Consider the following 72,089-nt stretch of genomic DNA (forward strand, 5'->3'; position numbering starts at 1 on the left):
TGGGACTCTAATGGAAGAGTTAGGGGAAAGAAATTGAAGGAAATGAAAGGAATATGAGGAGCACAGGAGCACTAAGAGAATCAACTAACTTGGTCTCCTGGGAGCTATGAGTTGCGGAGCCACCAACCCAAAAAACATTTAAGGATTGGAATTCAGCCCCTGACCCATATGTAGCATATATGCATTTCAGTCTTCATCTGGTTCCCCCAACAACTGGAGAATAGGCTCCCCCTAAAGCTGTTGAATGACTGTGGTATCCATGTATCCATTACTCAAAAGGGCTGCCTTGGGGAGGGTATACCTAATCTAACAGAGACTTAATATATCAATGTGGAGGGATGCCCTGGTAGGACCCCGCCCTCTCAGAGAAGAAGGAAAGGGGGATGAGAAAAGGGAATCTATGCGGGGCAACCAGGAGGGGCTCAAAATTTGGGATGTTAATTAATTAATTAATTAATTAATTAAAATACAAATAAATAAAATTCTTTTGAAGGGAAGGATTTTTTTTTTTATTAACTTGAATATTTCTTATATACATTTCGAGTGTTATTCCCTTTCCCAGTTTCCGGGCAAACATCCCCCTCCCCCCTCCCCTTCCTTATGGGTGTTCCCCTCCCCACCCTCCCCCTATTGCCGCCCTCCCCCCAACTGTCTAGTTCACTGGGGGTTCAGTCTTAGCAGGACCCAGGGCTTCCCCTTCCACTGGTGCTCTTACTAGGATATTCATTGCTACCTATGAGGTCAGAGTCCAGGGTCAGTCCATGTATAGTCTTTAGGTAGTGGCTTAGTCCCTGGAAGCTCTGGTTGCTTGGCATTGTTGTACATATGGGGTCTCGAGCCCCTTCAAGTTCTTCCAGTTCTTTCTCTGATTCCTTCAACGGGTGTCCTATTCTCAGTTCAGTGGTTTGCTGCTGACATTCGCCTCTGTATTTGCTGTATTCTGGCTGTGTCTCTCAGGAGCGATCTACACTTCTGCACTTCTTTGCTTCATCCATCTTATCTAATTGGGTGGCTGTATATATATGGGCCACATGTGGGGCAGGCTCTGAATGGGTGTCCCTTCAGTCTCTGTTTTAATCTTTGCCTCTCTCTTCCCTGCCAAGGGTATTCTTGTTCCCCTTTTAAAGAAGGAGTGAAGCATTCACATTTTGATCATCCGTCTTGAGTTTCATTTGTTCTAGGCATCTAGGGTAATTCAGGCATTTGGGCTAATAGCCATTTATCAATGAGTGCATACCATGTTTGTCTTTCTGTGATTGGGTTGGCTCACTCAGGATGATATTTTCCAGTTCCAACCATTTGCCTACGAATTTCATAAAGTCGTTGTTTTTTATAGCTGAGTAATATTCCTTGTGTAAATGTACCACATTTTCTGTATCCATTCCTCTGTTGAAGGGCATCTGGGTTCTTTCCAGCTTCTGGCTATTATAAATAAGGCTGCGATGAACATAGTGGAGCACGTGTCTTTTTATATGTTGGGGCATCTTTTGGGTATATGCCCAAGAGAGGTATAGCTGGATCCTCAGGCAGTTCAATGTCCAATTTTCTGAGGAACCTCCAGACTGATTTTCAGAATGGTTGTACCAGTCTGCAATCCCACCAACAATGGAGGAGTGTTCCTCTTTCTCCACATCCTCGCCAGCATTTGCTGTCACCCGAGTTTTTGATCTTAGCCATTCTCACTGGTGTGAGGTGAAATCTCAGGGTTGTTTTGATTTGCATTTCCCTGATAACTAAAGATGTTGAACATTTCTTTAGGTGTTTCTCAGCCATTCCGGCATTCCTCAGCTGTGAATTCTTTGTTTAGCTCTGAACCCCATTTTTTAATAGGGTTATTTGTCTCCCCTCTCTAACTTTTGAGTTCTTTGTATATTTTGGATATAAGGCCTCTATCTGTTGTAGGATTGGTAAAGATCTTTTCCCAATCTGTTGGTTGCCGTTTGTCCTGACCACAGTGTCCTTTGCCTTTCAGAAGCTTTGCAGTTTTATGAGATCCCATTTGTCGATTCTTGATCTTAGAGCATAAGCCATTGGTGTTTTGTTCAGGAAATTTTTTCCAGTGCCCATTTGTTCAGATGCTTCCCTAGTTTTTCTTCTATTAGTTTGAGTGTGTCTGGTTTGATGTGGAGGTCCTTGATCCACTTGAACTTAAGCTTTGTACAGGGTGATAAGCATGGATCGATCTGCATTCTTCCACATGTTGACCTCCAGTTGAACCAGCACCATTTGCTGAAAATGCTATCTTTTTTCCATTGGATGGATTTGGCTCCTTTGTCAAAAATCAAGTGACCATAGGTGTGTGGGTTCATTTCTGGGTCTTCAATTCTGTTCCATTGGTCTATCTGTCTGTCTCTGTACCAATACCATGCAGTTTTTATCACTATTGCTCTGTAATACTGCTTGAGTTCAGGGATAGTGATTCCCCCTGAAGTCCTTTTTTATTGTTGAGGATAGTTTTAGCTATCCTGGGTTTTTGTTATTCAGATGAATTTGCAAATTGTTCTGTCTAACTCTTTGAAGAATTGGATTGGTATTTTGATGAGGATTGCATTGAATCTGTAGATAGCTTTTGGTAAAATGGCCATTTTTACTATATTAATCCTGCCAATCCATGAGCATGGGAGATCTTTCCACCTTCTGAGGTCTTCTTCAATTTCTTTCTTAAGTGTCTTGAAGTTCTTATTGTACAGATCTTTTACTTGCTTGGTTAAAGTCACACCGAGTTACTTTATATTATTTGGGTCTATTATGAAGGGTGTCGTTTCCCTAATTTCTTTCTCGGCTTGTTTCTCTTTTGTGTAGAGGAAGGCTACTGATTTATTTGAGTTAATTTTATACCCAGCCACTTTGCTGAAGTTGTTTATCAGCTTTAGTAGTTCTCTGGTGGAACTTTTGGGATCACTTAAATATACTATCATATCATCTGCAAATAGTGATATTTTGACTTCTTCTTTTCCGATCTGTATCCCCTTGACCTCCTTTTGTTGTCTGATTGCTCTGGCTAGAACTTCAAGAACTATATTGAATAAGTAGGGAGAGAGTGGGCAGCCTTGTCTAGTCCCTGATTTTAGTGGGATTGCTTCAAGTTTCTCTCCATTTAGTTTAATGTTAGCCACTGGTTTGCTGTATATGGCTTTTACTATGTTTAGGTATGGGTCTTGAATTCCTATTCTTTCCAGGACTTTTATCATGAAGGGGTGTTGAATTTTGTCAAATGCTTTCTCAGCATCTAATGAAATGATCATGTGGTTTTGTTCTTTCAGTTTGTTTATATAATGGATCACGTTGATGGTTTTCCATATATTAAACCATCCCTGCATGCCTGGGATGAAGCCTACTTGATCATGGTGGATGATTGTTTTGATGTGCTCTTGGATTCGGTTTGCCAGAATTTTGTTGAGTTTTTTTGCGTCGATGTTCATAAGGGAATTTGGTCTGAAGTTCTCTTTCTTTGTTGGGTCTTTGTGTGGTTTAGGTATAAGAGTAATTGTGGCTTCATAGAAGGAATTCGGTAGTGCTCCATCTGTTTCAATTTTGTGGAATAGTTTGGATAATATTGGTATGAGGTCTTCTATGAAGGTCTGATAGAATTCTGCACTAAACCCGTCTGGACCTGGGCTCTTTTTGGTTGGGAGACCTTTAATGACTGCTTCTATTTCCTCAGGAGTTATGGGGTTGTTTGACTGGTTTATCTGTTCCTGATTTAACTTCGGTACCTGGTATCTGTCTAGGAAATTATCCATTTCCTGCAGATTTTCAAGTTTTGTTGAATATAGGCTTTTATAGTAAGATCTGATGATTTTTTGAATTTCCTCTGAATCTGTAGTTATGTCTCCCTTTTCATTTCTGATTTTGTTAATTTGGACACACTCTGTGTGTCCTCTCGTTAGTCTGGCTAGGGGTTTATCTATCTTGTTGATTTTCTCAAAGATCCAACTTTTGGTTCTGTTGATTCTTTCTATGGTCCTTTTTGTTTCTACTTGGTTGATTTCAGCTCTGAGTTTGATTATTTCCTGCCTTCTACTCCTCCTGGGTGTATTTGCTTCTTTTTGTTCTAGAGCTTTTAGGTGTGCTGTCAAGCTGCTGACATATGCTCTTTCCTGTTTCTTTCTGCAGGCACTCAGCGCTATGAGTTTTCCTCTTAGCACAGCTTTCATCGTGTCCCATAAGTTTGGGTATGTTGTACCTTCATTTTCATTAAATTCTAAAAAGTTTTTAATTTCTTTCTTTATTTCTTCCTTGACCAGGTTATCATTGAGTAGAGAATTGTTCAATTTCCACGTATATGTGGGCATTCTTCCCTTATTGTTATTGAAGACCAGCTTTAGGCCGTGGTGGTCCGATAGCACGCATGGGATTATTTCTATCTTTCTGTACCTGTTGAGGCCCGTTTTTTGACCAATTATATGGTCAATTTTGGAGAAAGTACCATGAGGAGCTGAGAAGAAGGTATATCCTTTTGCATTAGGGTAGAACGTTCTATAAATATCCGTTAAGTCCATTTGGCTCATGACTTCTCTTAGTCTGTCTACGTCTCTGTTTAATTTCTGTTTCCATGATCTGTCCATTGATGAGAGTGGGGTGTTGAAGTCTCCTACTATTATTGTGTGAGGTGCAATGTGTGTTTTGAGCTTTAGTAAGGTTTCATTACGTATGTAGGTACCCTTGTATTTGGGGCATAGATATTTAGGATTGAGAGTTCATCTTGGTGGATTTTTCCTTTGATGAATATAAAGTGTCCTTCCTTATCCTTTTTGATGACTTTTAGTTGAAAATTGATTTTATTTGATATTAGAATGGCTACTCCAGCTTGCTTCTTCCGACCATTTGCTTGGAAAGTTGTTTCCCAGCCTTTCACTCTGAGGTAGTGTCTGTCTTTGTCTCTGAGGTGTGTTTCCTGTAGGCAGCAGAATGCAGGGTCCTCGTTGCGTATCCAGTTTGTTAATCTATGTCTTTTTATTGGGGAGTTGAGGCCATTGATGTTGAGAGATATTAAGGAATAGTGATTATTGCTTCCTGTTATATTCATATTTGGATGTGAGGTTGTGTTTGTGTGCTTTTCTTCTCTTTGTTTTGTTGCCAAGACGATTAGTTTCTTGCCTCTTCTAGGGTATAGCTTGCCTCCTTATCTTGGGCTTTACCATTTATTATCCTTTGTAGTGCTGGATTTGTAGAAAGATATTGTGTAAATTTGGGTTTGTCATGGGATATCTTGGTTTCTCCATCTATGTTAATTGAGAGTTTTGCAGGATACAGTAGCCTGGGCTGGCATTTGTGTTCTCTTAGGGTCTGTATGACATCAGTCCAGGATCTTCTGGCCTTCATAGTTTCTGGCGAGAAGTCTGGTGTGATTCTGATAGGTCTGCCTTTATATGTTACTTGACCTTTTTCCCTTACTGCTTTTAATATTCTTTCTTTATTTTGTGCGTTTAGTGTTTTGACTATTATGTGACGGGAGGTGTTTCTTTTCTGGTCCAATCTATTTGGAGTTCTGTAGGCTTCTTGTATGCCTATGGGTATCTCTTTTTTAGGTTAGGGAAGTTTTCTTCTATGATTTTGTTGAAGATATTTACTGGTCCTTTGAGCTGGGAGTCTTCACTCTCTTCTATACCTATTATCCTTAGGTTTGATCTTCTCATTGAGTCCTGGATTTCCTGTATGTTTTGGACCAGTAGCTTTTTCCGCTTTACATTATCTTTGACAGTTGAGTCAATGATTTCTATGGAATCTTCTGCTCCTGAGATTCTCTCTTCCATCTCTTGTATTCTGTTGGTGAAGCTTGTATCTACAGCTCCTTGTCTCTTCTTTTGGTTTTCTATATCCAGGGTTATTTCCATGTGTTCTTTCTTGATTGCTTCTATTTCCATTTTTAATTCCTTCAACTGTTTGATTGTGTTTTCCTGGAATTCTTTCAGGGATTTTTGCGATTCCTCTCTGTAGGCTTCTACTTGTTCTCTAAGAGAGTTCTTCACGTCTTTCTTGAAGTCCTCCAGCATCATGATCAAATATGATTTTGAAACTAGATCTTGCTTTTCTGGTGTGTTTGGATATTCCATGCTTGTTTTGGTGGGAGAATTGGGCTCCGATGATGCCATGTAGTCTTGGTTTCTGTTGCTTGTGTTCCTGCGCTTGCCTCTCGCCATCAGATTATCTCTAGTGTTACTTTGTTCTGCTAATTCTGACAGTGGCTAGACTGTCCTATAAGCCTGTGTGTCAGGAGTGCTGTAGACCTGTTTTACTGTTTTCTTTCAGCCAGTTATGGGGACAGAGTGTTCTGCTTTCGTGTGTGTAGTTTTGCCCCTCTACAGGTCTTCAGCTGTTCCTGTGGGCCTGTGTCTTGAGTTCACCAGGCAGGTCACTTGCAGCAGAAAAGTTGGTCTTACCTGTGGTCCCGAGGCTCAAGTTCGCTCGTGGGGTGCTGCCCACGGGCTCTCTGCGGTGGCAGCAACCGGGAAGATCTGCGCCGCCTCTTCCGGGAGCCTCCGTGCACCAGGGTTCCAGATGGCCTCCGGTGTTTTCCTCTGGAATCATTAATGTGTGCAGAGTGCAGTCTCTTCTGGTTTCGCAGGCGTGTCTGCCTCTCTGAAGGCTTAGCTCTCCCTCCCACGGGATTTGGGTGCAGAGAACTGTTTATCCGGTCTGTTTCCTTCAGGTTCCGGCGGTGTCTCAGGCAGAGCTGCTGCCTCTCCTGGGATCTCTCCCACGGGAGCCCAGAGGCCTTATACAGTTTCCTCTTGGGCCAGGGATGTGGGCAGGGGTGGGCAGTGTTGGTGGTCTCTTCCGCTCTGCAGCCTCAGGAGTGCCCACCTGACCAGGCGGTGAGGTCTCTCTCCCACGGGTTTTGGGAGCAGAGAGCTGCTGCGGGCCGGGATCCGCGGGTGTGGGACTTCCGGTAAACACAGGACGTGCCCAGTCCTAGAGGAATTCTGCCTCCGTGTGTCCCGAGATCACCAGGCTGCTTTCTTGCAGCAGGAAAGTTGGTCTTACCTGTGGTCCCGAGGCTCAAGTTCGCTCGCGGGGTGCTGCCCACGGGCTCTCTGAGGTGGCAGCAACCGGGAAGATCTGCGCCGCCTCTTCCGGGAGCCTCCGTGCACCAGGGTTCCAGATGGCCTCCGGTGTTTTCCTCTGGAATCAGTAATGTGTGCAGAGAGCAGTCTCTTCTGGTTTCGCAGCCGTGTCTGCCTCTCTGAAGGTTTAGCTCTCCCTCCCACGGGATTTGGGTGCAGAGAACTGTTTATCCGGTCTGTTTCCTTCAGGTTCCGGCGGTGTCTCAGGCAGGGCTCCTGCTGCTCCTGGGCCCTCTCCCACGGGAGCCCAGAGGCATTATACAGTTTCCTCTTGGGCCAGCGATGTGGGCAGGGGTGGGCAGTGTTGGTGGTCTCTTCCGCTCTGCAGCCTCAGGAGTGCCCACCTGACCAGGCGGTGAGGTCTCTCTCCCACGGGTTTTGGGAGCAGAGAGCTGCTGCGGGCCGGGATCCGAGGGGCGAAGGGAAGGATTTTATAACTGAAAAGTTCTATTTACTCTGCATTAGATTATTCTATTAAGCATTATTTAAAGTGTAGTGTTTGCATTGCTACACATGAAAATAAAATATGGCTTTAATTTTTTAAGATGATTCAACTAAATAATTTGTGATATTGACTAATCAGTTATCAGTTTATGGCTCTTAAGCCCTTAATAGGTTATCCACCAGACATTAAATATTCTCTTCTAATAAAACATATCTTTTACATTTTATATATGTCCCTGTACATGTGTACATATATCCTTGTACATATTTATATACATATACATATAAATACACATATACATATACATATATATGTAAAATCATATGTAAGTGATAAAGAAGAAAAGTGAAAATGAAATTCAGAAAATATGAAAACGTGTGGCAGGGAGAGGAAGAGATATTTACATGTATACATGTGTGCATGCACACACACACACACACACAAAACAAAGAGAAAAAACTGTAAGTTCCTCTTTAACCTTTCACTTTACACTCCTGATTTATGAAACATCTTGTTTTTCAGATGGAGCCCCATTCACCTGGTGGATTGGAAGATCCAATGAAAGGCACGACTACTGGGAAGGTTCTGTTCCTAGAGTTCAACAGTGCAGATGTGTCCACAAGGAGAACTGCCTGGACATTCGACCTTTTTGCAATTGTGATGCTGACATAGGTGAATGGTAAGGAGAACTTCAGTTTCCCTATTGGGGTAAGAAATATTAACTGATGTTCAGAATTGGTGCAAGACAGATAAACACACACACACACACACACACACACACACACACACACACACACCAAATTCAATGAGGATTAGGATGTCATTTAAAAAGGCAGGAGGGTACTTGGGAGCCTGAGAAAGAGCTCAGCAATAAGAGTAATGGCTGTTCATCCACAAGACCTATAGTTCTTTCTCCGCACCCATATGTTATTGGAGAATGGTCCTTAATTCTAAAAGATCTAATGCTGAATTAAGGCCTCTATTAGCACTGCATACACAAGGTTCACAAATATAAGAGCAAAACACTCATATAGAAAAATGCAACAAGTCTTCTTTTGTATGTTGATGAGTAATACTGACATTTGTGCCAACACCTCCTTGTATTCTGAACCGTTCATTTAAGCAAGGAATGCAGTGTTACATGAGCTTGGCCATTTAGTCAGTTTTTATTTTTCTTTCCACGGCCCTCCTGTGTGTGCTCCAACATTTGCATTTGTGTGTGTGTGTGTGTGTGTGTGTGTGTGTGTATCTGTGTGTGTGTGTGTGTGTGTGTTTAGATGTTGCAGTGTTTGTGAGTGTCCACATGCTTATCCTTGTTTATACAAGCTAGAATACAATTTTCAAATTCCACCTTCCCAGATTGATTTATTAGATATTTTATCTATTTACATTTCAAATGTTATCCCCATTCCCAATTTCCCCTCTGCAAACCCCCTCTCCCATCACCTCTTATCCTGCTTCTATGAGGGTGCTCACCCACCCATCCACCCACCCATCCTAACTCCCTCTCCCATCTCACCGCCCTACAATTCCTCTACACTGGGGCATCAAGCCTTCACAAGACCGTGGGACTCCCCTCAAATTGATGCCAGATGAGGCCCCTTCAACTCTTTCAGTCCTTCCCCTTACTCCTCCATTGGGATCCCTATGATCAGATTGATGGTTAGCTTTGAGCATCCAATTCTGAATTGATCAGGATCTGGCAGAGCCACTTGGGAGAGAGCTATGTCAGGTTTCTATCCTAAAGCACTTCTAGGCCTCAGCAACATTGTCTGGGTTTGGTGTCTGTAGGATCCGCAGGTGGGGCAGTCTGGATGGCCTTTCCTCCAGTCTCTGCTCCCCTCTTCGTCCCTGTAATTTTTTAGATTGGAGCAATTCTGGGTTAAAATTTAGGATACAGATGGATGACCCATCCCTTAGCTGGGGGGCTGTAACTAACCTCTGGATATGGTTTCAATAGGTTCTCCCTCCCCTTTCTGGAGTATTTCAGCTAATGTCATCACCATAATATCCCAGAAGTCTCTTGTTTTCCTGGCATCTGGGACTTTATGGTTGCTACACAGTTTCCCATCTCCCATTGCTACACATCTCTGTCTAATTTGTGACACACTGTGCATCTTCTCCATCTCTTCCCATATATGACTCTGACTCTCTTTCCCCCTCCTCTCTTTTTCCCAAGACCCTCCCATCCTCTACTTCCCTTGATTATTGTGTTCCTACTTCTAAGTGGGACTGAAGCATCCACTCTTTAGTCCTAGTTCCTTATGTAGCTTAACACTACATGTGGTACATGAGTTGTGTCATGGGCGTTACAAGCTCTGTGTTGCATGTTCACTTATCACTGAGTACTATTCTATGTGCTCTTTTGTGACTAAGTTACCTCCCTCGGGGTATTTTCTAGTTCCATTTATTTGCCTGTGAATTTTATGAAGTCTCTGTTTGTAATAGTCACATTTTGTAAAAGTACCACATTTTCTGTATCTATTTCTCTCATGAAGGACATCAGAGCTCTTTCCAGCTTCTGGCTATTATTAATAAGGCTGCTATGAACATAGCGGAGCAGGTGTCCTTGTTATATACTGTAGCATCTTTTGGGTATTTGCCCAGTTGTTGTTATAGCTGGGTCTTCAGGTAGAACTATTTCCAATTTTCGGAGGAAGTGACATATTGATTTAACAGATTACAATTCCATCAGCAATGTAGGAGTGTTCCTCTTTCTCCACAACCTCAGCAGCTCTTGCTGTCAATTGAGGTTTAATGCGAGGTTGAATCTTACAGTCATTTTGATTTCTACTTTCCTCATTATTAAGGATGATAAACATTTTTTTAAGATCTTCTCAGTCATTCATTTTTCCTCAATTGAAAATTCTTTGCTTAACACAGTAGCCCATTTTTTAAATAGGGTAATTGGTTTTCTGAAGCCTAACTTCTTGAATTCTTTATATATTCTGGATATCAGCCCTATATTAAATGTAAAGTTGGCAATGATCATTTCTCAATCTGAGTATTGCCTTTTTGTCCCATTGACAGTGTCCTTTGCCTTGTAGAAGTTTTTCAATTTGATGAGGCTCCATTTGTGAATTGTCAGTCTTAGAGTCTGGGCCACTGGTGTTTAGTACAGGAAATTTTTACCTGTGACAATGTGTTTGAAGCTCTTTCCAACTTTCTCTTCTATTAGATTTAGTATATCTGGTTTAATGTGGAGCTCCTTTATTCACTTGGACTTGAGCTTTGTACATGGAGATAAGAATGGATCAATTTGCACTCTTCTACATGCCTTTGGCTCATCACTTGAGCCAAAACCATTTTTTGAACATGCTGTCTTTTACCACGGATGGTTTTGTCTTCTTTGTAAAATCTCAGGTGAACATAAGCATGGGGGTTTAATTCTGGGTCTTCAATTATATTACATTTATCTACCTGTTGGTCTCTGTATGAATACCGTGTGATTTTTATCACTATTGCTCTTTACTACAGCTTGAATTCAGAGATTGTGATTTTTCCAGAAGTTCTTTAATTGTTGAGACTAGCTTTCACTGCCCTGAATTTTTAGTTATTTTAGATGAATTTGAAAATTGTTGTTTCTATCTCTGTGAAGAATTGAATTGGGATTTTGATGGGGATTATATTAAATCAGTAGATTGCTTTAAGATGGCAATTTTTACTATATTAATCCTGCCAAACCATGAACATTCCATGGGCATTCCATCTTTTCAGATCTTTGGTTTCTTTACTCAGAATCTTGAAATTCTTGTCATATAGAGTTTTTAATTTCCTGCTTAGAGTTACACCAATATATTTTATATTATTTGTGACTATTGTAAAGGAAGTCATTTCACTAATAACTTTCTCGGTCCATTTATCTTTTGAATATAATAAGGCTACTGAAATTTTCTGAGTTCATTTTAAGTCCAGATACTTTGCTGAAGTTGTTTTCAGCTGCTGGACTTTTCTGGTATAATTTTTTTGGGGTCGATTATGTATACTATCAGATCCTCAAATAGTGATATCTTTATTTTCTTCTTTTCAATTATATACTTTGATCTTCTTTTGTTGTCTAATTGCTCTGGCTAGAAGTTTAGGTATTATATTGAATAGATAGGGAGGGAATGCATAGCCTTTTCTTGTTCCTGATTTTAGTTGGATTGCTTCAAATTTCTCTTAATTTAGCTTGCTGTTGCATACTGATTTGCTATATATTGCTTTTAATATGTTCAGCTATGGACCTTTAATTTCTGATCTGTTCAGTAATTTTAACATGAATGGATGCTGTGTTTTGGCTAAGGATTTTTCAGCATCTAATAAGATGATCTTTTTTTTTTTTTTGCTTTGAGTTTATTTATATAGATAATGTTGAAGAATTTTCATATATTCAACTATGCCTACATCCCTGGAATGAAGCCCACTTCATCATGGTGAATGAAAATTTTGGTGTGTTTGTTGATTCTGTTGGCAAGAATTTTATTGAGTATTCTTGTATCCATATTCATTAGGGGAATTGGTCTGAAATTCTCTCTCTTTGTTGGATCTTCGTGTGGTTTAGACATAAACAATATATGTGGCTTCATATAATGAATTGAGTAGTATTCCTTCTGTTTCTATTGTGTTGAATAGTTTAAGAAGTCTTGATATTAAGTGATTCTTCACATTCTGGTAGAATTCTCCACTAAAATCATCTGGTCTTGGGCTCTTATTGGTTGGGAGAATTTTAATTCATTTCAATTAGATTTTCCAGTTTTTTGAGTATAGGTTTGGTAGTAGGGTATGATAGAATTTTTTATAATTATTTTGGTTTCTATTGTTAGGTTTCCCTTTTTATTTCTGATTTCATTAATTTGCATACTGTCTCTGTGCTCTCTAGTTTAGGTGGCTAAGGGTTTATATATCTTGTTGATATTTCAAAGAAACAGTTCTTACTTTTTTGATTTTTTTGTATAGTTTCTTTTTATTCCTATTTGTTTGAGTTTAGGCATGAGTTTGATTATATCCTGCTGTCTACTTCTCTTGGTTGTATTTGTTTCATTTCTAGAGCTTTAAGATGTGCTGATAAGCTGCTAGTGTATTATCTCTCCAGTATCTTTATAAAAGCATACAGAGATAGGACAGGAGTTTTCCTAATAGTACTGCTTTCTTTGTGTCCCATAATTTGGATGTGCTGTGCCTTCATTTTCATTGAATTCTAAAACATCTTTAATTTCTTTCTTTCTTTCTTACTTGGCCAAGTTTTCATTGACTAGACTATTGTTCAGCTTCCATGTGTATGAAGGCTTTTTTTAATTTCTATTCCTTTTCTTCTCGGTTTAGTTTAGTTTTGTTTTTGTTTTAGTTTTTTCTTATAGAAGACCAGACTTAGTCCTTTGTATTCTGATAGGATGCATGAGATTATATTAATCTTCTTGTGTCTGCTTAGGCTTGTTTTGTGACCAATTACATGCTCAATTTTGGAGTAGAAATCATGAAGTGCTGAGAAGCAGGTAATTTTTTTTGTTTCAGGATGAAATATTATATAGATATCTATTAAATCCATTTGGTTCATGATTTCTGTCAGTTTCATTGTGTCTCTATTATTGTTTTGTTTCCATGACCTGTCCATTGGTGTGAGTGGAGTTTTAAAGTCTCTCACTATTATTGTCTGGGATTTGATATGCCTTGAGCCTTAGTAAAGTTTCTTTTATGAATGTGGGTGTCCTTCAATTTGGGTCATATATGTACTAAATTGAGAGTTCCTTTAGGTAGATTTTCGTGTGTGTGTGTGTGTATGTGTGTGTGTGTGTGTGTGTGTGTGTGTGTGTGTGTGTGTGTGTGTGTGTGTGTGTGTGTGTGATGAGGTATAAATTGTCCTTCCTTATATTTTTTGTTAACTTTTGGTTGAAATTCAATTTTATTTGATATTATAATCACTGTACCAATTTGTTTTTTGAGACCATTTGGAAATTTTTTTGCTAGCTCTTTATCCTGAGATATTATCTTTCTTTGTCACTAATATGTGTTTCCTGTATGCAGCAAAATGCAGGATCCTGTTTACATATCCAGTCTGCTAGTTTATATATTTCTTTTGGGGAACAGAACTCATTGATATTAAGAGATATTAAGGACTAGTGATTGTTTCTTCCTGTTATTTTTGTTTGAGTTGGAATTATGTTTGTGTGGTTCTCTTCTTTTAGGTGTGTTGTAAGTATATTAATTTCTTGTTTTTTCATTGGATGTAGTTTGTCTCATCCTGTTGAAGTTTTCTTTCTATTATTCTCTGTAGTGCTGGATTAATGGAAATATATTGTTTAAACCATATCATGGTTTCTCCACTCATGGTAGTTGAGAGTTTTGTTGGATATAGTAGCCTGGGCTGTCATTTTTGTTCCTTTATGGTCTGTATGGCATCGGCTGAAGATCTTCTGGCTTTTAGAGTCTCTGTTGAGAAGTAGGGTATAATTCTGACAGGTCTGCCTTTATGTTACTTGACCTTTTTTCCTTACCATTTTCAATAGCCTTTCTTTGTTTTGTGCATTTATTTTTTTGATTATTATGTGACAGGAAGAATTTTTCTTTGGCTCAATCTGTTGGGTGTTCTGTAGGAATCTGGAGTGCTTATGTGTATTACTTTCTTTAGGTTAGGAATATTTTCTTCTATAATTTTGTTTAAGATGTTTACTGACCCTTTGTGTTGGGAATCATCAATCTTTTCTATATGTATTATTCTTAGGTTTGGTCTTTTTATTGTGTTCTGGACTTCTTCAATGTTTTGAGCTCTTTGGATTTTTTATTTCTTTGTTTGACTGTTGTGTCAATGTCTTATATAGTATCTTCTTTGCCTAAGATTTTCTGTTCTATCTTATCTATTCTGTTGGTAACTCATATATCTTTGTCTCCTTCCCTCTTTCCTAGATTTTCCATCTCCAAGGTTCTACTTCTCTCTCTCTCTCTCTCTCTCTCTCTCTCTCTCTCTCTCTCTCATGCTTTAAAAATTATAGCTGAAAATCCCTGTTAATATTTTTCTCATACATACTACAGTTTCTTTTGGGTCAGTTGTTCAAGTTTCTACTGGCACGGATCAGTTCAATAAAACTTAATTTCTAGTCAAAACTTTAGATCAGTAAGATAGGGTTAGGGAGATGATTCAGTAAGTAAATCTGCCAGTCAAGCATGAAGAACTACATTAAATCCTTAGCATTCCCATAACTAGGATTTTTGAGCAACTGGGCTGTTTAGTACAGTCAACTTGATTTCTCATCACTGCTAAGGTGGTGGCATGTGGGACCTTGTGGAACACATACTGGGTTCTCACATTGGGCAAGCTCCAGAGGACAGACCATCTAAAACATCAATTCTCAAACGTGCCCTTAGTGATGCACTTCCTCCAGCAATCCCACATCTCCTAAAACTCCTTCCACAATATCACCAATAAATAACACAGTATTCAATATACAAGTCTATGGGGACATAACCTCAACCAACCTACTATGAATCAAATGAAAGGAGCTGAAATTTCCCTTTGGGCTTCTGGCTTCACTCAAGAGAGTCCATGCCAACAATTTAATGAGAAGTGTAAGGGAGAAGGGATCTAGATGTTCCCCTTCTTTTCTTGATGGAGTATATATTGAGCTCTGGAGTTTTAATTATTTCATGCTCACTGGTGACTTAAGAAGCTGTTACATCCTGAGGTGAATGTTTCAGAAGACACAACATTAGAGAGGGATGTCATTGAATTTCACTTGTCTAGGGAAATGTAAATACTTATTTCTTCTAGATAGGTCCAAGTAACAGTTTCACTAAGTTTCAGTTAGTGAACTAATGTCTTTATTGAAAACGCTAGTACAGTACGGTAAAAGCTTCTTTATTGAAACAGGGGGGGGGGGCACACAAACAGTTGTTGTATCAGCTCAAAGTTCTACCTCGTCCTGAATAATAAAGTCAAGGCAACCCCATCAAGAGGCTCCCTTTCACTTTTCTTTCCATGAATTATATGCTCTGGAATCTTCCAAGATGGCATGCTAATGGGGTGAGAAAGGAAGGAGTATAGCGTCTGGCATCCCAGTTGAGCCCAGTTTCTGTGATATTTCCTTTCCTCTTCTACTAGAGAGGGGCTACAACTCCAATTGCCAAAGGCCTGATTACAGCTGCATTGTTCTGTCAAATTAATTGTCATAGCTATAGCACTAAAACAATTTCTACTCCAAGATGACCATTTTTTAATCCCCAGAAAATCATATGCATGTTTTACCTCATGTAATATTGCTAATTTTCAGTGTGTTAATTAAATACCACTGTATTCCAGTCACCCAAGAAAAAGAATCAGAGAATAAAAAAGTCATATATTCTTTATCGTAGAAAAATCCTTAGGATAGTGAAGAAAGTGCTCCGTAGTTTTGAGTGGATCAATTTGAGTGGTACATATGACTGCAGGGTTAAAGTTTTTTAATGGCAGAAATTGGGTCAAATTTATAGGGAGAAGGTTTTCAAATAAAAATTTGAACAACTATGCTAGTGTTATATGAAAAGGAGGGAAATTATTTCTACTCAAACTGGAAAATCTGAATACATGTAAATCTCCTGGCTTAAGCACATTGGTGTGTCTCATGCAGGAGATGAAGGAATGAAATGAGATGGTATCAGATAATGGAATGGGTCACGTGTGTGTGTGTGTGTGTGTGTGTGTGTGTGTACATGCACAGATGTGAACACTAGAGGTCAGCTTCAAATGTCATTCTTCATGATCTTTCCACTTTTATTTTGAATTTTTGTCTTTTACTAGAACAAGGAGGTTGTTAAGTAGATTAGTAAGCCTAAAAATGCAAAAGATCTGCCTATCTCTATCTTCCCGCTATAAGTATGAACTTATGCCATTATACCTGGTTTTAATGCATGGTTAAGTTTACCCATGCTTATCCTACACTTTCTTCATGGACTACTTACTTAATCCCAGACCATAGGACTTAGGAAAGTATCAGTGAGCTAATTTTACTGGTTCAAAATGTTGGTTTTTTTTTTTTTTTTTTTGGTTCTTTTTTTTCGAGCTGGGGACCGAACCCAGGGCCTTAAACTTCTAGGCAAGCGCTCTACCACTGAGCTAAATCCCCAACCCCCAAAATCTTGTTTTATTGGAGTAAAATTTGAAATGCACCTGGTGCATTTACTCAATTCCAATGTCTACTTAAGAAAGAAAAGAACAAAACCAAAAAAAATCCAGAAGTTTTGTATCAGCTTTACTCTTCTCTGCGTTCATGGAGAACAGAGATCCAACCTGGTTTCCCACATATTTCAATATTTTTGTATTTTTGCTCCAGATCCTAATATTTCCTATATAAGGAGTATTATAATATATTTCTTGTTATCCTCACGGTTTTGGGTAAAAATTAGAATCTCCAAGAACTTTGTCCTGTATAAAAATGTAATTGTGTTACTGGAGCAGCTAAATCCATTTTACATGTTAGACAACATTGTCAGTTAAATGATCTGAAATATTTTAGTGCTTTATAAACCATATATGATAATCATATCATAAAAATTTCCTTTGAGTTTGGCTGAACTTGTATTCTAGTACAGTTAAAAGATTCTCTTAAATGTACCAATAGGATTTGCTAATAAGGGGATTGTAAATCAGGGTGGCTAATGAGGATTCCAGAGGAAAGTTGCATGGAATCTAGACAATCATATTAGAGAGTCATCCTTCTTCCTTCTTGATAAGTAAGGCTTCTTAGAGAACCATAAGTAGTGTCAGCTACGTATGACTCATTTTGCTTTACTCTTACAAGAGATTTTGATCATGATCACTTAATGCCTTGTGTTCCAACAAAATCAAATGAACTAGTAAAATGTATGGGTCTTATATGGTTAGTGGAAAAAGTGGCAGAAAGCTAAAAATGATGGATATGCAGTAGGGAGAAAAATATCATTCAATTAACATTTCTAGAAGGACATTTTTTTAAAATTAAAGGAAGCCTCAACTGGATAAATCAATCAAGGGCATACTTGGCCACATATCTGCTGCTGTTTGTTTCCCAGATTTACTACTCAAACTAAACTGCACTGATGCTCTGATCTTTCATATAAAATGGCATTTAATTTGCATAGTATATGTATAGCACTCCTGTCAATTATCAGATTATTGTATTGTCTAGCCTATATTTGATAGGCTGAAAATAGATTTACAATGTTGTTTAGGGAATATTGGCAACATTAAAATTGTTCTAATGTAGTATAAACACAATTTTATTTTAAGGATTTTATGTCTTTAGTGGTTAGAGTCTGTAAATAAAGAACTTATGCATAGAAGGGATATACTATTCAATGAAACTGATTGTTCAAGTTTTTCTGTTATAGTCCAAATCTAAATAGCAAGTAAGAGGAAATTAAAAAAAAATGAAACCAGACTTTGTTTCAAAAAACAAATGATTGTATGAGGAAAACATGTCATGCATGTACAAAGTTTGCCAGTAGAATAGAATGCAGTGACAATTTTGTTGTTGTTGTTTGTTTGTTTTTGCAACTGCAGATAATTATTTTATATTAAGCAAATCACAGAAAAAGAAAATACATTTTATCTAATTTTTTAAATTAACTTGAGTATTTCTTATTTACATTTCCCTTTCCCGGTTTTCAGGCCAACATCCCCCTAACCCCTCCACCTCTCCTTCTATATGGGTGTTACCCTCCCCATCCTCCCCCCATTTCTGCCCTCCTCACAACAATCACGTTCACTGGGGGTTCAGTCTTAGCAGGACCAAGGGCTTCCCCTTCCACTGGTGCTCTTATTAGGCTATTCATTGCTACCTATGAGGTCAGAGTCCAGGGTCAGTCCATGTATAGTCTTTAGGTAGTGGCTTAGTCCCTGGAAGTGGTTGGTTGGCATCGTTTTTCATATGGGGTCTCAAACCCCTTTAAGCTCTTCCATTCCTTTCTCTGATTCCTTCAACGGGGGTCCCATTCTAAGTTCTGTGGTTTGTTGCTGGCATTTGCCTATGTATTTGCTGTATTCTGGCTGTGTCTCTCAGGAGAGATCTACATCCATTTCCTGTCGGCCTGCACTTCTTTGCTTCATCCATCTTGTCTAATTGGGTGGCTGTATATGTATGGGCCACATGTGGGGCAGGCTCTGAATGGATGTTCCTTCTGCCTCTGTTGTAATCTTTGCCTCCTTATTCCCTGCCAAAGGTATTCTTGTTCCCCTTTTAAAGAAGGAGTGAAGCATTCACATTTTGATCATCCGTCTTGAGTTTCATATGTTCTGTGCATCTAGGGCAATTCAAGCATTTGGGCTAATAGCCACTTATCAATGAGTGCATACCATGTGTGTTTTTATGTACATATATTAGATTGTATGTGTGTCTGGGTGTATACCTGTACGTTGTTGTATGCAGAATTGTAAATATGGGTGGATGCATTCATATGTTCTTATATGAAGAACAAATATTTAGTGGGTCTCTTTCTTTCCTTTATTTTTGTTACTTAATTTTTGTATTGATTTTTAAAAATTATTTACATTTCAAAAGGTATTCCCCTTCCCAGTTTCCCCTTCACTAACCCCCATCCCTTACCCATTCCAACCTGCTTCTATGAAGGTGCTCCCTGACCCATCCCCCAACTCCTTCCTCACTGCCCTAGCATTCCCCTACCCTGGGGCATCAAGCTTTTACTGGACAAAGGGCCTCCCCTCCCATTGATGCCTGATACCTGTGCTAATATGCAGTGGGAGCCATCGGTCCCACCATGTGTACTCTTTGGTTGGTGGTTTAGTCATTGTGAGCTCTGAGATGTTTGGTTGGTTGATATTGTTGTTCTTTCTATGGGGTTGCAAACCCCTTCAGAGCCTTCAGACCTTCCCCCAATCCCCAGTTGGGTTCCCTGTGCACAGTCTGACAGTTGACAGCAAGCTTCCACCTCTATATTGTTCAGCCTCTAGCAGAACCTCTAAGGACACAGCTATAGCAGTCTCTTGGTAATACTCCTTCAGTTTCTGCTCCACTTTCTGTTCCTCTATTTCCTTTAGACAGGAGCAATTCTGGGTTAATACATTTGAGATGGGTGGGTAGTCACATTGCTCAACAGGGGGAATTGCCTAAACTCTGGATTAGTCTCCACAGTTTTTCTCTCTCTTTTGTTGGGTATTTTACCTAATGTCTCCCTGTTGTGTTCTGGGAGCTTCATACTTTCCTGGCATCTGGTACATTCTAATGGCTACCACCAGTTCACCATCCTGCACTACTACACACCTCTGTCCAATTTCCTGACTCCCTGTACATCTCCACCATCTCCTCCCACAACTGATTCTTCCCCTCTTCCCTCCCCCTCCTTCCTCCTTCCTACACCCTCCCTCCGTCTACCTCCTGTTGTTACTTTATTCCCCCTTCTATGTAGGACTAAAGCATCCACATATTGGTCTTTTTGCCCCTTGAGCTTCACATGGTCTGTGAGATGTAATGTGGGTATTCTGAGATAGCTTGTCTCCCAGAAGTACTGACACATATAAGCCTTCTTCTGCTTTTCATTTTTTTTTAACCCAGAGAATTTTGCCATACTGGATGGCCAATGAGATTCATGAATCCTGTTCCCCTCTGGAGGGTTAGGTTTACAGACCAACACACACACTTATTTTCTTATGTGCTTTCTGGTGATCTGAGCTCAAATCTTCATGTGTCTGTGATAAATAGTTTCACCAACAGAACTAGCTATTTCCCAAACCACAAAGAGGAACTTTCTGAAACAGTCTGGGAGACCTCCCAAGGCATACAAGAAAATCCAGGGGACAGCTAGGTCCTAGAAATGGTATAGAAGAGTGTTGGACCTTGCAGGAAGGAGAAAGTAGGTATCAAAAAAAAGAGCTTTGTAAGTTTTCTTGTCCAAATACCAGGTTCAACAAAAGTGAAGCTCTGTCACATAGTTTCTGCCTTCTTTTATTGTTTCAGAAGAATGTGAGGATTAGAGGGTCTGTAGTTCTAGTTATTGCATTTCCTTTAGTGCATTCTTCCAAGTAGTGTTCCTGTTGCTTTATCACAGGAAAAGCAAACCTGACATTCTTAATTTTAAAGAACAGTATGTTTTTAGGGGATATTCGCTTCTTCCCTCCTCCCTTCCCTTACTCCCTCCTTTCTCTCTCTCCCTTATCTCCCTATGTTTTTCTTCCTCCCTCTATGCCTACCCTCCTCCCATTCTCTCTCTCTTTTTCTTTCTTCCTTTTGCCTGGAGTTTCAAGCTACAGTGTAGAGGTTTATTTCACTCTTTGCCTCAGAAAGATTATTTACGGAATGATACTGCAGTCAGAAATGAGTAATAACTGGGTGACTTCTCTTGGACATATATTTGACTCTGTCATTTGGTAGGTGGTTCAAATCCTTGTCAGACTTAACAGGTGTTGATTACCTTTTAACCACATTTTCTGCTGATCTCACCATAAGAACTAATTACCAAGTTTACCATATATCTTTTTGTGATGAATTAATCTTCTACTATTTTTCATATTTTTCCATGGGACTGAAGGTATAACTTAGACAATAGTGTTCTCCATATAATCATTAAACTTCAACTAGACTTTCAGTATCCAGATAAAATGTCAGATTCAAAATCCATAAAAGAAAAAGAGAAAGAAAAAAGAAAGGAAAGTGAAAAAATATAAGAAAAAAGAGAAAAGAAAAAAAGAAAAAGAGAAAAGGAAAAATAGAAAAAGTCTAATATGATGTAAACACTTGTAGGTCCACTTCTGGACCTATGGAAAGAGGCAGATCCTGAGACTCTATCAAGCATTCTCATTGAAACCTGTCACATGCTTATGTTTATTAATGTATAAGCTAATATAGTTTTCCATTTGTTTTAGAACAACTTAGGCAAAAGTTGAAACTAGTTGAGGGGTTATCATGGGTGTTACTCACTGGATTCTCAAGTATGTCTATTTGGCATTGGTATCAAATCAGCCCTTTTGTTGGGGAGAAGTTTGGCATTGGGATTTCCACTGATTGAAGAATGAGTTTTTTATAATTGCTTTTGGCTAACTCTGCTCTCTGCCTGCGGATGGTTATGTCACATCATATTTTATTTTTTGTTTCTTTTCTGGATCTGGAGAAATACCCAGGTTTCTTCATCATGAAACAGTTTCCTAACACTTTCTGCCATATGCCTCTCTGAATTGACTCATGCATAAACAGGCTAGGGGAAACTTTCTCACAGATTGTTTAGGCCCATGATTTCTACTAAGATGGTTTGAAAATAAAATTGGTTTACAGTGTATTTGTGTAGAGAGAGTAGAATGGTATTAAATAGTCAAGAGATCACAGAAAAATAAAAAGAGGAGGGTATAGTAGGAGGTAGTTACAACCAAAGATTGAAATTTAAAGCCAAATATCACATGATTATTTTTGGAAATTTCTACGTGAAATAGAATTATTTAGTATTCTGTCAATGTTTGCATTAAAAGTGTTTTCTGGAAATGGATTCAATTGTGTGGTTATGCTATCACATATAGACAGCAATAGTGTAGATAATATATTATCCATTTCTGTAAGGAAAAGAGAACAGATAGCCAGATTGCTCAGTTGGAAAAGTACCTGTTGAATAAACATGGGAACCTGAGTTTAGTCTCTAGATCTCAGGGAAAATAAGACAGTCTTGAGTATTCACAGTTCTTATTCCAATGATGAGTTAGTTAAAGCAGGACTAGGAAGGCCTAGGCAAGTTGGAGTACTCCAAGGAAATGATACTTTACTCACATGTGCATACACATTTATGTACATCCATGCACAAAGCTGAACTCACATCTTCATGAATATTATAGACACGCATATACATGCATGAATGCATGCATGCACACATGTGTGCACGTGCACACACACACACACAGACACACACACACATATCAAAGGTGTAGACTGAAGTTTCTCTATTATTTTCTTCTGTCAAGTTCTACAAACACACCAAGGACAAGTGATCTGTGATGCTTGGCCATATCAACAAGTTGCAGGCCAAGGGAAGGCCCTGTCTTTAGAAAAATGTGTTGAGTTACTACTCAGAAATGACACCTAAGGTTTAATGCTCTTTGTAGCTCACAATCAGAATTGAAATACAAGATAAGCCCTCTGTGTTCCTTGTCTGCTCTACAAACTTCTTGCAATTTTAATTCCTGATATGCCAAATTTTAAACAAAATATGTGATTGTAAGGTTAAATTTACAAGGTTGTATATCATTACTTTTTGCTGAATTTGCAATTATAAGGTTTATCTAAAGTTATACCTTTATTATAAGATAATCAAAGATTCCAGAATACATGAATAAACGAGAGGAGTCAATTCTTCATAGAGTTAGACAGAACAATGTGCAAATTCATCTGAAATAACAGAAAACCCAGGATAGCTAAAACTATCCTCAACAATAAAAAGAATTCCAAGAGAATGACTATGCCTGAACTCAAGCAGTATTACAGAGGAATAGTGATAAAAACTGTATGGTATTGGGACAGAAACAGACAGACAGACCAGTGGAATAGAAATGAAGACCCAGAAAAGAACTCACACAACTATGGTCACTTGATTTTTGACAAAGGAGCTAAAACAATCCAATGAAAAAAGATTACATTTTCAGCAAATGGTGCTGGTTCAACTGGAGGTCAGCATGTAGAAGAATGCAGATTGATCCATGCTTATCACCCTGTACAAAGCTTAAGTCCAAGTGGCTCAGTGACCTCCACATCAAACCAGATACACTCATACTAATAGAAGAAAAAGTGGGGAAGGATCTCGAACACATGGGCACAGGAGAAAATTTCCTGAACAAAACACCAATGGCTTATGCTTTAAAATCAAGAATTGACAAATGGGAACTCATAAAACTGCAAACCCTTCTGTAAGGCAATGGTCACTTGTTAGAACAAAACAGCAACCAACAGATTGGGAAAAGATCTTTACCAATCCTACAACAGATACAGCCCTTATATCTAAAATATACAAAGAACTCATAAAGTTAGACTTCAGGGAGACAAATAACCATATTAAAAATGGAGTTCAGAGCTAAACAAAGAATTCACAGCTGACGAATGTCAAATGGCTGAGAAACACATAAAGAAATGTTCAACATCTTTAGTAATAAGGGAAATGCAAATCAAAACAAACCTGAGATTACACCTCACACCAGTGAGAATGGCTAAGATCAAAAACATAGGTGACAGAAGATTCTGGCGAGGATGTAGAGAAAGAGGAACACTCCTCCATTGTTGGTGGCATAGCAGACTGGTACAACCATTCTGGAAATCAGTCTGGAGGTTCCTCAGAAAATTGGACATTGAACTACCTCAGGATCCAGCTATACCCCTCTTGGGCATATACCCACAAGATGCCCCAAATATAAAAAAGACACGTGCTCCACTATGTTCATAGCAGCCTTATTTTTAGTAGCCAGAAGCTGGAAAGAATCCAGATGCCCTTGAACAGAGGAATGGATACAAAAAATGTGGTACATCTACACAAAGGAATACTACTCAACTATCAAAAACAATGACTTGATGAAATTCATAGGCAAATGGATGCAACTAGAAAATATCATCCTTAGTGAGCTAACCCAATCACAGAAAAACACACATGCTATGCACTCATTGATAAGTGGATATTAGCCCAAATGCTCAAATTATCCTTGATGCAGAGAAAACATGAAACTCAAGAAGGATGACGAAAATGTGAATGCTTCACTCCTTCTTTAAACGGGGAACAAGAATACCCTTGGCAGGGAATAGGGAGGCAATGTTTAGAACTGTGGCTGAAGGAACTCCCATTCAGAGCCTTCTCCATATGTGGCCCATACATATACAGCCACCAAACTAGATAAGACTGATGAATTAAAGAAGTGCAGGCTGACAGGAACAGGATGTAGACCTCTCCTGAGAGACACAGGCAGAATAAAGCAAATACATAGGCAAATGCTAGCAGCAAACCACTGAACTGAAAATGGAACCCCCGTTGAAGGAATCTGAGAAATGACTGAAAGAGCTTGAAGAGGCTTGAGACCCCATATGAACAACAATGTCAACAAACCAGAGCTTCCAGGCAAGTAGCCACTACCCAGAGACTATACATGGACTGACCCTGGGCTCCAACTGCATAGGTAGCAATGAGTAGCCTAGTAAGTGCACCAGTGGAAGGAGAAGTCCTTGGTCTGGCCAGGACTGAACCCCCAGTAAATGTGATTGTTGTGGGAGGGCGGTAATGGGGAGAGGACGGGGAGGGGAACACCAGTAGAGAAAGGGAGGGGGAGGGACTGGGGGATGTTGGCCTGGAAACCGGAAAAGGGAATAACAATCAAAATGGAAATAAGAAATACCCAAGTTAATAAAGATGAAGGAAAGAGAGAGAGAGAGAGAGAGAGAGAGAGAGAGAGAGAGAGAGAGAGAGAGAGTCTCATCTTACTAGCACTTTGAATCCTTATATATGTATCTCATGTGAAAATGTTTTGTGTTTTGATAGTTTTACATGTTTCTATGTGTATCTGCAAATTTCCATTCCTGTTTCTTGTCCTGGCCCCATTTCTTCTTGTTGTTTTCCTAAGTTCCCTTTACATTCATGTCTCCATTTTTTTTTTTTTTTTTTACTGTGGCCACTGAATTTAATTATAGTTGGTTACTCAAACTTCAGTGAGGGGCTACTTATTGGAATATAGGCAATATGGAAACCTGAAATTTCCCTCAGTTTTGAGAGTGGGAGGACTGGGTGTCCATCCCTAAATAGGACAGCAATTCTATTCATGGCTCAAGAAGCATTAGAGAAGTTGAATTAGAGATAAGTTAAGAGCCAAAGATTAAGAAAGATGCAGAAAAAAAATGTTATCTGGGTACGATATAGGCCTTTCACTAATGGACACACTTCACAAGATCTGTGTAATACCAGCCCCTGAAATCCTTATGGATGAGGGAAGGACCCTGACATCCCACCCAACTGTAAAGGACTATTGAAGGTTTATTGTAGTTGGTAGGATGAATTCCATTTTCATCAGTAGTATACCTACGGATACTTTGCCACATACAGATTTTTTAGAATTTTTTTTATTTGTGGAATATTTCAAAATACAAATATTTCATATACATCTAATATTTTAAACTGCATGTTAAGTTATTACTAAATGTGTGCCAAATTACGTCTACTGGTTTTAACTCTTTTCATCCAGAAAAAGATGCTACAATTGTTTTTCTTGGCTTCACTAAAGTAACATACACATTAGAACGTCCTACTGTTTTTACGGATTCATGGTCCTACATATTCTGCTTTTAGTATTACTTATTTTTACCCTTCCACATTGAGAATCCAACTTGTCTTTTGACTTTTTGCTATTACAAGTAGTGCAGTGGCAATTTTTTTGAGTTCTGATTTGTATTGATTTCATTGTTTATACATTATTATATTGACTATAACCCCGTTTTAGAATTGTCAGGGGAAGGATTGTGACAGATTGGGCAAAATGGCTGAAGAGACATTGGTCATTACATCAATTCCCACCGAGTCAATAACAAGGCTCTGGCCATGCAGAAGAAGTGGAGAATTGCCACATCTCTCCCAGAGAGAACAACATACGTGTATGGATGGCCAATTGGGCAGGATATGAAATCAATGAGGAGATAAGCAGATTACATCAATGAAATAAACTGAGATGAAAAGACCATTCCATATTCTGGTACTCCAGACTAATAAAAAGGAAAGAAGGAACTGAACACCAGTATTCACCTCTTTGAACTCTTTGACATGACTATTAAGAGTTGCCACAAGCTCCTGGCCATATGATGAACAGTAACCTTGAACAAAATATACCATTGTAGCAACAAGAGAGTTAACTTTGTGATTTGATCTAGATTTATTCAGCAAAGGGAAGAAAGTCAACCCTCACCAGAGTCTTGAATGGCCACACCCAGAGACATTCCTGGCAGCCTCTTCTTGATGAGAATTTTCTGGAGTTCTTGATTCGCAAAGTCATAGAACAGATCTGATGAGACAATGTAATCTTCCTTTCCTTCCCTACTGCATCTCTTTTTCTTTTTTATTATTCTTCCATAGCCCATGGAGAAGCACCTGGCTGACTTCAAACAATCCAAATGACTGTGTGGTTAAAGTACATAAATATTATGCACAAGGAGAAGAACTTATACTATTCTATTTGCACACACACTTATCACACACAGTTTTTCTTTTTTTTCTGATAACACTGTCACTCTCTAGACACTAACTGCAAAAAAGTCCCTAACTGACTATTTATTATAAAACAGGTTAATCAAATTCTCCATTTGTCACTTATTAATTAAATGATCAAAATCATTTAGTCTCTTAGGATTTCAGATCTTGTCATTTTTTTAAATGAGCAAAGAAAGAGTAGCTTTCTCTGAAGATTGCTAGCTGAATTAACATAATCTTCACCTCAATTAGATGGGGCTTGTAGTAAGATTTTAGAAAGTCTGTGGCTATTTATATTTTTGTTTACTATAATATTACAAAGCCCAAAGTCATATATATGTGGCATCATTGCTTTGTATATTAAATGTATGTTTATAAAATCTGTAGATAAATATATATGTGAAATTAAAGGATGAATACTAAGAAAGAAATACCATGCCAGAATAAGAAAATTTCCTTCAATTATCAAACTCTGAATAGAGTAAAGAGATATTTCTAAATATCTGAAATACCTCAAAATGTTGCTTCTGACAACTTCTCCATACAGGGGTGGACCAGCTACATAGGAATAATGCAAAAGTGTGTAAATGAGGAGGCTATGGTCTTCCATCATTTCTCCCAATGTGACTGAGTTATAATCATAGAGAGTCAGTATCAAAATGATTACAAATTACCAAACTGTAGCCAAATCCATTGATGTGTATTGGGTGTGGAGAAAACCTGTATGAATAGAATGGGACAGTCAGCTAGAAATAAACCAATTACAGCTCAAGGACTTAGTGTTATTTCCATGCATGTAGGGATGTCTTGAGAAGAGGGTAACCACGTGGAGATATACCAGCTTCCAAGAAGAGGAGGACCTGCTCTTAGACAATGGGAAAGCACAGATATCCTACAAATTGGGAATCCATTCTTGTGTTCACAATTGGATCTCTCAATTTCACATCCTGTAGTCTAAGAGATAGAATGCATTTAGAATTACCATTTGCTGTACAAAGCATAGACGTGAAAAAAGAAATGTCCACCAGTGCCAGAAGTAAATGCCTTTGTGGATACCACTAATGTTAGTCAGAAAACAAGGAGAGTAAATGACTAAAGTAATAGTTGACCTGGCACACAATTGTGATTCAACATATTTTTGATGCAGATAACCCAGGTACATCTTCCTTTACTCCTATATCTCACTCAGTCATAAACAGCAATGTGGTTTTTAGTTTTAGATATCAACTTTAGCTATACCCTAGGACTACTGGGAAGAGAGTTTCAGTTGAGGGTTTCAACAGGTTAGCCTGGTAGATTATCTTATTTGTTAACTGCTGTCAGAAGACTCAGTTAAGTCTGGAAAAATTATTCCCATGTAAAGATACTGGAATATTTATATTATTTAAAGTTTCCATATAAATATTATGCCTGATAATCTGAATTACATCATCAAATCTAATTCAATTTTTCTATGTTATTTGGAAGAGCTCTTTTATACTTCACATGCTTTCTTAATATAGGCCAATATGCTGATGCAAGGGTGAAGCATGCTTTATGCTTTGGGCAGAGTGTGCTACTAGCACAGCTTAGGTTCCCTTGGATCTGCAGATGAAGGATCTGCACGCTTGCACACACACACACACACACACACACACACACACACACACACACACACACACACATTTTCAACCTACCTTCTTGGATCAATTGCTGGGTGCTTCCCAGTACTCCTAGTTTAATATCCTAAATCTGCCCTCAACATTAGTTATTCAGTTATACTTAGTGCCAGCTCAACATTGTAAATCTTCCCTCAGCTTTAATTGTTATCCCAGGCCAAGTCAGGGTAGTGGCAGATGGCCACTCACTCTACCATAGATCTCACATGGCCTTTTCTCTTTCTGAATCATGAAGGAATCTCTCTTCCTTTCCCTATGTCTCCTCACCTCCTCTGGGGACCCAGATGTCCCATCTCTTTTTTTTTTCTGCCCAGCAATTTGCCCATGGCATCCTTATTATTGTATCAAGAACCAATTGGGAAACAGGGCCTTAGCATCAAAACCATCCTATGAAGAAAGGCATCAAAGGAATGTACACAAGATATCATGATATCCAAGAGATGCTCAAGTCAGCATTAACAGACACAATTCAGAACCCAGCATGGGTAATAAATATAGGTAAAAGTAGCAGAACTTAGCATCTCATGGTTCCTTCACATGAGAGTCTGGATTTTGTATTTAGTTCACAGCAGATATACAGACTCTACTTGTGAATACATTGGGAAAAATGGGTATTTATTTTCTCTGAGTGTGCAATATACACACATGTGGTTTTTGCTGCAACAAAATCTTATAATTTGAATGGCTTTTGAACACAAACACTGAAATTATAAATATTATATTATATTTTTTGAATGGGATATAGGGAAAGAGTTCAGGTGGATATTTTTTTATAACCTAGAAAAAATAAATATCTTTCTCCAAATCTCATGAACTTGATTCTAAATGTTAAAATTTAATTTCAAATGTATCATATAGCTAGAAGTCTCAATTCAAGGATCATAGCTGGATGCTTATGAAATAAATTGTCTTTCATGAAGCCATAGAATAGTTCAGGGACAAAGAAGAAAACTAAAATAAGTATAGGGGACACAAGTTCCGGGCATTTATAATAGACCAGACACTGTGCCTAGCAGCTGCATATCATATTTAATCCTCTGTAGGCTGTAATACAAATGTTCATCCAAAATAGTAAGTGTCTCGTAAGAGACTTACTCATCCACACTACACAGCTAGAATCTTTTAGCTCTAACAAGTGTTTTCAGACACATGAGACAGAAACTGGAGAAAGCAACAGTGACTTGGTTCATATTCCTTCTATCCTGTGACCCTAGGAAACTACTCAATGTGTCTGAAGCAATTCCAAACATTTATAAATGGACATAGTGGAGCACACATACCACAAATGAAAATTGTGACTACAAAGATCAGACCTGTCCCTAGCATATTTCTGTCTGGAAGTATTTACATAATCAATGGCAATTTACTTATTTTAATTGAACTTGCAGTATTATTTTGAAAACATTGTTTTTATTTATTTCTTGAAAATGTCATGCATGAACACTATGTACCTGTATAATATGCACTCCTGAGACTTCTTTTTGTTCTTCCCGGTGAATGTATGAACCCATATGCATATTTTCATTCTTTTGTATAGACTTGTGTGACCATGTATAGATGTATATGTGAAAGCCAGAAATCAGTTTCTGTTATTCTTTGGTTACTGTAAAGTGCATCTTATTTTTTTAAGATAAGGATTCTCATTGGGCTGGAGCTCACTAATTTATCCATGTTGGCTAGCCAGCAGGTCACAGATATCAGTCCATCTTCATTTATCCAGTCCTATGATTAAAAGTGAGGGCCACAAGAGTGGGTTTATTTTGTAGAGGTTCAGAACATCCAGACTCAGGTCACCATGCTGACAAACAAAGCATATTGGACTGTTATCTCCACAACAACACAACACCAGGTTACATTTCCAGATATTATGCTCTGCCAAGTGGTACCATCCATACTTGGATCCCAAAAGACAACCCTAAAAGACAATGAAACGTTGGCTTTATTCTTTTTGTTTTTCTATCAAAATAAAACTAGGTAATTCCATATTTGCATAATTAACAAAAATAAAGTGGGAGCCATTAACCAGCAAGATCTAAAGAACAAAGAAAAAAAGCATCCAATTAACTATAGAAATTCATTTTCACACAACTTAAAATGTGATCTGGAACATTCAAAGCCGATTAAAACTTGTTGGCAGGTGGTACAGCCAAGTCTTCTGAGTGAGTTTTGCAAAGGAGTTGTGATGTCTGTATTCAAGCTAGTTCCTCAGATAGAAGATCTTATTGTATAGGAGAGGGATGCAATGTTTAATGTCACATAAACACTGCAGTGAGCATGCCTCTTGGCCATGATCAACACTGTAATCTTGTAAACTACCTATGCACATGAGGCACATTTAGGGAAGCTATAAAATCCAGTGGTGTTTGTTATCAGGAAATGGCTTCTCTAATTGGAATTTCAACTATTCAAACAGGCCCCATAATTAAAGACCTTCTATTAAGCTCCTTCCAACATGTCAGTCTGCATCCAAATCAAGACCCTTTGTGATACCTGTTTTCAAGTTAGTACCTCACATAAATCTTCTTTTATAGGAAAATGAAGTGATGTATAATGTCACATTAACACTGCAGATCATACACCATTGAAAGCAGAGGGGTTTTAGTACAGATTGTGTTGATCATTTACTCTTTATCTTTTGCCCCTCCCTTAAATTTATGTTTTGCAGGGCAAAAGAAACTGGTTTTCTTTCCTTCAAAGATCACTTGCCCGTAACTCAGATAATTACCACTGATACCAACAGATCAAAATCAGAAGCTGCTTGGAAAATTGGCCCTTTACGTTGCTATGGTGACCGTGAGTACTATCCCTTCCTCCCAACCTGGCCCTTTATCTGAATTGTATGAACACAAACTATTTTGGTTCCATTCATTTTTTCGCTCCAACTCCCTTCTAGTTTTGAAAATTGCCCACAAGTCCATTGCTTTTTCACACCACATTTAAAACAAATGTTTAAAGTGTCTGTGTTTCACAGGACATTTCTGGAATGCTGTCTCATTTACCACTGAAGCTTCTTACCTCTACTTTCCTACATTCCAAGCGGAATTCAGCGCTGATATTTCCTTCTTTTTTAAGACCACTGCTTTATCTGGAGTATTTCTAGAAAACCTTGGCATTAAAGACTTCCTCCGACTTGAAATGAGCTGTAAGTGCTGTCATTTATGAGTTCAGTGTCAGTGGTCCCAGAGCAGGATCTCCCTTTGTCTCTCTCTGAAACTATCCACCAGTACAAGTTTTTAGTGTAAAGTTAATATCACTGGCTACAAGGAAATCCAGTACTGAAACTATCAAATCTGGCTAATGTCTTATGATTTATTATATTCTCTTAGCATTTGTCATTGTTTCATCAGGATATGTACATTAAAAGAGTAGCCATGCATATATTTTGCAGGCTCAATTCTTTATAAAGGCATGGTTGTTTCTTAGCTGTCACTTTAATCTGTGTGACACTCACTACACTCTATTGGAAGCAGGAATGACTACTATTCACTGTTGTCTTCATATGCAGATCACTTTACTGTTGTACCCATGCTCCAAAAGTCTTTTATTTTTATGAGTTGTCAAGAAACATCAACCAGTAAGGTACTTTCATGTAAGCATAGGAACTGAGTTCAGTTCCCCAGAACCAAAATAACATAGCCAGGAACTCTTTGCATAAGAGAGTAGTCATAAACAGCAGAATACTGTAGGATATCTAATAGGAATGGTGAGCTCCAGGTTCAGAGAACGATACTGCTCTAAAAATATATTGTGGACAGTAATTGAGGAGGAACTGTGACATCGAACTCTGCCATGTATTATCAAGCAACACACACACACACACACACACACACACACAAACACACACACACACACACACACACACACACACACACAAGCACATGTAGGCTCGAATGCATGCACTTTCTTATCTCCCTCCAATAGAAGATTGTAACTAGTCAGTGAGAATTCATGTATATTTTCCACTTTTTTCTTACCAGCAACAATGCATAACAGGTTTATATGTATGAATTATGTCCACTGTAAGAGTCCTGGCCCCATCTCTGACATCTTTGAGGTAATACTCATGAAGTCAAATGAACACTAAAGAATGATGAATGAGAAGACTTTCTACTGTGAGACCCTGAAGGTCAGCATGCTAACAAAAATGCATGCATATACCGAAAAAGAAAAGAAAATATAACAATGGTCAGTTAAATTTTATGAAAGAGGAAAAACAGTGTTTTTGTCTGTTTCAGTAATAATTTTGTTTTTATTTTTTGTTCTTAATAATTTCACAAAAGATGATTTCCTGTATTTGTTCATGTTCAAATTAGACTACAAAGGTTAATTGTATTAACATTTCTGTTACACTGAGAAGGTAATATTTTCATTCATTGTTAATTAAAAATTTTTTTCAAAAGGTTTTGGATGGTTTTTCAATACAAGCAAAGTTTGAAAAAACAGTTTCTATATTAAACTCAAAACACTATCCATAATCAGTCTTTGTCGGGATAAATTCTAATAATTTCAAAATATCAAAGTACCCAAAAATTGTTCATAAAATTTTAATGCAGAATTAATTATAATAATTAATGCAGAATAAACAAATCATCAAGCATTTGCAGTGCTTGAGTTCTTTGATTCTATGGATGACACCGGTATATGTATGCATGTAGATTACAGAGGGTAACAGAAAAGCAAAATGACGAAAGGGGGAAGTTTCTCTTTTTCTCTTAAAGTCAAACACATTTACCTGATTTTATATGGAGGAAGTGGAGTATATGCAGTTGTTTGTATTAACTTTCCCAGGGTATAACGTTTACTAAGTGTTAAGTCATAAAATGCCACCTGTTTTTTGTTAAAAATTAAAGTTACCTTTAGTGTGTGTGTGTGTGTGTGTGTGTGTGTGTGTGTGTGTGTGTGTGTGCGCGCATTAATGTGTGGGTGCCTTTGGTGGTAAAATGTAATATTACTAAAAAGCCTTATTGTAGCGGGTGATTTGGCTGCCTGCCTTGTGTGCCTGGCATGTCCCAACTGTATACCTGCTCAGAAGCTATCTTGGATCCATGAATGGAAACACACACACACACACACACACACACACACACACACACACACACACACACACGCGCGCGCGCGCGCGCGCCACACTATTTATTCTTAAAATGGAATGCCTAACTTAGTGACTGGGCACTCCTAAATCTTCACCTCAGGCCCAGTCGGGGAAATGGACAGAGGTCATTTTCCTGAAAACTCAGATTGCTAGTGTCCTTTATCTTCTCTGCTACTGTGTCTTTTTCTCCTCTCTACATTCTGATTGTCTCACACAACTCTCAATGTCCTGTCCCATGCTCAGCCATTAGCTACAGGAACATTATTGATATAGCAAACACCAATTGAGGGCAAGGTCATTCAGCATCAGTAAACACAGATTCCCAATTAAATCAAAGCATCAGATACCTCTATACCTTAAAATCACCAATGAATGATGATTATAAAACAATAAACAAGTACAAAGGCCTTGGGAGAGAGCTTAGTCAGTAAAGACCTTAATCTACAACCAGGAGATCTAGAATTTTATCCCTAAAACTCATGAGAAAAAAAATCTATGTAATGTAGTGGTGTGTGCTCATAATCCAAGTTTGGGGGAGACAAAGTCAGTCCTTTCAGTCAGTGAAAATCTCTATCTCACAGAACAAGTTTGAGAGACATTCTCAGGAATGACATCAAGGTTGTCCTATAGCCTATCCATGAATATGGACACACATGGGCTGCCCACATGTGTACCATTATATCTGTGCGTGGTCACACACAAACACACAGTTAAATAAACAAACTAACATTAAACACATTTTAGTCTCTCTTACTGTTGCTTTCAAGATCTTTGCACTGAATGGTTTCTACTACCTCTTCTCCACCTGGTTCTTACTCTGCTCTGACCACAGCTGCTTGAGCTTGTTCTTGGGCATTTCTCTACCCTTGTCTATGTGGATGTTTTCCAATAGTTTGACTGAGGATATTGACAATATCATAGTGATATAACTGCATATAATATTCATTAAAGCTAAGCAACTATTTTAGCTACAGATATTGAAAAAATGAGAGTTCATCAAAAGGAGACAAATGCATTTGCAAGCGGGCATGGGAGAGAATTGTTTTGCTATTCATCCATCAGATGGGTCAGCAACTAACTATGCCTAATGTAGTTTCAGATTACACACCGAAAAGAAAGTGTCTCCTTGTTACTTTTCAATTTCCTCTAGTCCAATACCCCAGCTATTGATGAAGGAAGCACTTGTGATTTTATGAAAAATAGAAATCTTTCATACCTAATTTTGTGAGAGTCTGAAAAGCAAGTTCAATATCAACCATTCCATAGTGTGGATATAATAACCTCAATGTACAATTAAAACAAAAACAGGCCCTGTAGCTCTTTTATTAATTAAACTGACACTTAATGTTATGCTTTATTATCACAGGTTAATGAGCAATGAGTTAGTGTTAATTCCAGATCGGTGTCTTATTTGTTTGTACTTTGTAGTAGTGCACTGTTCCCTTGTACTATACATTTTAAATTCAAATTAATATTAAATTTTAAGAAAACAAAGTGTATCATGTAATAATTTGATGTTAACTATTAACATATATTCAAATATTAATTAATAAACATAAGCATTTGGTATCAGATTGTTTTAGGTGTAATACTGAAGTCTGGTGATGTAGTTCATCAGCAGAGAGAAGGACTAGCATCCACAAGACCCAGAGCTCAATCTTTTTTATTAGAAGGAAATAATTATATAAACATAAAAGCAAAACAATAAACCTGTATATTTGGAAAACTTACTGTTGTTGTTACGACTGTTATGAAGGGAAAAGAGTCAAACAAAATGGCAAAAACTTAACTGTGGTTAGCTACAGACATAATCCCATTACGCATTGAAGTAGGTAGACTTTTTAATGCCAAGGAGCTCATATCAAGAACTCCTTCAGGCAAGCTACAAGGAAAGGAAGAGTCCTTTAATATAGGCAGTGACACAGAAAAGGTACAGTCCCATTCTCCAAGAGTGCTCCTCTTAGCTCTGCAAACAGCAGTTTTCAAGATTGGTGTATTTAGATTGTTGAACAGAGCGAAGGAGGTTTCCGATTTCTAATTTTTTTCAACTTCCAACCCACCTCATTCTGGGGTCCCTTCCAACTAAAGCATTTCAGTTTCTTTACCTTGAGTTTGGTGTTACAGTCTATGAAAAAACAACAGAGTCACTATGTCTTTTAGAACTGAAACAATGTGTTCTTAATTGGGGTGCTGGGGTAAAAATAGTGCTTTTCATTGTAAACTCACATTAGATGTGTAGAGAGATAACTTTGTATGATCCAATAGTTGGAGGAAAGTTTCTTCCCTTTTCTCTCTGTCTTCCTTTCTTCTTTTCAGTGAGTGTGTAAGCAAAAATAATACTGCTCAGTATCCTTTCAGAAATGCCATTTACCTTGTTTAAGACAGAGTCTCTCATTGACTAGGATAGGTTGACCTGCCAGTATGCGTTAGAGATTCTCGTGTTTCTAACTCCCCAGTGTTAGGCCTGTCAAGATGTGTCCAATGCCTGGCCCTTGCATGTGGATTCTAGGGATCAAACTCAGAAATTTATGCTTATGAAATAAGTACTTTATTGATTGAGTCATCTATCAATGAATGCCATTCTACAACATATGTAAATTTTGGTCCCCACAAGTACAACTTTGTACATTTCTGCACATACTCATTACTTATTTATCCATCACAGATTTAGTGACTCTTGGATGTCAAGGGGATACATTTGGCTATAGTCACTATAAAACTCATTTTAACTGGCAGCAATAGAATGAGAATTCACTGACAGTGGTTATATCACTATGTGCAGAGGACATGGGGATCACTTTAACTGTGGTTTAATTCTTCCATAAAGTGATATGTGGTCAATTTTCTCCATCTTCTTATACTTATGCATATGTATTTTAGACTAAATCTAGCTGTTTCCCTGAATTGAAATCCCTTCTTCAGCTGCAATCCATGTCATCTCCCTGATATCCAGATCCCAAAACTGCTTTCATATCAGTGACAATGGTTAAGGAAGGAAAAACATGCACTGTTTATGCAAATGCCATGCATAACTAAGGAAAGCTAAGTTTTACAAAGTTGTTGATTTATAGGTAAGATATTCAAAAATTCCAAAATCCTAAAAGTTAAAATGACAATTAAATTTTATCATATTGGTGATTGGTCATTCTAATTTCATATTATATTGCATTCTCTTCATTATCAAACAACACCATCTGTGGTCATCACTGTGAATACTGTAGCACAACTCATTGTCTAATATGCATGGGAAGAAGATGGTCAGATTAATAATTTCTCTTCTTGTTGTGGAAAAAAATACTTGGGAGGAGCAACTTAAGAAACAAAGGCTTAATTTTTGGCTCGGAGTTTGAGTCCTTAATTTCAGAGACGACATGGCACCAAGAATTTAAGACAACTTGTCACACTGGAACTGGTCATACAGGATACAGAGAGATGTGAATGATGTGTTTTACCTGATATTTTTATTATTATTTTTATTTAAGTGAGGTATTCTAACTACTAAGAAATTATGAAGCCTATATTTAGAGTAGGTCTTCTAAACTCTATTAACATAATCTTGAAACTTTGAGTGAAGATGCCCAGAGGGTTTTCAACATGGAAGCATTAAATTCAACAAAGGTGAAAATTCAGGTTAACCATCACATTTAACATAAAGGGTTTGAACAGGAAGTCCAAAGACATAGGATCCACACAATATCTCTATTTCTTCCAAAATATCCTTTCTCTGGTTTGCATAAATGTTTGATGAGTCTAGAATTTTAGGTTTAATACAAAGATAAATTATCTCCATTCAAATCTGAGTTCAGGGTTCAGAAAGTTCCAGCATTATGGTATCAGACAGTGTTTGTGGAATATACAAATCAAAGCATGTATTGACTTTTTAAGAGTCCATGCCTAAAGAAGTTAAGCAGTGCTTTACTGAACATATATTTATCATATGATAAATGAGATCACAGGCTATTAGAGTAGCTAACTAGCCATGGGAATCTTGTACCTTCTCATAAATGGACTTTAACTCATACATAAATCCACTCATCGTTTTTAGCTGTATAGTGGATAATGAGTTGACCAGCACAATACAGAGGCATCACCATCCCTGCCCTGGATGAGTAGTCAAGAATGCATGAATGTCTCCTCATGAAGCTTTAAACTAAGTAGTGTGATGGGCACTAGAGAGTAGGCATGAAAGGATTCCTTTTGGGGTACAGTGATACATTACTACTGTAAAGGAATGGAAAAACATTGCAAGGGCCTTTGCTAGACTTCTCTACTTCAAACCCTTATGAAGCATTCCAGTCTACAGATTATTCCTTTGAGAATCTTCACAAAAGAGAGTAGTAGCTCATCAATCTTCATTCATTTGTGAATATCCTAGGGTCTAGGTCTGGCTTGATAAATACCATCCAAAGGCCTCTTAAATTTGTCTTGGACAATAAAAGAGCAAATCATGAGAAAATGTCCTTGTGAGACAGTTGCATGGAAAAGTTAGTGATAGCTCGAAAGTGTGACTGCGTCCCAATTTCCTATCCAGTTCCAAGAGATTGTGTGACTGTCCCTGAGGCCTATCACAAAGTCTGGAGTATATCATATAGGCTTATTTTACCAATTCAATCATTCATTTATTCATTCATACATTTGATATTCAACTGTGTGCATTTACCTCTACTATTTGTTGTAGTATGATTTTCATGGGAGACTATATAAGAAATGAGGTCGGAGGCATGGGTTAAAAATATAAGCTCTAGAACATATTACCAGGTTTAAATCTTAGCAATTAAAGACACCGTGACAACCTTATAACTGTGCTCAGCTCATTCGTGATGAAATTGTCCTGTCTAGAATGTTTGTAATGAGGCTCAATTGAATCCAGTGATGGAAAATGCTTAGCAGTGTATGGCTTATGCCATGCATTAATTACTATAATGTTACTACTATTGTTTATTTTACTGATTCTCTTTCATATTGAGAAGGAATGATTGATTTAAACATTATTGGTTATTGAAATAAAGAAAAGTGATGATAAAAAACATTTAAAAAGGTTTTACAAGGATCCTGGAACCCAGGTGTAAAAATCAAAAGCAGCTGAAGAGAAATGCAGGACCAGCACATGTTCTTTTTGAGGAGTGCAGTCTTGGTATCGTCACATCTGTATGTACACAAGCACAGGGCTGGGGCTGGATTTTTACTAAGCAAGTGTTCCTCCACGGTTTCTCCTCAACCTGGCATGGCCTTGGAGGGGACAAAGTGTCATGGTTAATGCCCCTCTGACAGAACCCTGGTGTGATTCTTCATTCATTTGAAAAGATACAATTTTTAACTATGCAATATGAATTATATGAAAGGCTGTGTGAGTGAGAAGGAACAAAAGCAGCTGTACTACGAGCCAACTTGTAAGAAAATTACTAAGCAAGGAGATAAAAAGATTTATGGAGTGGTGATATTAAGAGATCACACCCAGATAAGTTTTTTGTTTATGCTTAAAAAGACAAATATATCCTTGAGTTGAGAGTCATCCTAGGACAGAATAAGGTTAGGCCAAGGTGTATTGGAAATGGTAAACTTCTGGGCAGAGTCCCCTCAACTAAATTATGATCTATGCTTAACAAAGGCTGACACAGTTCTCAATTCTTTTACACAGTTAAGAAAATATTGTATGCTTGCTCTTTCCTAAGAATCAAAGAGTCAGGGGATGTTAATTCATAGGATAGCCAAAAGTGAACCTGAAATAAATAAGTGAAATGATATGTAAATAAAAACATGGGATTTTGGTCTGCATGAAATGACCAGGCAGAAAAGATATCAGGTTTTTAGAATTTTCACTAGAGAGAGTTGAGCTGTCTGGAGATCTCTGCAGAGTAAAAACTGCTCTTCATGAATTGTTGTAACTGTATTTCTAACTTGGTCAGAAGATTCAGTAATTTTTTATAGCAACTTTTCTGACATTGATCAGAAAATACATGCGTTATCCAGATAGATTTGAGAATTTTTCTACATGAAAGAGTTGTCTTAACCAGAGAGTTTTTAGAATAGCAAGAAAAATCTTTCTAGCACAGAGTAGAATACAGAAAGAGTGAGTGAGAGAGAGAGAGAGAGAGAGAGAGAGAGAGAGAGAGAGAGAGAGAGGAGAGCAGTTCTAACAGACAGTTCTGCACAATCTAGCCAGCTTAGACACACTGTTTGACTTCAAGTCAGTGTTTTGCCACTCCTAGACACTTCTTTTCTCAGAACCCACCTCTATGCTGAGGGTGGTACTTAGCAGAACACAGGCCAGAGTTTGCTGTATTCCCATTTCTGGTGTCTATGTCTGTGACAAGTAATGTTTCCTCTATAACAGTGGTTCTTAACATTTCTAATGACACCATCCGTTAATACAGTTGCACTGTGGTGACTCCAACCATAAATTATTTTCATTACTATCTGGTACTATTATAAATAATAATGAAAATATCTGACATGCAGGGTATCTGATATATGACCATAAAGGAAGTGTCCTTCTACCAAAAATGTCTCAACCCACAGGTTAAAAATCATTGTTCTACAGCTTGCAGATTATTTGGTGTGAGAGACAGCAGTCAGATCAGATAGTACACAAGATTCATGGTCTAGCCAAGGTCAGTACAGGCAAGAATGGAGACAGAATGTGTCAGGCAGAGCAGAGCTACAAGCTTCCTGTAATGTAAGCTTTCCTCTGATGGGAAACTTTTAGACTAAGCATTTAGGGAGAATTTTACCCAAATCTTTAATATTTCTTCCCATTTTTCATGAATGTTTTACCTGCATATATAGAGAGAAATACACATGTGAAACCAAATTACCTTTAAATAAATATTTGATTTTGAGATGAAGAAAACTACATGCTGGAATTAATGATCAGAATAAAAAATAGATACTAAGGCCAGAAAGGTGGCACAACAGCTTACAACACTTGTATTTATGGAAGACCTGTGTTCAGTTCCCATCATTTACGTGTTAATTCCAGTCATTTACATGGTAATTCAAGTTACCTCCAACTGGTTTCTCGAAATATGAGACATCCATGTTGTATGAAAACGTACAAGACTTAAGCACATAAAATAAATAATAATTGAAAAAAATTAAAACAGAAATAGAAAACAGGCCTAGGAGAATGATTTAGCTGACAAGCAATTGCTTTATGAGCATAAGAATCTGAACTTGATCCTCAGAGCACACATTAAAATTCAAGTGTGGTATCTTGTTCTTGTAATCCCAGTATTGAGAGAAGGAGACAGTATAATTCCATAGACCCATTTGGGTAAACCAGCATAACCTCATTTCTGAGTCCAGGGTAATGAGACACATGGCTTCAGAAAAATATAGTAGAGAGCACCTGAGTAACAACAACTGAGTTTGGACTCTAGGTTCCATATGGCCCCACAAATATATGGATATCTATCTATCTATCTATCTATCTATCTATCTATCTATCTATCTATCTATCTATCCATCTATCTATCTCTATCCACTTACCTATTTATCTATTATTTACCTATCTATCACCTACCTGTGTATCTACTTGTTTATCTAACACATACATACATGCCATCATTCCTAAATACACAGACACACATGTGGATCTCCACATTCATGGACAAACACAAAAAGTGGAAAGACAAAAAGAATTAAGAAACATTAAATAGGGGTTGGGGATTTAGCTCAGTGGTAGAGCGCTGGACTAGCGCAAGGCCCTGGGTTCGGTCCCCAGCTCCGGAAAAAAAAAAAGAAAAGAAAAAGAAACATTAAATAACTCAAGGCCTCCTTTGTTTTTATTTTCATTGATTTTTTTTAAGGAGGATGATCTTTCAGTCCTATTCTTTAAGTGCATGGCTTTGTAAAGTAAATGAATTTATGTGCATCGAATAATCACATGTTGATTTTCAGCTTCAGCTTGAGGGTCCTGAGGAAGAGGTGAATGGGAATGGTAGAATGACAAGATTGCTCTCTTGAAGAACAAAGTTCATTTAATCTTTTATTTATATAAGCTACATCCTGAGAAATTGCATATCAGTTTAATCTTTTACCCTAGGTTCCCTTTTGCTAATTTCATGACCTTATCCCTTTGACTTTCAGAAATAGAAACTGAAATACAGAGCATATTTGGCAAATGAAGTTAGACAGCAGGTATTTTTTACATAGCATTTATTTTTAACATAGCAAATCCTATATGGTTTGCTAGACACAACACTTGTAGTTGCCAAGACTAGATATAGATGCAATTTTTATGTGATAAAATTATCTTTACATCATATATATGAATATATGTGTGTGTGTGTTTGTGTGTACGTGTGTATTGTAATTTAATGAGCTCTTGTTTGTGTTGACTTTTTCATTACTTTTAGCTAACTCAATATATTCTTTTACTATTTGGACTCTTTTTGCTTTTCTATCTCAGAAATTCAAGGCTTATTATTGGAAAGTATTAAGCAATCCCACAAAGTAGGGATATCATCAAGATATTTTTTTCTTGATACCAGACATTTTGTCTGTCCCCAAACTCTATTTAGGTAATACATACACCTACATCATTTAGGGAGTAGAATATCTGAATCAAATTTATTTGATGAAGTTCTTGGAGGAGAACACCCTTTTACCATTAATATTATACAACCATCTATCTGAGTCTTGTTTCTTTAACCATTCCTTTCACTTTCATAATTCCATTTTTTTCTTCTATTGACGAAATCATGTGTCCTTCCTTGGTATCATTTGGACTAAACTGACTCATTAGTGTAGTTTTGTGTGTTCTTTCAGATGCCTGAAAGGGGCCTCATAAAATTCATATTGTATTTTTTTACTTTGAATAGCTGAGGAATCCTGTAACTGACAGTTCTTATACTGATATATGTACTCTTGAACTCCTCATGTTTTCAGAGTTCTTTCCCACACTCTTAAGGGCTCTCCTGAAGGTCACAGCATCACCATTTTGCTGAGGATTATCAGACACATGTCTTCTTGCTTCCCTGATTCTGTTTCTGATTACTATTGAATCATTAACATTGGCAAGGAGAACATTATCCAAAGGAGAAACATGGAGTAAAATAAGAATATTATTATACAAGTTTATGCTCACAGCATCCATCAACACTCAAGAAAACTAATATCCTTCTGGCTCTGCTCCAGGTCAGAAGCCATGTCATACTGTCATACCCAGCCATACCTAGCAATCGCATATTACATATATAATAAAACCATCAATTATAAGCACCTACTTCGTTCATGAACAACTCAAAGTATGTCATCAAGATAAGCACACAGATAACCTCATAGTTAACTGTCTTTTTACTCTCAATTTTTAGGTAAGAAAACTGAAGTTTAAAATAAGAACTTCTTGAGGAAAGGGTGGTTCTGTCATCGCTCTTTTTGTTGTTTGCAGGCACCAACTTCTAGCTTCTCTTTAAGGTTAGGACTCACATGACAGCAAAGGTTTCTGTTTTCAGTTACCAGAAGCTCTCTATGACTGAGCTTCATTTACAAGAGCAGTTTTCTAATAAGGTTAGAGCCTTGGGAGGCATAGACTCAGGTTGTATTGAGCTTGGAGGTCTCTAACCTTACAGTTTATGCCATGGTCAAATAGAAACACTTGCTGCTTTAGGCCAAGGAAAGAGAAAAAGCTATAAAGGCTTAAGAAAGAGCCCAGATATGATACATGAAGGCTACAGGTACTCAGGAGACCACTGTGTCCTCAACGTAGGCTTAAAATGAACTGTTCTCATTTTTTTGTGTTTATAAAATCCTCAGAGGATGAGGTAATGATAAGGGTAACTTGTTAAGAATCTTTACCTTTACAAACAGATATCACTATTTTTGATGCTTTTTTTCCTGACCGGTTTCTCCTTGATAATTGATGAAAATTGTGCCTTTCCTAGAGTTGCTTAAAAGGGGAAAATGAAAAAAGGAAAAAAAAAGAAAAAGAAAAAGAAAAAAAGAAAACCTGTTTGTTCATTATACAAAGTTAATTTGTGGTTTCTCTGTTAAACTGTATAGATACCATTACTGCAAGCATTAACATAAATATCATCACTGTCCCCATCAGCACCAACTCCACCACTATCCTTTCCTCTATTGCCAGAATCATCAAATAGTCACTATAATTATCACTATCACTATGCTTACAATAGTGATCCAGTGCTATACACAGCTTAGAAACATCCTCTCCACATTGATGGAGACATACAAATCTTTTCACTAAACATTCTGAACATTCTTGTGACTAGAACACATTGACAATGGCCTTTATCATTCTTTCTTCTTTTGCTGCAGCTCCTTCTGAGATCACATTCACCATTGATGTTGGGAATGGCCCTGTGGAGCTCCTCGTCCAGTCTCCTTATCCTCTGAATGACAATCAATGGCATTACATCCGGGCTGAGAGAAACCTCAAGGAGACCTCCCTTCAGGTGGACAACCTTCCACAGAGCATGAGAGAGGCCTCAGAGGAAGCCTATTTCCGACTTCATTTGACTAGCCAGTTGTTTGTAGGTAGGAGACATTTATATTATCTTTATGCTAAATACCTTCAAGATAGCTTTGTGCTCTAGGTTAAGGACAATTCCTAGTATTTTTCAAAAAGTAAACAAAATATGAAACTATTTTTCATTACATATATCTTATTGTAGCTTTATAGTCTTCACAACAAGTTTTGTGCTACTCATACTCAAATGTAGTGGCCCTCTCAGACTATTTTGTTAACGTTTCTGCTCATGTTTATTGTTTTCAGATATTAATAGAATTTTATGTTTTGGATCATTAGAAAATAAGTTTACTGTGTAGTCATTGAGACTCGAGCTCTTCACTTATCCTAGTGATACTTGACTAGTGATAACTATTTTTAATATTGTGATCAGATAGTTTGACTAATCCAGTTAACTCTAATGTCCAGTAGTATACATTGGGAAGTGTACTGGCTGTTTCTATGTTATCATAACCCAAAATAGAGACACTTGAAGGAGGGACTCTCAGTTAAGCAAATGCCTCTATATATTTGTCCTGTAGGTAAGTCTATAGAGCATTTTCTTAATTAGTGATTCATGTTAGAGGCTTGCAGATGTGAGCTAACAACAATTAGAGGAATACTGGGATTGCAATTGTACACCACCATGTCTGGTGTATACAGTATTTGTGACCAATCCCAGAGCGTTATGAGTAGAATACAAGTATTCTAGCGAATGGGCTACTGTAAGGCTCAAAGTGAGTCTTAACTACCGGGACACCCCCTACTCTTCAAGAAAGACAGGAGAAAGAAATTCAATGCAAAGGCAAGAGGTTTATTTTTTCTGGCATGTCGGGATCAACCCTCAATCAGCCCCTTGTGGCAAGTGACTAGAAGGCAACCCTGAATGGCTATAACATGCTGTTTTTACACTTTTTAGAAGTACAGTTTACACCAGCAAGGTTACAGTTTAAACTTATTAGCTAAGCATATTTACCTTTGGATCTATTGGCAAGCAAGCATATGACATGCATTCGAATTCTATGTGGGATCAGAGGGTCAGGTGACTATCCCTCAGTACATTCTGCTATTTTTCAAAAATGTCCCTGCTCCTCCCTAGAACTTTGGGTGGAGAATGGAACTTGGCCTATCCTTGACCTGAGGCAGGAAGCTGTTACTTGGCCTAATTCTTGTCCTGAAGCAATGGGTGTAAGGCTGGTGAAAGCCCCTAAGGTCCTTCACAGGAAACCCATAACCTACCTACTGTCTACCAGGCCAAGCCTCTTAATAGCTGTTATACTTCAGTAAGAACTAGGGTCTACCACTACATATCTATCTTTGTCACTTTTTAAAAATTTAGGTGTATTTTGATATTCTATGAGTTCACATCACTGGGGTAGATTGAATATTGTACAGAGAAGCAACCAGTTCTCTGAAGAGATGTCTTCAGCACTCCATTCAGTCAGTACACACTAGTACCAGTAAGTTCTCTAGAAGGGTGGCCATCCTTAGTATTGAGAATAGATAGATCCAGAATTAAGAAATTGTTGTTTCAATTTGTCCCTTTATTTCCCCAGCTCTTGCACTCCCCTCCCTCCCTCATTTTATCCATCACTGGTAATAGACAAGTTAATTATATTTGTGCACACGTTGGGTAGTGAGGATGGAAGTTAGAACTAAGAAGTGCCACTGCTTTTCATGGTGCTCATGTGTAGGTGCTCATGTGTGTACATGTATATATATATATGTGTGTGTGTGTGTGTGTGTGTGTGTGTGTGTGTGTGTGTGTGTGTGTGATGGGGGAGTATTTTTAGATATTTTATTCCAGTTCTGATAATAAGTCCAAACTTTGAGCTGAAATGTAGTAGAGAGAAATTTTGAAAATACAACTTACAGAGCTCTTAAAGTAGATCTTTAAATACAAGTTAGGGTTTTAAATGATGTTATAACACAATATTATTAAAAACTAAGGGTGCATGCCTCTGTTTAAAACTTGAATTTGCATGCTTAGACAGAACTATGAATAAATTACCCATTAGCCATTCTACATGTCTTTTTTCAGCTGTGTTTTCTACCAAGACCAATAGTGGATAGCTCACCACCAACTATACAACTTCATCTCCATTTCTTGCACATTTATTATTTGCTTCCTTAACATGTGGGCTACTATAATTTTTGAATTTGCAAGTATTATCACTTAAAACATAGTTGCGAAATGAGAGGATATACAACAATATAGGAACATCAGATTTTCACTTCATGACCTGCTGTACATGTGTCTTCCTTAACTGTGTTGTATATGCACAACAGAAATTAAGATTGAGTGATTTAAAACATTCTTATGAGTGTGTGTCCTTTAGATAATCACTCCTATAGGTAATATAACATACTACTGAAAAACTTTACATTTATTTTGCTGCCTTAGTTCTATTTAAACAATCACATATCACTTTTTGGAGGAAGTATACATTTATTAAGATTTAATAGCTTATTTTTGGTGAAATCAGTTCAAATATTTTGAACTTTTCATAAATTGTACTCCATGTGAAAGTCTAATTTATCATCAGGCAGTATTTATGAGTTGCTATGACAGAAGAAGAATCTAAAGGACTAGTTTTCTACTCAACTATCAGAAAAACAGAAAAATGTGAACTTTGTGCAAATTAAAAGTGAAAAGAGGCAAGAGTGTTTTGTATCAAATTTTATCAGCAGATATTTATACATAACTTGACCAGAAATCATATAAATTGTGCAAGGTGGATGGGAGTGGAAGAGACATCTTGATAGAGTTGTACCAAACGTCAGTCTAAGGAGCATGCCCACTTCTGTTATGCTTGATTCTCCAGTGAGTCCCATGTTAGAAATTATTGTGCTTTGTTGAGTTTATTTTGATGAAACTAAAAAGAAGAAAAGAAAACATTTTGAAGGTCATCTTAATCTCTTGTTTTATGTATCACTGTTCAGTATTTACTAATAGGTACATTTGCAAATATCATCTGGTCAGAGACGATTGAAGTCCCAACATTTCCATTTTTGTTTAATTCATCTGAGATTAAAAAAATAATGAAACACTGATTGAATCAATAAATGTTTTGCTCAGTAATTTCATTAGTGTCCAGTCCAGTTGCTGTGATAAAATATCCCAACAAAACCAATAGGGAAGAAGGGGCCTATTCAGTTCACAGTTCCAGGTTAGAATCCATCACTAGATAAAGTAGAGGTAGGGACTTGAAGCAACTCCTCATTTCTACAGTTAAGGACACAGAGAGAATGAATACATGTATGTTTATCTTCAGCTCACCTTCTTGTCTTTTATGTAGTCTAGGACTCCCCCCTCAAAAAAAAGTAGTGTCACCTACTTTTATGTTAGATCCTCCAACAAGGATTAACATAATCAGTACATGCCCACAGGTTAGCATAATCTAAACAACCCCTCATTGAGACTCTTTTAACAGATGAATCTATATTTTCCAATTAGCAACATTAGCCATTAGCCCAAATGAAAAACTGAGTTTGATATCACCTAGAAATGTGGAGACACTACATGCATATCTTTAATAGGTAGGAAAGGATGTCATTATTGGAGTGTATGTCTTTACTGTAATAGATTGAGTTTTGCATTGCTTAAGTACTGATGGATATGCCTATCAAGATACAGTTGGCCATGAAGAAAATTTTAAATCAAAGTAGAGTGTCTTGCACAATTTTGGTGACAACCTGTGCTGTAAGCATTAGTGCTTTCTGTGGACCATGCACAGGCTCTGTGTTTTATAAAATATGGAGCACCTCCTAGTACTGCTTTACTTCTCCAAGGTGACAACATGAAATGCTCTGATCAGTGACTCATTACTTGATGGATTCCCAGAATCAATAATGTAACTTGACACCGTTTTGTCACCAAGATATATTAGGGTTATTTTTAATATACACAGGTTGTCCAATACATTGACAGCAGAATACGAGAAAGTTTATGAAATGTAGCTTTTAAAGTATAATATGTAGCTAAGGTATAATTTCACCACTGGAACTGTTATCAGTTTCATTATTTCTGCTTTCTTAGGTTTTGGGTGTGGTGGGTTGTGGGTTTATATGTTTTAATGCATGTTTGCATGAATATGTGCAAACCTGTGAAGTATTACACATGAGAATGTTTGCATGTATATAGAGGATAGAGAGGAATGTCAAGAATATTTGTTGATAATTTTGTAATTCATTTCTGAGTAAACATCTCTTATTGAACTCATGATTTGGCTGGTGTATAAAACCGCTTGTCCCTTGAAGCATGATGGAGTGGTAAGATTATAAGTGGCTTCCATGGCAAAACTCACAACAGCTTTGTGAATGCTGGAGGTCTGAACTTCTGATCTTAATCTTGGGTTAAGTAATATAATGAGTTAGTATTCTGAATGAGACAGCGGTAGAAAAATATCTGGCATAAAGAAATGATTGTCTTTGCCTTTGAATAGAAATGGAGTTCAAGGTTTACTTCCTGTATGCCTCATATCTGGGTACATAGAACAGCAAGGGAAAGGCATCACTCCCAGATATGCTACAGTAGCACAGTGAATACTCATGAATATGAGACTGTCTTATTTCTGATATCGGCCTCCTTTTTTATGCAGGTGCATTTGGCAGCCAGTTACATTACAATCCTAGTCAGGAAGCAGAGGAAGATGCATGTTAATTCATTCTCTCTCTCTCTCTCTCTCTCTCTCTCTCTCTCTCTCTCTGTGTGTGTGTGTGTGTGTGTGTGTGTGTGTGTGTGTGTTTGTGTGTTTTTATTCAGTCCTAGAAAGAAGGTAATGGAAGTGGTACCATCCACATTTAGGGTAGATCTTCTCACCACAATTAACACAATCTAGTAACTCCCTCACAAACATGCCAGAGGCTTGTCACCTATGAAATTCTAGATATGTCAATTAACAATTAAGATTGACTGTGACAGATAATAAGCTTCTTTAGGACAATTAGTGCCTATGGATGAAGAAGTTCATATAGTAAATAAATTACTGAACATTCATATGTAGAAGAAAAGTGAAGGAGGAAGGAGTGAGATAATGAAAGAAGGAAGAAGTGAGAGAAAGGGAGGAGACAATGAGATAAAACTTAGCAACAGAAAAATCATTATCGTACTATTGTTTCTTAAATCAGAATCATATTTGGCCAAATCAATGCTAGCAGCAAGGGAGCTATTGGAAACCAGAGGACAAAAGAAACTCCAGGACTTGTGCAGGGATACAGACATAAAGGCCATTCTCTAGGACCATGATAATTTGTCAGATGGTTCCTCTAAATAAAAGAGGAGATGATGTGCTGAGAGTAAACTTGAAGGCATTCTTTCTCTCTCTTTTCTTGTCTATAGATCTGAGTAACTGCTTCAAGTTCCAGCCTCATCCTATAATGAATTCTACATAGGATTGTAAAGTAGATAATCCCTTTTTTCCCTGTTTCTTTTTTGGGATATTTTATTACAGCACCTGGAAAACAAATAATGTAAATGACTAGCATAACATCCATTTGTTCATTCATTGATTCATCACTCAGATGAATTAAACAAAAATGAAAATACTGTGAGTTCAAGTATATTTGGCCAGATAACGTTTGCAAATGTACCTGTCACTAAACACTAAAGAGTGAGACATAAAGCAGTACACAAAAATGACCTCCAACAGCATTTCCTTCCTTTTCACTTTCATCAAGACAAACTCAATAAAGCTCAGTAATTTCTAAATCACAGTAGGACTCACTGGATAAAGAAGCATAAGAGAAGTTGGCATGGTCCTTAGACTAACTTGTCTACAACACCATCAAGATGTCTCTTCCAGTCCCATATACATGCTTGTAAAACTCACTTAATTTTTAATCAACTTAAATAGCTGGTAAGAAAAATCAGGCTTGAAATGAAGGAGGAAATTCCTACTCAATCCAAAGAAACACCATTCAAATGAACTCACCCTATTCCAGGGCCAAATGAGACATGCTGTACCAAATTGCTTCCAGATATATCATCCAACCAGTGGTCTTTACTCTCAACAAGACTGTTGACAGAAGCAAAAAGGATAAATGAATGGGTGTGTATTTCTTAGAATAGGAAACTATATAAGAGAGAAGCAAAGGAAAGTAGACTCTCATTGCTTTTGTATTAACCTCAATTATTTAGTATAATAGCTCAGCTCACAGATTCAGGAATATGAGTTCTTTGTCATATTGCCAATAACCAGATATGATTTCATTCTCAGGTCTCTTGTAAAGTTTGTCTGACTCTTAACCATTGTCAAGATGAGCTTTTTAAAATTACCTTTTTCTAGTGTGTGGAGTGAAAGGTAGCAAGACCACTTTCTTGTCCATTATCAACTAGACGAACTTAGAATGAATATTATAACACAAACATGTTTCAAATGGTTATATGTAGTAGAAGTGGGATTGTTTTGATTCTTAAGAAACTTGCAGATAAATTTTGAGACTTTAAAGAATGACTGTACACTACTCTAAGTATTAAGTATGCTTTTTACTATTTTGAATCTATAGAAAACTGTTGTGTGAATTTTCCTTGGCAGATATAAAGAACTATGTGTTCATACTAGACAAGGCAAAACCTGCAAACCAAAGAAGCAATTGCATTCAAGTCTACCTTACTGGGACAGTGAGTTTACAGTTTCCTATAGGTCTATAGATGAGACATGACAATAGAAATACCTGTGGCTCAGATAGTTGCCTCACAGACAGGTCACTTGGGTTTAGAAGTTGGCGTCCAAAGGCTACATTCCTCATGCCTCTTCCATGCATCTTAGTGTGGAAGTTGGAAGTTAAAATAAATTTTGTCCCTACAACTGTATTACTTACATAACCTTCGGGAAGGCATTGAAAATAGTTTGTTTATAGTGCAAATTCTGTTAATGTCATTGGTTTTAATAAGACTTCTGAGAAGAAATTTTATAATTTGGGAATAAAAAGCCACTCAACAACTATATGTATATCAAGATACGAAACAACTAATCAGAAAATATAGTAGATCAACAACAGAAATATGAATGTTCAGAGTCAGCAAATCTGGGTAGGGGTTTGGAAAGGAGCTAGGAAGAAAGCTGGCACACTGCCATCTGATTTATCAATGGAAGATACATTTTAATTTTGCAATATATTTTTCTTTTAAAAAATTGACAACTGGGGATCTGAAAATTGGGTCAATGAATACAGGCATTTACTGCCAAGCCTGACAATCTGAGTTCAATTTTGAGAAGAAGAAAGCTGACTCTTATACCTTGTCTTCCAAACTATGTGTACATGTCTTTCTATGTGTGCAGCTAACATATATGTGCATTATTTTTTGTGTTTTCTCTGTGTACCTGTATGTGTGTACATATATTTGTGTGGTCCTTCCAACCATGTACTATGTCTACATCCTTGCTTGTATTGCCTATGAATGTACATATAAATATATGTATAGATGTGTGATTAGGTATACTCTAGTGCATGTGCTTCTGTTCTGTGCTCATATACATGGATTGGTACATATGTTTATGTTACTTGGATTGTATATATTCTCTTAAAATTATCTAATGTTTAGTCTAGGCTGTACATTTTTATAAGATATTTAATCTATTCTATAAAGTTTTCTTCCTAGAAAAAATAAAACAGACAGGTAAAAATACAACTGTAGTTTACTGTACAAGGTATTACATAATATCTCATGTTATCCTGTTCTGTCAGTATGTGGAAGGGACATGAGCTTCTTGTCTTGGAAAAGTCACAGTGAGTTTTCCTTGTCTTTACATTCAGAAGTGCATTTTTACCTGAGAAATTACCCTAACCATCCTTTGTCCATTTCTAAAATTGCTGACTAAGACACCCATAAGAAAATGTGCAATAGATCTTACATTTGCAAACTCTGATTGGAGAGAAATTAGACTAACAATCCATAGGAAAATTAATGAAATCCATGGAGGGGAGTCACTATAAAGAGTAAGAAAAAGAGGCAAGTCTTACACTCTATAAATCCTCCCTTCTTTATTGTATGTAACCTCCAGAAAAGAAATAATGAACCTTTCTTTGAGATATGCTTGTACATACCGTTGATTTATCTTGTGGTTAAAGGATTATTAATCACTGAAATTCACACAGACAAGACAGTGCAAGTGAGGTTTGGCCTCTTGGCATGCATATTAGAACTGGAAACGATCTCAATCTTCTCATTATTTCAGAATAAGAGATTAGCCATGTGCCTCAGCATTTTTATTTTTAGTTATTTGTACTCAAACAGTGAACATCAGACACCATGACCAATAAAATGCTTACTTTTTGCTAATAGCTGAGGATGGCTAGAGTCCATGATGATCATGGTAGGGAGTATGGCAACAGTAAGGCAGTTAGAGAACTGAAGCAATAGTCTACATCTTATATCCTGAAATGTAAGCATAAGGCAAAAAGACCAAACTGGCTTTTGAATCCTGAGTCTGGGATGAAACCACCATACCTGTGATAGATTAAGGAAGGCACATTTCTAATCATCATGCCATTTCTGACCATCTACACTGCCATTATTTTTCATGTTATGAATTTCTCTCCCATCCCTTTAACTTACCCTCCTTTCCTATGTATGTATGGGTGGATGTGTGTGCATGTTTCTTTACTTAAATGCACATGTGAATGCACGTGATCACATGCCCGGTATAGTATTGCTTATAGAGATCTGAGAACAGTCATCAGACACCATCCATAATTTGCTTAAGTCAATGTTCCTTACTGTCCTGTAACTTTATCATATAGGGTAGGCTACCTGTCTTTTGGGCTTCCAAAGATGTGACTGTCTCTACCTCACATCTTATATCACTGTGATTAAAGACATGCGCCATACTACCTAGGGTTACAACTGGTCTTTTGATCAAACTCAGGTCCTCATGCTTGCCAGGTAAAGCATTTTATCAATTGACCTATCTCCCAAATCTCATATTACAGCTTTATTGTCCTTCTTGATATATTTATTGTCTATGACCACAAATTTAAAATGGCTATTATAGCTGGATAGCCATACATACAGATCTAGACATTTCTAGACTAGTGTAGCATCTTCCTAGTGCTATGACACTTTAATATAGTTCCTCATGTTATAACATTATATTCAGTGTTGCCTTATAAGTGAAATTTTGCTACTGTAAAAAGTCATAATGTAAATATATGATATGTGGGATATCTGATATGTGACCTTGGGAGGGGTTGGATCACTGCCAAAGAGGATATGACCCACAGATTGGGAACTGCTATTGTATAACAAAATTTAATAGAATTGTAGCATAGGGTGTTAGATAAGAGTTTCAATTAAGAGATCCAATAGATACAGGGAATAACTGTTTTTGCTTTTGCATTCATTCTTTTCTCCTGCTCCTCCATATGTCCCTCTCTTTCTTCCTCTCAGTCTCTTCCTTTTTTTTTCCAATTGTAAACTTTGCAGAACGCAAGTAGTTTTAAGATTCCCCACTCATTTATGATGTAATCTTGAGTTCAAGTGTTAGATACTAATTATTTATTTTCTCAATCTAGAACAGGTCTCTCTTGTTCTTCTGGGATGTTCTAGAATTCTAAGTATTGCCCACAGTAGGTGAAGACTCAAGAGAAGGTTCAGAGCACAACAATAACTGAACAAAATCTGTATTCTATAATGAGCAGTAAGCATTACTATAAATACATTGAATGATAGATGAAATAGCTTAAATTTATACAATTCATTTCTCAATGGCTAACCATTGGCTAACATGGAGCAGAACACCAATACCCACCTTTCTCTCTTCCAGTGCATAGTCCTGTACTGCATAAGCATAAGGGGATATGTTGCAGTTTTTTCTTTGTGGTGTACCTAATCTGACTCTTTTATTTCTGGCAAAAGACACTGTAGGTCACATAAAACTCCATATTTTATTCATGTGCTAATATCATGGTTATGTAAATAGTCATGCTTAAGGACTTTTAAAAGAGCTATGTTTCCTTCTCACTATCTCCCCCTCTGATACAATTTTTCTTTGAAACAAGTCTCATGTATCCCCAGCTGGCCAAAGATAGCAGTCAACTTCTGCTCCTCCTGACCTTTCATCCTCAGTACTGAGATTATTTATGTGTGCTACCATGCATAGTTTATTCAATCGTACTGTGATTTGAATTCAGGGTTTCATGCATGCCAGGCAAACATTCTACCAACTGAATCACATCCAAATTTCTGCCCCTGACTTAAATTTTTTTTAACACACTTTGTTTCACTGGTAACTTACAGAAAAGTTCAGCAGAACAACAATAACAACACAGCTGTTACCATAATGATGTTGCTCTCATGTAATAAAATATTACAGGTAGACAGAATGAAGCTGATGTGAAATTGTCCTTCAAATGAGTTTCCCTGGGAGAGTAATACCATCAATATCACAGATGGGCCCAGCAATGAGCATGAAGAGCTCATACATCCAAGGGAAAAAACAGAATCATCTGGTTATTATAGATTTTCAAGGAGACAGGGATAAGTCCTACAATATATGTTCTACTCTACATGCTCTAGATTATCATCAGCTTCTAGATTAACTTAAGGCTCTCTAATGTCTGGGGAGTATTAGGGTGGAATCCCTTTTTGGCAGCTACAAAGAGAAGACAACGAGTTGTTACCATAGCATACACTCTTACCCTGTCCACAGAGAGAGTCCATAGCAGAATTTAACCTGAATTTTGGGAAATGGGGCAGTTATAGATTTGTGATTTACCAGTTACATCTATGCATTACAGCTCTGACATCTTTCATGTTTTCCTCTCTTATTTTTCACCATTAGGAGGAACATCATCAAGACAGAAAGGCTTTCTTGGATGCATGCGCTCTTTACACTTGAATGGGCAGAACACAGACCTGATAGAGAGGGCAAAGTTAATGTCTGGAGTCACACCTGGCTGTCTAGGTCACTGCAGTAGCTATGGCAGCAACTGCCACAATGGGGGCAAGTGTGTGGAGAAACAAAGTGGCTATTCCTGTGACTGCACCAACTCACCAAATGAAGGACCTTTCTGCCAGAAAGGTGAGATGGACTTACATAACCCTATGTGTGTGGTTCCATAGCATACAAACAACATGACCAATGATCCTGTGCCCTGAGGTTATCCATACCAACACTATTGAATGTAATGATCAACTACCCACATGACATGATGAAAGCAATAACTATGATGTCGGGCAATCCACACTATTTCTCCTATGTGTGGCAAAGTAGTACCTACATGGCATTATCAAACCAAATTCTCCATGCCCTCAAGCAATGCTGATACTTTGTAGTCTCAGAAGTTTTCCTACATTTAGACTCTGTTTAGTTCATCAACATAACCAAATACATGCATTTGGGTTTTGTGATAACTAGCAGAACAGTTGTGTTCAGAATTAAATGAAAATGTGCACATCATCCAGGCTGAATGATCAGCTGAAGACTAGAAGTAGATCATCTACTTATGTTTACTGACATACTAACGTTTCTAGTTGCAATACATCAATTAGAAATTGTATCAAAGGACCACAGAGTTGAATGTAAAAGAAGGTAGAGAAGCACCTCTCCATAAAATAATGTCTTTCTCTTAGTTCATGGGGAGCCTGAACCGTGGCAGAATAAGTACTTCAACATATTGTGGAAAATACCATCAATCATAACACATATTTCATGAAGGCTACTCAGAGGGACTTAAGTTAAATTATTTTTTATGTATTGGCTGCCTCTCTCTCTCTCTCTCTCTCTCTCTCTCTCTCTCTCTCTCTCTCTCTCCCCCTCTCTCTCTTTCTTTCTCTTTGTGTGTGTGTGTTTGTGTGTGTGTGTGTGTGTGTGTGTGTGTGTGTGTGTGCGCGCGCGCGTGCAGGCACACATGTGTATGTGTGTATTCATGTGGGCATACACAAGCATTTCGTGGCCAGGGGTCAATAACAGATGTATTCCTCTTCAAATTTTAACACTCACTATTTGCTAGACTATCCAATGACATCTTCCTGTCTTTGTTTCCCCAGGTCTAGAGTTAGATATGCACAGCACCACACCTGTTACTTAATGCTGATGCTGAAGATGTAAATTCAATACCACACAGTTTGCATCAAATGTATGACCAACTGAGCTGTCTCCCAATCCCTAAATAATAAGGTCTTGTAACACAGAAGCTTCACAAATTCAAACATGCTTGGTGATGCTCTTCAGTGCTATATAAAGACAATCTCGCTGAATATCATAGTATTACAAAGATAAAGTTAAGAATTATGATTAATCTCCTAACCATAATGAAATTGACAAGAATGGCTACAATGGGCTTGGAAAATGGTGTTGTCAGTAAATTGCTTGCTACACAAACATGAGAGTCTAGTGTGGATCCTTAGCATTCTCTTAGAAAACTAGATGTGTCATTAGATGAGGTAAGATAGGAGGAGCCCTGAACTCAATGAGCAGCCATGACTTCCAGGTTCAGTGTCTCAAAAAACAAAGCAGAGAATGATAAGGATATACATTCAACTTTTCAATATCAACCCAAATCCACATCTTCTTAGGTGCACATCCACACAAGAATAGATTTGAGCCTCTCTAAAATCATCAAGACACAGATATTGTATTTTTAACATCCCTAACTGCGTGCTAGATACAGTTGAATCAATGAACAGGCAGTACAGCTACTCAGAGTAATTGACTAAACATTTGACAGCATGCTCTGTTGTCTTCTGTTTTGCAGAAATTTCAGCTCTTTTTAATTCTGGCACCTCTGTAACATACATGTTTCAAGAACCTTACCTGGTGATTAAGAACACAAGTCTCTTATCTTCACCTATCTACGCAGATAATGCTCCATCCAAGGAAACCATCATGCTGAATTTCTTGACAACACAAGCCCCCACCATCTTACTCTACCTCAATTTCTCTTCTCAGAACTTTCTGGCTATCTTACTTTCCAGAAATGGTGAGTGTTTGTGGCATGAAACCATAAGACCAGACTTGCATAGAGGGACAATTCATGTTCTGTAGTACTGTGCAAAGATGTATACGTGGGAAGCTTCAGTCTAACCTTCCTCCCACTACACAATTATTAGCCATAATTACTATTCTGAGCCAGTGTCAACTTGCCACTGAAGTCTAAACTCATTTACTTGTTCTTTATTGTGTTGTAGTAATTATTTATTTATTGATCATTCTGAAATCAATTAAGTGTAGAAGATAACAAGAGATCTGAATTACAGAAGGATACTTGCCATGTTCATTTTTTAATCTTATCTGCTGTGCTTTGTTAGTGGAAGCTGGTAAAGCATAAATACTGATAGTGGTTATAGATGAGCACTGTCCAAATCTTCAAGAGAAGTATAATGTGGGAACCATAATGCTGTGGCCCAGGAACTCACTTTTGAGAGTCTGATTTTTCTTTATATTTTATTGGATTTTTTAATTTATATTTCTAATATACATATCTACTTTCCTGTCTATAAACTCCCTATCCTGCCCCCTCTCCCCCTTCTTATATGAGGGTGTTTCTCACACCCACGCTCCCAAATCTTCCTGCTTCTCCACCCGGACATTCCGCTATGCTGGGCCATAAAGCCTTGGCAGAACTAAGGACTTCTCCTCCTATTAGTGCCCAACAAGGCCATCCTCTGCTACATATGCAGTTAGAGCCATGGGGTCTGTCCATGTGTACTCTTTGGATGGTGGTTTAGTCCTTGGGGGCTCTGTTTGATTGGTATTGTGGTTCTTCTAATGAAAACCCCTTCATCTCCTTCAGTTCTTTCTCTAACTCCTCCAATGGGGAACCTGTTCTCAGGTCAATGTTTGACTGCAAGTATCTGCCTATGTATTTGTCATGCTTTCATTGAGAGACATCAAATCTTTTTATCATGACTAACTACTGAACTATGATATTTGCACTTAGAATTGGTAAGACCTGGAATATTTTACTTGGCCTAAAAGTACTGCAGTATCACAAATGAAATTTTACTTAGTTATCATTACTTTTCTTTCTCAAAAGTATTGCTATTAGTTTTAAACCCCATGCATTCTTACAAGTCATTGTCTGCTGACTTCACATAAATACTCAAATGACCACCTAGGGTAATAGTTTACTATTCTCTGTGTATCATTGCTGTTGATACCTTCAATAAAGTAGAATTTACAAAGAAGGCCATGTTTCTCGGTTTTCAAGCTATCTGTAGTTTGTAGGCTGTAAGGATGACACTATTAATTATGAGCACTCAATAAAGATGTTAATCAAACTTTGGGACAAAAGGGTAGATGTGGAGAATATAAATGGTTAGAGAAAGGACAAAATTATATCATACAAGAAATAATGATGATAACCACATATAGTGGTGTTAGCACATATTTTCATATTGTGCCAGGACAAAACTTCTTAATATATCCAAATTGAAGTATGCTATGAAGTTAGAATTTCTACCATATGTATTAACTTTTTGAGTAAGTGAATGTATGAAACATACACACATCCCTAGAGTACAATCTCACATTAACACTCTCCTGTGAACATGAGTATGGTTCTACTTCTTTTGGAATCTTCTGGTACCATGATAGCACCCTAGGCTATTGGTTAGTTCATCCCAACCACAGAGTTAAGCTTCAGGATGGACTGTGGTTTGCCATAGCTCATGGAAGTTGGTGTCTATACAGTTGTCTACACATTAGGTACAAGTTACCTATACTCCTAGTATGCTTTTTCTGACTCTCTTTGTGTTTATGTGTGTGTATGTATGATCTTTCTTTTTCATGGTGTACTAATTATGAATTGGCTGTAAAGAGTTATTCATTTAATTTGAAATGCATAATAAAAACTGAGGAGTGCATGGGATGAACCAGCCTAAATTTGAAGAAAAGCAAAAGATGACACATAAGATGCTATAGTTGAATTTTATTCTCAGACCGCAATAGAGAGAAGGAAAAGAAGGTAGTGATAGGCAAGAAAGTAGGGGGAGAAAGAGAAAAATGAGGAAGAAGAAAAGGGAGAGGAAAAAGAAGAGGAAGTGTAGGGTTAGAATTTTTTTAAAACCTACTTTTTATAAGTATTCTCAAATGCATCAATTTATCTTCTAGCTCACTGTCCAATGGTAGGAGTTGATGAGTTTATAAAGATAAAGAGAGGGTGAATATGTTTTGGTGGTTGTGTGGTTAGGTATGGGGCAAGGGGTGCCTGGGTTGGCCTATGCTGATGCATTCTCCCTTTGAGACCAGCCGCATGCTAGTATAGTATAGAATAGAGTTTATTTAGGTCATGGTGAAGAGAGTTGACAGGGTAGTAGAGGAAGAGCAAGGCAGAGGTGTACAGAGAAGGAGAGGGGAAGGGAGGGAAGAGAAAAGAAGAGAAGAGAAGAGGAGAGGAGAGGAGAGGAGAGGAGAGAAGAGAAGAGAAGAGAAGAGAAGAGAAGAGAAGAGAAGAGAAGAGAAATAGATGCTGTCCATGCACACGTGGAAAGTGTTTAAAGGAATGGGAGAGAGCAAAGCAGGAAGGCAAGAACAAGAGTAAGAGAGAGGAGGGGACAAGCTGTCCTTTTTATAGTGAGTTAGACATTCCTGGCTGTTGCCAGGTAACTGTAGGGCAGAGCTTATATAAAATGCTAACATAGGTGAAAGGTGGTAAATAGTACAAAGTAGTGTAGACCTGTTTAGAAGTAGTTCCTTGAGGAGATTACAACCTCTGTTTTCAAGATACTAGCAGTCCAGTTCAGTAATATCAGGATAGCAAACAGGAATCAGAAGTGAGGGCACAATCTAGCAGAAACTTCCAGTCCTTAACCAAATGAGCATGAGTCAGCAGGAACATCCAGGACCAGCCGGGATGCCAGGAGAATGTCTCTGTCTTGCATTTCTCCTTGAATTGAACATCAGCAAAGATGAAGATGAAAGACCAACAAAATATTGCAAAGCTACCTAGGCAAGTATGCTGCCACTGTCCATTGTGTACTATTTTACTCTCTCCAATATCACATGTCCTTCACCAGAACTTTCCTTAGTGAAACACCGTGTGAATCTGCATCACGTGCCATATCCAGAAACTTCCATTTCAAGGAAGCAAAGGAGAAAGGGGAGAAGGAAGACAAAGAGAAAGAAAAGTAAGAAGAGGAAGAGGAGGTCTGGTTATTATTATTAGTTTAAAAGGTTTTATCCAAGAATATACCAGCTGATCAGACCTTCAGCTTTGCCATGTTAAGCCTTTTAATTGCATGAGTCTCTTTGGATCCTTGAGCATAGGCAGTTCAAGAAGGTACATAATAGGGCAGTTATCTAGTCTATGGAACAACCAGGAGTTTCTCCTAACATTCAGCCCAGCCATCTCCCTTCTAACGTCATCACCTTCTCCTGAGGTGTTTGAACCATATTAAGATGGTTATAGAGAGAATTGTCCCCAAAGTCTTTTAGTGTATGCGTTCACATACTTATACCAGTCATAGTGCAAATATGAAAATATGACTGCCAAGAATAGATGACATATAGAACAGCATAATCTCTGTATCTGTTAAATTAACCCATACTGTGCTTAAGTCTCCTAGTAACTCTGGTTACCAATTGCTATTATTATACCTATTATACTAAGATTTTACAGTCGTAAAAACTGAGGCATGATGCTATCATAGCTCATATCACAGTTAGTCAGAAAGGGGCCTCAACCTCTCTAACCCAATCCAATCCTACAGTCAAGTTTTTGTTTATTTTTGACTTTCCTTATGGGAGAATACCACTGAATGTCTCCGGTCAGCTGCCCTGGCCTCTGAGTCCTGGGATTATGGATTTGTACCACCATACCAGGCTGTTTTCTTAACCACAAGGAATAAATGAATACTGTTTATATTTTAATCTTTAAAATACATAATTATTTTAAGGAATTGATATGTTCTTAGTAGAGAATCATTCTTAAATTCTTCCCAACATATTTTCTGGTATTTTTCTTTCAAGACATTCTTAAGAACTCTTTATTAGAAGCTCTACTTGAGCTTATAGATATTTGCATTTTAGAAATCCTGATGGAATTCACAAAACGAAAACAGCCAAAGATTATAACTGTTGGTTGTGTAGGTCTCAGGTGTGCAGAGTTGCTTCTCAGGATGACTCACAGGAGAGCCTCCTGGTACAGAAAACATTTCTGCTAAAGATGGAGAACCAACCCGAGAAGACACTCTAAGAAATATTCCAATTTTTGTGTCCTGGAACAAAGATTTGACTAGGGCACATGGATAGTAATAACAGTGATAGCTTATAAAGAAGGACAAAACAGTAATGAGCATATCAGTAGGCTATTGGGTCAGGACTGGATCATCAAGCTCAAATCTTTAGACCCATAGTGGTCAATCCCTTCATAGATTAAATAAATATGTTCTTTTCACTCCAGGGGCCGACTAGGCACAAGCAATGTTTTGTTAACAGGTAGGATTCAGGGGACAGGTTCCTCTGCTAACTTGCTTTTCTATGTGCTAATCTTACGTTCCTCCATCCTACTCCTGCCCTTCCCCCACACTTCCTCTCTAAGTTCCTCAGTGCAGTGGTTGGCCTGGTAGTCCAATAATGCTTTATTTAGAATCTGTGGTATTTCTGCCATCACCTTATTCTCAAAGACACAATTGAAGGACTATTCTTATTGTTTCATTACCACTCATAATAATTACTGGTATGATACATAGGAGAGAATGTAGAGACAAGCAAGATTTGCAGGTATCTCCATACTACATGAAAAGAATCAGATTCAGAACCTACCTAAAACATGCAAAAAACAACTGAGATGGAGTTGGAACAATTAGATTTCTGAAGGAGTCTAGCTAAAAAGAGGACTTGGACATAAAACCAACAGAATTTATTGATTTCAGAACATAAGGGTTGACTGATCTACCAACCAGGGAGCTGGCAAGAGACTAACCTAGGTCCTGTGCACATATATAACAGTTGTATCACTTGATTCTAACAGTGAGAGCAGGGGCTACTCTGACTCTGTTGTCTGCCTTTGGGTCCTCTTTCCCATTTTAGGTTGCATTGTCTAGCCTTAGTCAAAGAGGAGGTACCTAGACTTACTGAAACTTGATATGCCATGGTTGGTTGATATTCTGGGAAAGCTTATCCCTTTTCTGAAGAGAAAAGGAAGAGGAGTGCATGTGGGGAGAATAGGGAAGGGAAGGTACTGGGAATAAAGAATGGAAGGAAAACTGATATCAGAATGTAAAATAATTAAAATTTAAAAAAGAAGGAACTTAAGAGTTTAACTATATCAATGAAACAAATATCTTCAGTGCTATTAAATTCCTCATCATGAGTGTTCTTCACATAACAATTAAGTGACTATTCACTTGGGAAACTACAACAATTCCAAAAGTTGAAAGATACAATAAAAACTAGCAAGTTTTGTTTCTACCTACGTCTTAGATATTGTGATTCTTTTTTCCTCCCTTGTAATGTCTTCCATGAATACTTCTTTTTGTAAAGAATATGTTTGCAGAACATGAAAAGTTCCTTGAAGAATTAAGAAGAATTAATGTCTTCAGGGTGGTCCTAGTATATTAACAACATTAGAATTAAGCCATTGACCTGATTATCAGTGAATTGGGAAGTAGGAACATTTTAATGGAAACTCGGTACACTACAGTGAAAAGTGCACTTTCAAACATAGAGCAGTGGCTCACACCTGAAGTAGAGGCAGGAGGCCAATATCCAAGGACAACTTTAGATTTGTAGGATGTTCAAGACTCCAGTGAGTTCCCAGAGAGTCTGTCCCCAAAACTGAAAGGAGAACTACTTCCCCTTGTGGAAGGTAGGGATCTTCATAAGTAAGTTTAATTAGTAAAAATTTTTACCCCATGATCATTTGTAATCAGGATCCACTCACACCCATTCCAATAGATTCAATGAGTTTGTGTTAGAAGGCACTTTACATTGTTGTTGTTGCTGCTGCTGTTCTGATTTTAATCTAACTTTGGAAATCTGGTGGTAAGAATGAGGTAGCCAACTTAAAATGAGTCCCACTTATTATCTTGGGAGTATACAAACTCCTCTTCTAGTGCTACAGTATAAGAAGCCAGGGTGCAGAAATAGAGTGATTAATCTAGTAAACACTGGGCAAAGCTGTCACCTTGAAAATTTATTTTATATCAATAATTGTGCCGAGGTGAGAAGAGGCTTGTGAGTCATTTGCATATGTGTGAGCATTGGCCTTGTAGCAGTTTTATTTGTCAGAACTGAGGTTCCACATTGCCTTTCTTTCATATCTCCAGTTCCAGTCTTACTACTGTTACTTCAAGGGAAAACACAACCTTAAATAGAGGAACAGATTGTCATTTCTGAGAATTAAGTCCCCTCTCTCTCTCCTCTCTCTCTCTCTCTCTCTCTCTCTCTCTCTCTCTCTCTCTCTCTCTCTCTCTCTCTCTCTTGAGGTAAGCACAAGAGGATAATGGAGGGGTGTTTATGAGTTGGGGGATACCTTAGGAGACACAGACCTAGGATTTTGAATCACAGACCACAACTCAGAATCTTGGCAATTAAAGAAGAGGCTTTTTTAAAAAGTCATTACCAACTTTATTGAACTGTGAAAAGTGGGGTAGATATTTTAGGCATATCACACACATAGACACTGGTACATACAGGCAAAGAAAGAAAGGAAGGAAGAAGGAAGGAGCGAAGGAAGGAAGGAAGGAGCGAAGGAATGAAGGAGCGAAGGAAGAAAAGGAAAAATCTTAGACATTATTTAACAAAACTCTTACTTTAGTTTGTAAGAGGAATTTAAGTATCGTCTAACTTCAGGGCAATAATTTATTTCTGACAGGAAAAGGTGCAAAAGATGCTGGGCACAGTTTGAAAAGATTGCAATCATGCAAGCAACTTTTTATAAACATGAATTTTTGTCTGACATAGTTTTTAAAATGGCTGTTTATTTTCTTATACTGGATTTTTTTAAATTTATATTTCAAATGTTATCGTCTTTCCAGGTTCCCCTTCCAGAAACCTGCTATCACATACCCCTTCCCCCTGTTTCTATGATGGTGCTCCCCCACACATCCATCCACTCCCTTCTGCCTTCCTTCACTGACATTACCCTACACTGGGGCATTGAGCCTTGACAGCACCAAGGGTCTCTCCTCCCACTGATACCAGAAATGGTTATCCTCTGCTACATATGCACCTGGAGCCACAGATCCATCCCTATGTACTCTTTGGATGGTAGTTTAGACCCTGGGAGTTCAGGGGGTGCTGGTTGGTTGGTATTGTTCTTCTTATGGGGATGCAAAACCCTAGGCCCCTTCAGGCCTTTCTCTAACTCCTCCATTGGGGACCTCATTCTCAGTTCAGTTGTTGGCTGACAACATTCACTTTTGTATTTGTCAGGCTATGGGTTCAGTTCTTCTTAGAAAGGGGGAACAAAAATACTCACAGGAGGAAATATGGAGACAAAGTGTGGAGCAGAAAATCTAGTGATATCCTTGATCTCTACATTTCATTTTACTTCTTCGTAGTTGTAAGTGTGCATGTGTGTGTGTGTGTGTGTGTGTGTGTGTATGTTTGTGTGTGTGTGTGTGTGTGTGTGTGTATGTCTCCGAGTATATTTATGCATTCATGTGGATGCCAGAAGAAAACGTAGGGTGTCTTCCTCAGTAATGACATTTATTTCTTTGACAGATCTTTTCTCATTTGCTGGAAAATTTTTAGTTAGCCAGTGAGCTCCAAGAATTTGTCTCTATCTCCCTGATGCTGATATTACTGGCACATGCCAACAGAGCTGTTGATTACAAAATATGTGCTCTATCAACTAAGACATTGCAGAGTTAGATATTTTATTGAATAACAACTGTCCCTTACCCATACTACTAAAAGTTTCTTCAAAAACTGTCATTTGACAAATATTTCTGAAACTCTTCAGTGGCGGGAACTATTCAATATATTAGAGTAACATGCCTTGCCATTAATAATCTATTTTTCAGCCAGAGACACATATTTGTACAAGTTTCTCATAGACATAGTTTATGCAGACTGATTATAGTTAGGCTAACTGCCTAGAAGGAAGTACATAGTAGAGACAGGGAGTGGGGGAAAAAGTTAGTGGACTTATTCACTCTGGAAGAGAAAGTCATAAAGCTTTCCACAAAATGAGTGACTTTTAATCATAAGAGGTTTAGTCAGTGGTCCCTTAACTGATGAAAATTTAATAAAAACATTTTAATTTCCTTTTTAGGTTATCATCCTATTTTTACTGCATAGAATAGAACATGTGTATGTTCATCTGTGTCAATAATATTCTTCTTCCTTTGCTCTGATACATGGGACTAACAAAGTAATGTAAGAAGAAAGGGTTCTAGTTTCAGGGTATAGTACGCCAAGTGAGGCAAATAATGTAGAAAGGAGCTGAAGGTATCCAGAAAGCAGAGAAAGATGGATGGTAGTACTCAGGTCAATTCTTCCATTTTATCCAGTCCATGTCTGCAGGCCATGGCACGATGCTGCCCACATTTAGGGCAGGTGGTCTAACATCAGTTCACCTAATCTGGATAAACACTCACAGATAAGATCTGAGGCCTGTGTCCTTGGTTATTTTAGATACTGTCAAGTTGACTATCAATATTAATCATGGCAATATGTATCACCTCATATAACTATTCTTATCACTCTTTTTGGTTCCTTGTTCTTTAAATGAAAATGATGCTAGAATATGTACAAATAAAGCCACAAATCCATGCTGAAATTCATTCAATACAATACCCGAATGATCCCAAGTAACCTCCTTCCCCCTTTTGGTTGCTCTGCGGCCTCTGGCACTGAATGATTTGTATGTCCTCAGCTCATTATTTCCTTTTATCAAAAAATTTTTAGTACATAAATTTATAAGTTTCGCAGTATGAATTTCTGATTGCCCAGACCTCAAAAGAAATGATTGTGACCTGAGATGCTGTGTAGCTCAAGAGAAACAGAAGTAAAAAAAAAAGACCATGACAGGAAATAGTTTCAAAGTGCAATTCCTCACAGTTTCCAGACAGTGTCAAGTTGCCAGTAAGATGTCCTCAATATCACTCCTTTCTCTCAAAGAAAGGAGTCACTCTTGCCTCCTTATACAAGAATATGTTTGAGTTCCTGTAGGCAGAAGGAATTCTGAAGCACAGAGGTGAAATTTGTTCCACAATGTTGTTGTTGTTTCAATTGTTGCTGTTGTTGTTGTTGTTGTCCTCGTCGTTGTTGTTATTGTTATTTTTTTTGGGTTTTTTGTGTTTTTTTTTTCTTTTTTCTATTTTTCAGAGCTGAGGACCAAACTCAGGGCCTTGCGTTTGCTAGGCAAGCGCTCTACCACTGAGCTAAATCCCCAACCCGTTGTTATTGTTATTTTGGCCTCACTCAGCCTTGATCACTTCAGTCTCCAGAATTGCTTTCTGTATGACATTTTCCAGGGTTAGACTTGATTGTATTATTGAATACATGTGTTCTTTAAATAAGTTCTTCTGTCCCTTTCTATTTGACATTTCAGTAATGTCCATGAGGGCCAATAGATGGGAGAAGATGTCCAGTATCATACAATTAATCTACAATGCTAAGTGGTGGGTATAAGCAAAGGAATAAAGACATGTGGCTAGAATGTGATGCTCATACTATTTCTTATTTCTGTTTGTTGCTATTGAAATGAACACTTTAATTTTTTGACTTGTTCCTAAATATTTAAAGTTTAATATGAACAGGATTTTAGCTATAATTCCCAGGCTAGCTGTTGAAGTCCTCATTTTTCCTCTTCAATTAGAGTTAGATTTAGCATAAGATAGTAATTTGGTTAAGTGAGATTGTGGAGTTTAGGCCCTTTGTCCCAAAGAAGATACTGGAGAACTTTATCTCCTCTCTTCCCATGACATGTAAGGACAATGTTGAGAAGTCAAACTCAAAAAGCTAAGTTAAGACTGAGCTCCAGGACAAAAGACTAAACAGCCTCATGCTGTTGGAAATATAAGAAAAAAAAAAGGAAAAGAAAGAAAGAAAGAAAGAAAGCAAACAAAAGAAAAGGTATAATAGATAGTAGCTAGATCAATATGTAATCAGTATGTGGAATTTTATTTTAACCAACTGAGTACAGGCAAAACAAAATGATTTATCAGTATGTACCTCATAGATAGTAATCTACCAAGCATTTCATAATCTTATTGATAACAGCACTGGTACGAATTACTAGCTTAACAGTATGTTTTTGTACCATGAATACAAGCAAATATTTAGGACATTTGATATTAAGGTATAATTAAAAGAAGAAACAGAAACTGTCTAGAATCTAAGGCTATGAATGTTTGCCCTGTAGGTGACTGCCATTGCATAGGGAGAACAGATTTATCTGCATATAAGTAAGAAGGCAAGGACATTTAGCAATGGTTTTTTTCTAATGCCTTTTGAACATACTCTCTAACGAGAGTTAGGGAGATGAGCAGAGAGGATTAAAAACAAGAGAACAGAGAGTGTATATGAAGGACTAATATAGAGTCTAGTGCATGGCCAGGCCATACCACTTAAGCCCAAGTCAGCAGATAGAGTTAAATATGGCAAAATGTGATTCAGGCAAATGAATGTGAATCTAACTGCATAAATCATAATCAAAGGAAACCAAAATACAGATAGTAGAAATTCTTCATCAGCCCTAAGTCTCAATAGGTTGAACACTAATCAAAGGCTTATGTAGAAATAAAGATAATGAAATATCAAGTATAATTAACTCTACAGACACCTATTGAGTATTGTCTTAATCTATGAGGACTGCAAACAAAATGCTGCTGATTGGGTACCTTAAAGGGGAAACTTATTTCCTCACAGTGTACGAAGATTAGGAGTAAAAATCAAATATGTATGATAGACTTGTTTGAGGTTTCTCATGTTGAGTGAGCACATTTTTACTAGGAAGGAGAGAGAGAGAGAGAGAGAGAGAGAGAGAGAGAGAGAGACCTTGTGTTTTTTTTTTGAATGATGCTAATCCTTTAAGATGAAGGAATGTAATTTAAAACATCATTATTTTTTAAAACTGGAAAATACTTTGGATGCTTTTAATCATTTTATAAAAGTAGTCAAGAATGGGCTCTAAAAGAAGGGCAAGGATAATTTGATAATTTAGGGTCTTAAAAAAAAAAAAACCTCCAATTTAGGCAAGCTGTAAATTTTTGCAGCTGCCCAGAGTACAAAAACACATGAGAAGAGGACAGAGCCATTCTATTTTGACTAGATTTGGAGATTAGCAGCAGGGCAGAAAAAGAAAAGTAAGGAAGCTCAGAACATCAGAAAAAGCACAGGTGAGCTCTGGACTGCATCTAAGGAAAGGACAAAAGATAATTAAGAGGGTGAGTTATAGTGCTCAAAAATGATGTCACATTCACAAGAAGCTCATAACAGTTCTGCAGGTGCACTGAGGAATTCTGGAAAAGAAATATATATTAAATTATTAAAGAACTAATTATCCTTTCTATTTCTTACCTTAGCTAAATATGGACAGCCTTCCTGGGGGCTGGTCCTTTGAATGAGATAGTGGCTAGTACATTTAGATGAACTCTTGAGAAGGATGTAAAGGTATGTCTCCACACAGAATTAGATTCTATTCCTAGTGTTAACAAATGATTTTAATTTTCATCTCTAAATATAGTCACATTGAATGATAATCTTCATCATAAAGTTTTAGGTATAACACCTAAAATGTACTATATATTAATCTATATGCATGTAATAGTAAATACATATAACTTATAGAATTTCCAAAGATTCGTGAAGAGAAAACTGTGTTTGATTTATCTTCATAGTATTACCATTGAGCAAAGCATCTTAGCTCACAGTATGATGTCTGGTTGAAATATGTATTCTTACGGTAGTCAGATAAAAATCACAAACTAGCAAATGTAGGACATCCCCATAGAGTCCAAGAGAAGATTTTTTTGGTGGAAAATCATGACCTCTTTAATTAATATATCCCAAAAGGTTTCATTTATCAGTCATAAAATTTTTTGCTCAAACACAAAGATGAGTGTCACATTGAGGGTGTTAAAGATTGTCTATGACAAAGCATCAAAGGGTTCCAGAAGGTGTGCTTCTTTAAATGAACTTTTTATACCTAAGAAAAGTTTATTATTGCAGCAAGTAATTCCCCAATAGTTATTGCCCCCAAAGAATGAAAACAACTTTTGGGACAGACATGCATATCCCTGGCAGAAACTCCAAGTTCCAAGTTAGTTAGTTTCAAAAAACTGTTAGCCAGAACAATTAGTGGTAGAATGAGTAAATTTGCCTATGTCAGATCTTCGAAAGAGAACTTCAAACCAATTCCCTTATGAATATTGACACAAGAATACTCAATAAAATATTTGCAAACTGAATCCAATAACACATCAAAACGAACATCCATCATGATAAAGTAGGCTTCATCCAAGTGATGCAAGGATGGTTCAATATAAGGAAATACATCAACATAATCCACTATATAAACAAGCTCAAATATAAAAATCACATGATCATTTCATTAGATGCTGAGAAAGCATTTGAAAAATTCAACATTCCTTCATGATAAAAGTCCTGGAAAGAACAGGAATTTTCATGGCCAGTACCTAAACATAGTAAAAACCATATACAGCAAACTAGTAGGTAATATCAAACTAAATGGAGAGAAACTTGAAGCAATCTCACTAAAATGAGGGATTAGACAAGGCTGCCTACGTTCTCCCTACTTATTTAATATAGTTCTTAAAGTCCTGGCCAGAGCAATCAGACAACAAAAGGACGTCAAAGGGATATAAATTGGAAAGGAAGACATCAAAATGTCACTATTTGCAGATGATATGTGAGTATACATACATGACCCCAAAAGTTTCACCAGAGAAATAGTAAGCCTGATAAACAACTTCAGCAAAGTGGCTGGGTAAAAAATTAACTCAAACAAATTAGTACCTTTCTCTCCTCAAAGGAAAAACAGGCTGAGAAAGAAATTAGGGAAATGACACCCTTCACAATAGCCCCAAATAATATAAAATACCTTGGTGTGACTCTAACTAAGCAAGTGAAAGATATATATGACAAGAACTACAAGTCTCTGAAGAAAGAAATTGAAGAAGATCTCAGAAGAAAGAAAGACCTCACATGCTCATGGATTGGCAGGATTAATATGGTAAAAATGTCCATTTTACCAAAAGCAATCGAGAGATTCAGTGCAATCCCCATCAAAATTCTACCTCAATAACTCATAGCAATAGAAAGAGAAATTTGCAAATTCATTTAGTATAACAACAAACCCAGGATAGCTAAAACTATTCTCAACAATAAAAGAACTTCTGGGGGAATCACCATCCCTGACCTCAATCAATATTATAGAACAGTAGTGATAAAAAACTGTATGACATTGGTGCAGAGATAGGCAGATTGATCAGTGCAATAGAACTGAAGACCTAGAAATGAATCCACACACTTATGGTCACTTGATCTTGAACAAAGGAGCTAAAACCATTCAACAGAAATAGGATAGCATTTTCAACAAATGGTGCTGGTTCAACTAGAGGTCAGCATGTAGAAGAATGGACATCAATCCATTCTTATCATCCTGGAAAAGTCTTCAGTTCAAGTCTATCAAGGACATCCACATCAAACCAGATACACTCAAGCTAATAGAAGAAAAAGTGGGGAAGAGCCTCGAACACATGTGCACTGAGAAAATTTTCCTAAACAGAACAACAATGGCTTATGCTCTAAGATCAGGAAATGACACATGCAACCTCATAAAACTGCAATGTTTCTGTAAGCATTAAGACAAAATAGTAACCAACAGACTGGGATAAAGTCTTTACTAATTTTACATCCAATAGAGGGTTAGCATCCAAAATATAAAAATAACTCAAAAATTAGACTCCATAGAGTCAAATAACTCTATTAAAAAATGGGGTACAAAGCTAAACAAAACATTCTCATCTGAGGAAGATTGAAAGGCTGAGAAGCACATAAAGAAATGTTCAACATCCTTAGTCATCAGGGAAATGCAAATCAAAACAACCCTGAAATTCCACCTTATACTAGTCAGAAAGGCTAAGATAAAAAACTCAGGTGACAGCAGATGCTGGTGAGGATGTGGAGAAAGAGGAACACTCCTCCATTGTTGGTGGGACTGCAAACTGGTACAACCACTCTGGAAATCAGTCTGGAGGTTCCTCAGAAAATTGAACATTCCACTACTGAGGATAGATACCCACAAGATGCTCTAACATACAACCAAGACACATGCTCCACCTTGTTCATAGTAGCCTTATTTATAATACCCTGAAGAAGGAAAGAACCCAGATGCCCTTCAACAGAGGAATGAATTCAAAAACTGTGGTACATCTACACAATGGAGTACTACTCAGCTATCAAAAACAATGACTTCATGAAACTCATAAGCAAATGGAATGAACTAGAAAACATCATCCTGAGTGAGGTAACCCAATCACAGAAAAACACACTTAGTATGCAGTCATTGGTAAGTGGATATTAGCCTCAAAGCTGGAATTATGCAAGATGCAATCCACAGACCACTGTTAGCTCAAGAGGAAGGATGACCAAAATGTGGATTTTCCCACTACTTAAATGGGGGAAGAAAAATATCCATGCGAGGGTAAATAGAGGCAAAATTTAGAACAGAGTCTGAAGGAACAGCCATTTATAGCCTGCCCAACATGTGGCCCATATGTATACAACCACCAAAACTAGATAAGATTGATGAAACTAAAAAGTGCATGCTGAAAGGAACTGTGTATAGATCTCTCCTGAGAGACACAACCAGGGCATGTCAAATACAGAGGTGAACACTAGCAGCAAACCACTGAACTGAGAACAGGATCCCCGTTGGATGAGTTAGAGAAAAGATTGAAAGAGTTGAAGGGGCTTGCAACCCCATAAAAACAACAATGCCCACCAAACAGAGCTTCCAGGAACTAAACTACTATGTAAAAAAACTATACATGGACTGACCCATGGCTCTAACTGCGCATGTATCAAAGGATGTCCTTGCTGGGCACCAATGGAAGGAAAAGCCCTTGGTCCTGCCAAGGTTGGATCGCCAGAGTAGCAGATTGTCTGGAGGGTGGGGGAGGGTTCAGTAAGGAGGGTTGGATGGGGAGGGGAACACCCTTATAGAAGGGGAGAGGGATGGGTTAGGGGGCTTTTGGACAGGAAACCTTGAAACAGAATAACATTTGAAGTGTAAATAACAGATACCACCCCACTACAAAAAAGAAAGGAAAAGAACAAAAAGAGAGTTAGAACCACTTGGCAATTATGGACAA

The 72,089-nt window shown here is 37.5% G+C and overlaps 1 protein-coding gene across 1 annotated transcript; it reads left to right on the top strand.

Moving 5' to 3' along the window:
• The first annotated feature begins 7,954 nt into the window (after nt 1-7,954).
• LOC116911686 (contactin-associated protein like 5-4-like) lies at nt 7,955-56,920 on the top strand. The gene is made up of 6 exons (XM_032915641.1): nt 7,955-8,191; nt 30,961-31,088; nt 31,267-31,437; nt 43,666-43,884; nt 54,640-54,879; nt 56,555-56,920. Exons 3-6 carry the CDS (start codon nt 31,431-31,433, stop codon nt 56,842-56,844), a joined length of 756 nt encoding a protein of 251 aa, XP_032771532.1. The 5' UTR covers nt 7,955-8,191; nt 30,961-31,088; nt 31,267-31,430; the 3' UTR covers nt 56,845-56,920.
• The last annotated feature ends 15,169 nt before the right edge of the window (nt 56,921-72,089 follow it).

This window comes from Rattus rattus, chromosome 10 (genome assembly GCF_011064425.1).
Source record: "Rattus rattus isolate New Zealand chromosome 10, Rrattus_CSIRO_v1, whole genome shotgun sequence".
In the NCBI taxonomy this organism is placed as follows: Eukaryota; Metazoa; Chordata; class Mammalia; order Rodentia; family Muridae; genus Rattus; species Rattus rattus.

Coding starts and splice junctions, on each gene's coding strand:
- LOC116911686 (XM_032915641.1), top strand. Junction 43,885..54,639: donor GACTAGCCAGTTGTTTGTAG/GTAGGAGACATT, acceptor TTTCACCATTAG/GAGGAACATCATCAAGACAG. Junction 54,880..56,554: donor AGGACCTTTCTGCCAGAAAG/GTGAGATGGACT, acceptor TCTGTTTTGCAG/AAATTTCAGCTCTTTTTAAT.